Source organism: Mustelus asterias, chromosome 15, assembly GCF_964213995.1.
Source record: "Mustelus asterias chromosome 15, sMusAst1.hap1.1, whole genome shotgun sequence".
Classification (NCBI taxonomy): Eukaryota; Metazoa; Chordata; class Chondrichthyes; order Carcharhiniformes; family Triakidae; genus Mustelus; species Mustelus asterias.
Window position 1 is genome coordinate 36,382,570 of NC_135815.1, and position 72,089 is coordinate 36,454,658.

Genomic DNA, 72,089 nt, shown 5'->3' on the forward strand with positions numbered 1-72,089 from the left:
ACTCAGAAAATTCCACTAGACAGGAGGACGTGTAGCTCAGTTTCTAAACCAACAAGACAGCTGGACAAATATTTCCACATCATATGGGGAAAATAAAAGTGATTCAGACTCGGCAGCGCCACTGGAATGAATTCTCCCTTCCAAAAACGAACGTGCACTCAAATAAAACACACAGCTCAAAGCAAATGCCAGTTCCCCCCGGCCAACAACTCCCCACCTCGCTCTATTCACAATGACCTCCAAATCTACACGTGCCGCCCTGTGTATAGATACACATGCTTTATAAACAAGTGCTACATGTTCGGAAACATTTTACACAGCTTTCGTTTACAGCAACAATCCCCATTTGAGTACTGGGCGAAGTCACTTAATGGTTGTAAGTGATACTTCACCGAGATGGAAGATGTCCTATCTGGCTGTTCAGGTGGATGCTAAAGACGGGTGCTGAGGTCTGGCGAGGTGTCCTGTCTATTTTTCCAGGATTAACTGGTCCTTTATCTCATTACTCTGTGGGTTCCTATTCTCACCCCATTTCCCGACGAAACACCAAAATAGCTCCTTGTGTGTGAACCGCAGATGTCTGTTGGGTGGTATAAAGCGCAGGTCTGTTTTGTCTAAGGGAGAATGAACGCTTGGTGCATTCTTGGCGAGGATGGGATAACGTACAAGCATCAATCTATACTAATACTTTTTACTGAATTCGTATTACTATTCCAACCAGCATGGACTCGAGATGCTCATTCAACTCTAAAGGGATCTGGACACAAAATACAACGGAATGTAAAGATTTGGAACACGTTTATTTTAGAGTTCTTGGAAAGGAACAATGTTTCATTTAGAAAGTTCTCTCTCACAATTTCACACATTCACAGAATGAGCATTATTGCAGTTCACGTTGGCTTCCGCCAAATACAAGCGATCACAAGGTTTATCGGTCTGAGTCACTCATGGGCAGCTCCTTTCGCCGTTGCTTCCCCGTCACTCTCTTTATCCCAGTCTTTCATTGTAGCTCCCATCATAAAGTCGTCACGTAAAATGTTCCATGCTGCACTATCTTCCGATTTAATTTTAATCTGAAATAGACCAACCAGTTTAAGATAATCAAAAGCATAAATGTTTTAATAAGGTTAATTTTTCAGAGCACCCACCTGACCCCCAGGTGATGGCTCATGAGAATATTTCTTGGCATTACCAATCCTATACAGGACATTGATTTAAAAAGCCCTCTCGAAACGAGATACAATATTTCTTTTGATCTCCAAACCAAATTCCCTTGATGTGCTACATTACCTCATATGGCACAAAGCTGGCCTTTCGGAGGTCTGATGACTATAATATGGATCTGTGCTTGGAACGAGTCAAACCCTGTTATCGTGGCACTAATTCATTCTCTTGCGGTCGGTTGGTTGGAGCGGAAGCAATCTTGTACAACATTTCCTATATTTGTGTTTAAAAACTAGAGGCATCCGGCTCAGGACTTGAAATCAGCCGTGAGTTCTCCCTCAACTCCCTTTCCTCAAGAGTTACTATTTATACGATGGCTATGTAGAGTTGTACAACTTGATATGAGCACAGAACTGCAGACACAGGAAGGGTGGAGCTGGAGCGCCACTCTGAGGCGCTTCTCAGCATTACTCCGTCCCACTACAACAAGCCAAGGAGGCACTCAATTCACCAGATTGTAAAAAGCCCTTCTCTGCGCTGTTAGAATTGACAGCTAAAACAGATATAACATCGTTAATTTTCTTTAACACGAACATCTAAAATATCTTTTTAAAAGATAAACTAAAAATGGTTTTGCAGCGAAGTTTGTGTGAAGTGGGACGTGAACCCTGAACCCCCCGCGGATTTCGGAATAAAATGCTTGAATTTATCTCCCTGCCCACTGGCAGCTCTTTCATTGCAAGCTTAAGAGTTCTAAACATCCTTACCTGCCCACAACTTAATCGCCATTGGAGCTTTGGTCTTTCTCATTTTTCTTCAATAACAAAATAACCTTTTTTTTTCTTAGCCTGTTTCAGAAGGAACTCTGAAGTTGGCAAGGACTGTGGGTGCTGATATGAATCAATTGAGAGGCAGGTGGTTCTTGAATCCTCCACCCAATACACCCGAGATGCCCCTTTGAACCACAATACCACCCGGGGATCACCACACCCCACTGGCTCAATTACTGTGGATGGCGGACGGGAGAGTCAGTATTAATATCTTTGCCTCATGACAATGAATCCAATGTGACACATGCAGGATTTCGATTCGGTCAGATTGATACAATTGAAGTGTTCAAGAATTATAGCTACTATAAAGGACACTCCATGTGAAAGTGTGGTTATCATTTAGTGGCTGTACATACCATGTGGAAAATATATTTTGATAATCACTACTGCAGTTAAAGATTCAAGAAGAGTGTAGGAGTTATAAAAATATTTTAATTATTTAACTGTTTGTAAATGGAATTTAAGATGGCAATCATCAATTTTCCAGGAGAGGCACAGCCAATAATAAAAAACAAAATCAACAAATCAAGGGTGCTCACAAATCCAAGCAGACTACCTCCTCTCCTACAGGCATCACCTCTTGCTAGGGCATGCTCATACAGGAACGAGTAACTAACCAATGCCTTGGCAAAGTGACCATTCTTCATGTGTGCCTAGATAGTGAGTTCAGTAAGAAGTCTCACAACACCAGGTTAAAGTCCAATAGGTTTATTTGGTAGCACGAGCTTTCAGAGCACTGCCCCTTCATCAGGTGAGTGAAGCAGCGCTCCGAAAGCTCGTGCTGCCAAATAAACCTGTTGGGCTTTAACCTGGTGTTCTGAGACTTCTTACTGCGCCCAATCTCCACATCATTGATAATAAGTACTATTGGCCTCTCCAACAGAGGCCATCACAACCAAGTCCTTCCTTCATTCAAGCACTTTCCAACTGGGATCATGCACTACCCAGTCAGGATCACCAGGTGATCAAGAGTTCTGATAAATTATCTATTGTCATAAACCAAACATCTAAGTATTACCCCATATGACATAAGTCAACTCAGTACAGACCAGAAACTGAACCTGGGGCTTTGTATGGTTTAGTATTACTAGGTTTAATATGTGGGACAGGGTTGCTCAATCTAAGTTTAAGAGTTTATTAAGTTTATTTATTAGTGTCACAAGTGGGTTTACATTAACACTGTGATGAAGTTACTGTGAAACTCCCCTAGTCGCCACACTCTGGCGCCTGTTGGGTACACTGAGGGAGAACTTAGCATGGCCAATGCACCTAACCAGCACGCCTTTTGGACTGTGGGGGAAACCAGAGCACCTGGAGGAAATCCACACAGACACGGGGAGAACGTGCAGACTCCGCACAGACAGTGACCCAAGCCGGGAATCGAACCCGGGTCCCTGGCACTGTGAGGCAGCCATGCTAACCACTGTGCCACCAATCGGGTTGTCCTTGCAGGTGCAGAGATGCATACCATGGAGCCACATACTAGGTGCAAGTCTATTTGCATACATTGCAATTTGCTGATGGCATTACTTTTTGATGGTTTAGGATTTAGCCACCGATGCGGCAAGAACTGCCATTTCCAAACTCCAGGCCCATAAAATGAACGCGAGAAATTAGTAGAAAATAATTTAGCATAAGTAGGACCAAGACGCCAGCCCCCACTTCCTCTTTATACTTTCCTTCCTTTGCTTAGATGTCTACATGACTATGAAATCCATTTTACCACTTTGACTCCCAGTCGATAGATATTTCTACAATGGATTTGCAATTCACTATTTAAGTTTCTCAATGACTATCAGCATTGGTATGGAGAGCAAAATGTGCAGTTCTACAAATCAGAAAGTTGCTGTCAAAGTTGCCCTGCACCTCCACAAGCTTTGTTACAGTACAGCACAGGAAACAGGCCCTTCGGCCCTCCAAGTCCGTCAATACCTTATCAAGAGCCTCAGCACTAAAATACACGATAATAGTTACTAAACATGGATGAATAAGCAGCCACTTTTTCCTAACACGTGTAAATGAAACTTAGTGACGTAATAGTTAAATTACTCATGAACAACCACTCTGGCACTGAACATTTTCAAATGGAAAACTCATTCCCTCAGACTTTAACTCCTAAATATATTTAAAAGATTCGCACATTCCCCTTTCAAGCCCATCTTGCTTTCTCTGCCTATTTCGTTGTACATAACTTCATATTGTATTAAAAATTCTAGCTTACACTTGCTGTTTTCATAAAAGCAAAATACTGCAGATGCTGGAAATCTGAAACGAAAAGAGAAAATGCTGGAAAAACTCAGCAGGTCTGGCAGCATCCATGGAGAAAGGAAGTGTTAACGTGTTGAGTCCATATGGCTCTTCAGGGTTCAAGAGAGGGAGAAACGTGATGGATTTTATTCTATTTAGAGGGAATGGGGTAAAACAAAAGGTCAGGGATAGGTAAGTTCCTACCTATCCCCCAGACTTTCTATTTTGCTCCACCTCATCACATTTCTCCCTCGAGGCTCCGAAGAGTAATGTAGACTCGAAACGTTAACTCTGTTTCTTTCTCCGCAGATGCTGCCAGACCTGCTCGGTTTTTCCAGTGCTTTATTTTCTTCCTGCTTTAAACCCTGTCGCAATAAATGCTCTTCAATCTGGTTGGTTGAAAGTGAGTTGCTGCTTGCACAGGTCCCAGGCCCCTTGTTTGAAGCACCACCCTAAACAGATCTCTATTTGCTGTAAGCCATCGTGCAAAAGCCCAGGAAAAGTGTGTGGGTAGATGTAAATGCAACAAGATACCAGCAATATTCGTCCTCCACAGCTTGCACAATCTAAGCTAACAACCTCCTTTTTCTCGGAAGCACACATCATTCCTTCGCAGTGCCAAGAAAACCTTACCCAGAATACCACAAGTTTTGTTTTAAATCTAATGGCTTAAATCAATGTAAAACACTGAAAAGGAAATATCTATTTTTGGATCCTTTGCCTTCCCTGTGAAATGTCAAAATTAGATCTATTTAGGAAAATCTCTTCAAAAATGTCCACCATTAAATGATTTTAAGGGTACATTTTGTGTTTTCTTTTCACAGAAACATGTATTAAGTTGCAAATGCTAATTACAGGCACCGGTCTGACGGAATGAAAGTAAAGACTGAAGACAATGAAAGAACTATGAGTGGCTTGATCTATAGTTGTTAGCTCCAGGTTGCTCAGTTTGAGAGAAAAATAAATAACTTAATGGGTTGGTTCGGCAGTGCATGCCCAATGGTAATTGGAAAATTGCTGTCAAGCGAATGGACTTGGTTTGTGATTACCTGAAAAATCCCAGTGACAAATGTAAAACAATCAGCACAGTTCACATTCGCCGTTTGGGCCAAGGATTTTTGTGCCATACAACATTTTTTAATTAGACTTTTCAATGACAAGAATAGTTATTTTACTGATCTCCTGCAGCATATTTTTTCCAATAGTTTAGTTTGGTTCATGGCTCTATACTTGACATTCTTTCCTTTCCATCAGGATCCATGCCAAAACTTCATGAACAGATCAAATGCAAAGCACAACAGTTGGAGTTGCTCTGATCAGCAGCCAGTTACAAGACTTCGTTTCTTTTGCTGTTGATCGGAGGGGCCGAAACTACAATTCACATTAAAACCATGTGTGAAGCCAGAAAAATGGAAGGATCTCTTCTACCTGGCAAAGTTCATCCCTCACAAGCCAAAGAAAGCCGTAAACAACTTGTTTTCAACTCAACAATCCTCAAATTTTGATCTATATCAAAATAGGATGGTTTTTAATGACAGAAAAAGCAAATTATGAATGGACTGACGTTGGTTAAAGTGTCAAGTTCCCCATTCAGAGACTTGGAGACTGGATCCAGTGTCTCAGCTTGGGACAAAAAGCAAAATACCGCAGATGCTGGAAATCTGAAAGATAGAAAATGCTGGAAACACTCAGCATCTGTAATGAGAAACAGAGTTAACGTTTTCAGTCAATGACCTTTCATCAGTTCAGGAACCAGCTGAACCAATTTTAACTGAAGGATAGGCATTCAATAGCTCCCTCACAAGCCACTTTCCTATCCACATGCTTCACGCAATGTTAGGACCGTTCTTGGCATGATAACTGCAAACCAAATAACCTGCAATTGCATTCAATGTTGAAGGCAACCCTTCAAAGTCTAGTTGAGACACAACTTCCTAAAACAAACTATTCAAAATAAACATATTTAAAATCTTGTAATGATGACTTGCAAGCTAAAGGATTTTAGCCTTTTAGTTTTGAACAATTTGGAATAAAGCCCAGTCATTAAAAGACTCGCATCTCAACATGTTGCTGAAAAATATCAAAGTGCTATTAAACAAGTTACTTCTTCACTTACATACATAAACACAGGAGCCAAACTATGTGCAGCAACAGCTTATAAAGAGTAAATGAGATGATCAACCAGATTAATCTCAGTTTAGGTACTTTTGGTCAGGGAACTTTCCCAGCCAAGATACCAGAATTCCCTGCCTTGCGAAAATGACTGAAGGCAAGGTGTGACTGACGCACCCAACAACACAGCATTCTCCAACTATTGCACTGAATGGTAATCTCAACGATGTGCTCAAGCCCTGGAGTGAGACTTGAACATAAAAACTTTTTAAACAGCAGAGAGTGGTACCAATTGATCCATACTGATATTAAGTTAATACAGAAAACACACATGCAGTTTTACAAAGTAAATGCTGTTGCTTGAGATTTTAAAAAATTGTAGTGTATTTTAACCAAATAGCATTTATCTATGTCCAGGGGATCCCAAGGACAATTTAAAATGCAACAATTTTCCAAGAGCAACTCATTCAAATGCAGCTTCCTAGCTTTGAATCCATTATGTTTTCATGAAATTTTAAAAACAGCCACGATTTTACGCTGTACCCCAAATCGATTCTCAATTAAACATCTCTATCATACAATGAATTCTTTTTGAAATGTTGCATGATAAATACAGCAGCTGTTTTACATATAACAAGATCCTCACAAACATCAATGAGAATGATGAATGATCAGTACATTTATTTTCAGTGGTGCTAACAATTGAGGAAGGAATGGCTAGAACAAAAAGAAATTTCTGCTCTTCAAACATTGCCATGAGATCCTTAACTTCCATTTAAGCTACCAAACAGGTAGACTTGAGTTTAGCTTCATGCCCGAAAGAACTATTTACAGATGCAGAGGCCATTTCCCCACCCAGTTTGTACAGAAGAACTTATTAAACAATGAACGAGAAAATAATCTTAGTGCTAGGTTTATTCCAGGATATTTTCTAAACTCGCTCAAAAGGAAACGGTCATGTCAGTAAAGCCCTGAAGATCTCATATTTTCTTTTAAAAACTGTATTGCTTTTGAAGTCTGCACATTCTCCCCGTGTCTGCGTTGGCTTCCTCCGGGTGCTCCAGTTTCCTCCCACAGTCCAAAGATGTGCAGGCTAGGTGGATTGACCATGCTAAATTGCCCCTTAGTGTCAGGAGGACTAGCTAGGGTAAATGCAAGGGGTTATGGGGATAGGGCCTTGGTGGGATTGTGGTTGGCGCAGACTCAATGGGCCGAATGGTCTCCTTCTGCACTGTTGGATACTACAATTCTACGAAAATGGACCCTGATGAGCTAAAAGATGGCTGCCATGGGGGTCATCTGACATTTGCAACTTCAACAGCCTAGCAAGCTTTCTGGCAACTTCCAAACTGGATTATAACGGACAGGAGTCTCCCTTGAATGGATATGCCTAAATAGCACTCTTCTGTGAAATTTCACACCTACTTTTGTCAAGGCTTCTCCAAAACAGGAGATAATAAACTCCCAGAATCTCTGACTCCAGGCATGGCATATAACAAAGGAGGGCTGTGGAGACGGAATATCCAATATGAAATGCGAAAGATTATTGTATATAAATGCCTTTTGACCATGTGACTGAAAAGCCACCTTTCATTATGAAACACCATCATTTGTCTTCCATTGTGTATCAACGTGCATCATCTGATCAAAACTGCTCTGATTTTTAATCCTTTTATTCAAAAACTGAGAGAGACCGGGCAAACTACAGAACTACAGCTGCAAAGATAGGCAGTGTGATCTTGCCTTATCAAGATTGATGAGGCCAAAAGTGTTTTAAAAACCTCCTCTAACCTGTTTCAAACAGTTTCAATTTCACCTGTAAGAAATTGGATCTCCGGCTGCAACAGCCATCAGGATCTGTCTACACAATCCTGAATAATATTTACTTCAAAGGAACCCTGCAAATAATGCGGGTTTAACCCCAGCCATCTGAACTTACCTGAACTTCAAATTTGAGTGGGAAAAAGCTCCCCTCTTCACTGGACTCCCCAAGACATGTGAACTACTAACGAATCTGTTTTTAGAAATAATACTTGTAGAAGTGTCCAAAAATGTGCGGGTTAGGTTGATTGGCCATGCTAAATTACCCTAGTGTCAGGGTAAATGTGAGGGGCTATGGGAATAGGGTCTGGGTGAGATTGTGATCGGTGCAGACTCAATGGGCCGAATGGCCTCCCTCACTGTAGGGATTCTATGATTCTAAGTGTACCAGCTTCTTTAATTGTACCTCTCTTGGGTGTGTGTGTTGCGTGATTGATATAGTGTATGCTTTCCAGGATGTGAATAAATGATACCCAGTGTTTAAATTCATGAAAGGCTGCTGTGGGTGACTTTTAAATTAACCACACACTAACAGAGTTTTGGGAACGCACATCAGCCTCATTAAAATTAAACCACAGTGATTAAGGACAGAAGGGAAAGGGAATTGAGGATTTCAAACTTTCTCCCCTGTCCACAGCACAGCTCTAACAATTACCCTGATCATTTATATTCAACTTAAACGTTTCTCATGTATACTTGTACTTCTAAATAATAACTTCCTCTGCTTGATATCTTTTATGGCAAGTACAAACTTGATAGAATCCTTTAAATAATGCTACAGCTTAATCAGCTTCAGCTGTATTTTCTAGGGAGCCCAGCTTTTCTTTAGAGATCGCCTCCAACTGTCTTTCTTGAAGTCAGCAGTAATATTAGAATCTTGCAACATTGGTTTTATTACCCTTTTCACATCCTCTTTATATCAGATGTGCTGGGATTTGCAACAGCCTGTTCTGTTGGGCGTGTGGACCTTTCCAAAGAATTTGCCTTGTCTTTTGAGAACCACAAATTAAGTGGACAGGTGATATGAATGGCCAGCCTCAAGTTCACCAAAAGGCTGCCAGTAAAGTCAGGAGTCTGATATATTTAAAATGATGAATTGGGGTGGCACGGTAGCACAGTGGTTAGCACTGTGGCTTCACAGCGCCAGGGGCCCGGGTTCGATTCTCGGCTTGGGTCAATGTCTGTGTGGAGTTTGTACGTTCTTCCCGTGTCTGCGTGGGTTTGCTCCAGGTGCTCCGGTTTCCTCCCACATTCTGAAAGACATGCTGGTTAGATGCATTGACCCGAACAGGCGCCGAACTGTGGCGGCCAGGGGAATTTCACAGTAACTTCATTCCAGTGTTAATGTAGGCCTTACTTGTGGCTAATAAATAAGCTTTAAACTTAACTTTTTTAAAAATCCTGAAATAACAAACATCTTCCAAATGTCATGGGACATTCTGCAATTGGAAGAGTATGCCAATTGTATTTGTTTACCTAATATTTATACCTTTACAGTTTCCCCATGCAATTTTAAGAGCACTACTATTCTAAATGGCACATCACAGGGAGGCAAAAAAGTTAATCATATCTTTAACTAACTGGTGAATAGCACTTGTTTATCTAATGCTGCTCATTTCCACTCAGAAATAATATAGATGGAGTTGAAGTGAAAACAGTGGAGATTCTATTGGCATACTCATTAATACAATTGACTCATGCTAATTAGTACAACCAATTGGGACAGCCATGGTTACTGAAAATGGGTTTTGGCAAATGCTACTTAAGTGCTGCATCCACGCGATCATTACAAAGGCTTATTTGTGCCAATTATTAAGCAGTCAGATACCGGCAGATGCCAACACGACATGGAAAAGGGAGAAAGATGGAGAGAAAGTAAAAAGTCAAATCTGTCAACTATGAAAATAATTCCAGCTTTTTAAAAATAAAAGGCTAATTGAACAAAATGACTCACTATACTCATAAAATGGTCAGTTTTGTTCATTTATGCTGATGCAATAACTTGGGGATCAATAAGCCATCCAGTGAGTGTATAGTTTCTATATTTATTCAATTGTTTAGATTCTGTTCAACAAATCAGGCATAATTATGCTATCTTAGTCTTTGGTTTAGTCACTGGCTAACTATGGATTCATTGAAAAATTCTCAAAACCAGATTTCAGTCTATAAGACACTCTTTGTTTAACCTAAAAGAATGGCACAATACATTTGTACATAACCTCAATCATATTGGAATATTTGACGTTCGCTTTCTACCAAATTAAATGTTTGTACCAATGACAAAAACAGTAATTCTGCGATAATTATTTAAATTTTGTGTCTTTACTGGAAGAAACAGTCAACTCACAGAAGCTGAAGGAACCATGGTAAGATAGCTCTTCAGCCAGTATGGCATTTAATATTTCAAACATTCTGTGGGTTCACGTCCACAGATCCTCCTTTCGAAAACCAAGATGTACGGGCAGAACTCCAACTGCTGGTCACCTCACCCGTTTCATGTCTAAAATGGAGTGACTGGCAATTGAAAGATCAATAAGGACCTTGCAGCCATTTGCCTATCTCAATCAGGTTTTAGGCCAGCCTTTAATGAGGGCTCAACACTTCCTGCCCAAAAGAGGCACAAACTTTTATTTATCACTGTCACAAGTAGGCTTATATTAACACTGCTATGAGGTTACTATGAAAATCCCCGAATCGCCACACTCCGACGCCTGTTTGGGTACACTGAGGGAGAGTTTAGCATGGCCAGTGCACCTAACCAGCACGTCTTTCGGACTGTAGGAGGAAACCGGAACACCCGGGGCAAACCCATGCAGACACGGGGAGAACGTGCAGACTCTGCACAGACAGGCACCTAAGCTGGGAATCTCGAACCCGGGTCCCTGGCACTGTGAGGCAGCAGTGCTAACCACTGTGCCACCGTGTCCAGCTCAGTAAATTGGAGTCATAAGCCTGCTGTAAAATTCCAATTGCAATGCTTAAACAGAAATAGATACATTAATTCCATCTCTCTAATTATCAAGAGAACCCTGCAGCCATCCTTAAAGGTATCACTGGAAGCCACTCCCAAAAGATAAGTTTTGCATTTTTTTTATGGATCCTGTCGGAGCACAATCTCAAAATTCTTCCAGCCTTGACTTGCCACTCTTCCACTAACCACACCCCACTTCTTCCCAGGCCTATCTGTGCCATCTTCCCATGTGCGAAACCAACAAATGGCAGCCTGCTTGATGCCCACAGCTCACCAACACGGAATGTTAATGAAAATGACACAAGTTCAAACCTTCTGACTTGCCGTTTTGGGTGAGCACACTGCCAATATCACACTGCTCGGTGTCCTAACCACTAAACGGTGAGATATTGGTGATGTGCTCAGCTAACACTGCAGTCAGGCAGTGCCCAAACCAAAAGTATTTGCCACAGTTTACACTGCACTCCTGCAGCACATCTCAAGGCGTGATGTTGTGCAGAACACTATACCTTAAACTGCCGTCTTGTTGCATTTTTATCATCCATGACAGAAATGGCAAGAAAACAGTCATACTTTGTGTAAACTTTGTTTCTAATGATACTAAAATGCTGCCAACATAAACCATCAAAATTAAATTTATCTCTTTAACAAACTGTGAAATTACCTGCGCTGTTTCAATAGACTGTGCAATTTAAAATTCAACTTTGCATTCTTAAAGGGATCTCTGTTTCACTGACTGCATTTAAACATTAAAAAAAAACTGTAATCCAGCTGGTTTACTTACTGTTTTTACTGTCCAAAGTATCCTTCTACATTGGCCTAGAGCTAACTGCACTATATAGAAATAAGCTCAGCAAAAACCCAGTCCTCTCACGTTGCTAGGTAACACATCAAATCTTTCCAAATATTTCAGTATTAGTACGCATAAGCTCAGCTTTATAAGTTTGAAGTATTTAATTACAACACCCAATCTTCTTTTGGAAAAACCTTCCACAATCTAATGAAGTCTTAGTATTACACAGAATGCCTCAAAAAAAAACTTAGTAAAACACAGGAGAAAAAGTGGTGACAAGTTGCAAATGAAAATGTACCCGACCTAAGTATTACTTTGATACTTTACAGAAATAGGAGAAAAACAAACCACCCCAAAAAAATGTCAAGTACAAAATCACTTAGAGGAAAAGATACCTCAAGTTATATAAAAGTTATTCTGGCTTATACTCAGGGATAGTCACTTCCATCTGGGCAAACAAAACCAGCAAAAAGACTACAGTTTGAAGCAAAGAAAGCAAATATTTGACTCCAGCCAACAACTCGCTCTATCACAAAACAAACAGTTAAACCTCAAACCATGCGGAGTATTTCTCCGCATAAAAAAACTAGAAACACAGATACAAAAGCATGACATATATCCCATCAGCTTTTCAATATTTCAGTTGCCACACTTCACTAGAAAACAAATTCCATTTTTATACCATTGCGAAGAAAAACAAATGGACATAGTTTCTATCAAATAGCAATGCTCATTTCTGAGGAGAATTAAGGATAAAAATATACTTGCACACCCAAGCTGCCAAAGTTTTACAAATGCCAGATATAAAAAATGTACTTAGTGGGAGGGATTTTGACCCCCAACCACGCAGCAGCGGAGGCAACCCATCCATCGGCCAGTGACGGGATCTTCTGGTCCCACCGCTGTCAACGGGGTTTCATGTTGTTCTCAGCCTCCGTTGCCGGGGAACCCGCAGCAGGAGGTGGACGGGGGGTGCTGTCGGTGGAACTGGAAAATCCTGCCGTGGGAACAGCTGGAAAATCCCACCCCATATGTCAGGATGCTTCATGTCTAACTATACAACATTTCTGCTTGATATTAATTGAAAATAACCACAAAAAGCCATGAATCAGTTGCATCCAGGGCCTCATCAGTTCAAATAACTAAAGAAACAAAAGGTTTATTTTCGAATACCGGTCTTTAATATAAATACGATACTAAGTCACTAAGTGATGCAATTAAGAAGGAACTAAGAAAGCTGTCCAAACTGGACCTGTCCGGCCTCTAAATTAAATTGTCAGAAAAAAAACTTGTATTTATAGAGCACTTTTCACAACCTCAGCACATTCCAAGGCACTTCACTACAAATCACATACTTCTGACATTTAGTTACTGCCTTCAGTGGTGATGCTGCTTTGTGACCATTACACTTGGTGGACAGTGATATACTCCTGTTCAATGACTTCACTTGAAATACAACTATTATCACCAGATCTACACACGCAATTTCCTCCTCTGCCATCCTCTGTAATTGAACTTTAGCCTCTCAGAGGAAGAGCTTTAGGTGACTGCAAACTGTGGCAGGTCAGAGAAGGAAATGTTGCCTGAAGCTTGAGAATGTTAGGTGCTCGTACAGCCGTTCTAAATTTTTAGTTGAAAAATGGATATACAAGTTCACTGCTAGCCATCAGTCAACTGATAATTTTGTAGAAACCATTAAGACTCAGTAATGGAAGATACTACTTTTGTAAAGTCTATTTATCTGAATAACCTGCAGAGTTTTGCCAAACACAGTTGCAAATAGGATGCTGTAGTGTCACAAGTCGGCTTACATTAGCATGCGATGAAGTTACTGTGAAAATCCCCATGTCACTACATTCCGCATCTATTCGGGTACAGAGGAAGAATTTAGCACAGCCAGTCCACCTAACCAGCACATCTTTCGAACTGTGGGAGGAAACTGAAGCATCCAGAGGAAACCCACGCAGACACGGGGAGAACATGCAGACTCCGCACAGCCAGTGACCCAAGCTGGGAATCGAACTCGGGTCCCTGACGCTGTGAGGCAGTAGTGCTAACCACTGTACCACCGACTACCCATTGCCACTATGCTGATGACGAAGAAGAATGCCTTTGCTCCAAAGCTGATAACTAACCAGCAGTCTGAAGTTATCTTCTTTAACAAGAAGAAAGTTCTGAGCAGCCTGCGGTATGATGCTGGCCTCACCAAGACAGCGTAAAATGTTTTGATGATTGACAAATTGAATACATCAAATCCAACATTGATAAGAATTTTGTTAGAAAAGCATGTTAAAGGTTAGAGAATGAAGCAAGTAAATAGAATTGAGTTAACAATTAACCATAATCTAACCGAATGATGGAATAGGGTCAGGGGCAAAACATCATGAGTTCCAAGTTTCCCTAATTCACACCATCCAATTTCGAAATGTTCACCATTCCTTCATCATTGATGGGCCAAAATCCTGGAACACTCACTGGAACAGCGCTGTGAGAATATCTTCACCACAAGAATTCAGCTTTCAGGAAGGTGGTTCACCATCACCATCTCAAAGGGAATTAGGGGCAGTTATTGAATGCTGGCGTTGCCAGCGAAATCCACTTCTGTAAATGAATAGAAGGAAAGACCCACTTCAGTTCTTCGTAACTGATGGCCCCTATGGTACAAAATGAATAAACAAGGCACCCAGCCATACTGCTATTAAACTTGGGACCAATAAAGCAGACATGATAGCAGATGATGACAAGTGCTTTTGCAGCCTTCTGCTGATCTGCGGGGAAAGTCAGCTGCTATTCTAATGCCAAAGATGCACACAGACTTGTTGGAAATGGCAATATATTAAGCTGGCATGTACCTCAGTGGGTTGAAGTGCATGCCAATTTGCACAAGAGATTAAAAATTGTGGTATGGGCACTCAAAATATAGGCTTCGATGAACCAGTCTATATTGCCTTTTGAAAGGATGGGAGGTGTGGATGGGCTTATTATAAAACTAAGTTTCTCTAGGCGAGGTTAATGTTTGATGGGCATAGTATCAATCTTAATGATTAGAGTCACAAGCCACCAAGTTACCTTGTAGAGGGGCGTTGAGACAATTTTAGTACTGGTGCACTTCATTTACCATCTTCAACAACTAGCTACCAGTGGTATACTGTTGTGGGTTCCCTCATGTGCTCTCTCAAAAGATATCAAATCGAAAATAGAAAATGTTCCTATTGGTAAGTCAGGGTTTTGATTAATGCAGGATCAAGTGCAGGGGCAAAAAGCGAAAGTTCCCCTACAAGCCACTCACCATCCTGACTTGGAAATATATCACCGTTCCTTCATTACTGCTCAGTAAAAATCTTGGAAGTCCCTCCCTAACAGCACTGTGGGTGTATCTACACCATATGGACTGCAGTAATTCAAGGTCATGATGTGGAGATGCCGGCGTTGGACTGGGGTAAACACAGTAAGAAGTTTAACAACACCAGGTTAAAGTCCAACAGGTTTATTTGGTAGCAAAAGCCACACAAGCTTTCGGAGCTCTAAGCCCCTTCTTCAAGTGAGTGGGAATTCTGTTCACAAACAGAGCTTATAAAGACACAAACTCAATTTACATGAATAATGGTTGGAATGCGAATACTTACAACTAATCAAGTCTTTAAGAAACAAAACAATGTGAAAGGAGAGAGCATCAAGACAGGCTAAAAAGATGTGTATTGTCTCCAGACAAGACAGCCAGTGAAACTCTGCAGGTCCACGCAACTGTGGGAGTTACAAATAGTGTGACATGAACCCAATATCCCGGTTGGGGCCGTCCTCGTGTGTGCGGAACTTGGCTATCAGTTTCTGCTCAGCGACTCTGCGCTGTCGTGTGTCGCGAAGGCCGCCTTGGAGAATGCTTACCCGAATATCAGAGGCCGAATGCCCGTGACCGCTGAAGTGCTCCCCAACAGGAAGAGAACAGTCTTGCCTGGTGATTGTCGAGCGGTGTTCATTCATCCGTTGTCGCAGCGTCTGCATAGTTTCCCCAATGTACCATGCCTCGGGACATCCTTTCTTGCAGCGTATCAGGTAGACAACGTTGGCCGAATTGCAAGAGTATGTACCGTGTACCTGGTGGATGGTGTTCTCACGTGAGATGATGGCATCTGTGTCGATGATCCGGCACGTCTTGCAGAGGTTGCTGTGGCAGGGTTGTGTGGTGTCATGGTCACTGTTCTCCTGAAGGCTGGGTAGTTTGCTGCGGACAATGGTCTGTTTGAGGTTGTGCGGTTGTTTGAACAACAGTTCCAACGCGCCACAGCGAAAAACCGCACCGACCTCCTCAGAAGACAAACACGGGACACAGTGGACAGAGTACCCTTCGTTGTCCAGTACTTCCCCGGAGCGGAGAAGCTACGGCATCTCCTCCAGAGCCTTCAACATGTCATTGATGAAGACGAACATCTCGCCAAGGCCATCCCCACACCCCCACTTCTTGCCTTCAAACAACCGCACAACCTCAAACAGACCATTGTCCGCAGCAAACTACCCAGCCTTCAGGAGAACAGTGACCATGACACCACACAACCCTGCCACAGCAACCTCTGCAAGACGTGCCGGATCATCGACACAGATGCCATCATCTCACGTGAGAACACCATCCACCAGGTACACGGTACATACTCTTGCAATTCGGCCAACGTTGTCTACTGGATACGCTGCAAGAAAGGATGTCCCGAGGCATGGTACATTGGGGAAACTATGCAGACGCTGCGACAACGGATGAATGAACACCGCTCGACAATCACCAGGCAAGACTGTTCTCTTCCTGTTGGGGAGCACTTCAGCAGTCACGGGCATTCGGCCTCTGATATTCGGGTAAGCATTCTCCAAGGCGGCCTTCGCGACACACGACAGCGCAGAGTCGCTGAGCAGAAACTGATAGCCAAGTTCCGCACACACGAGGACGGCCTCAACCGGGATATTGGGTTCATGTCACACTATTTGTAACTCCCACAGTTGCGTGGACCTGCAGAGTTTCACTGACTGTCTTGTCTGGAGACAATACACATCTTTTTAGCCTGTCTTGATGCTCTCTCCTTTCACATTGTTTTGTTTCTTAAAGACTGGATTAGTTGTAAGTATTCGCATTCCAACCATTATTCATGTAAATTGAGTTTGTGTCTTTATAAGCTCTGTTTGTGAACAGAATTCCCACTCACCTGAAGAAGGGGCTTAGAGCTCCGAAAGCTTGTGTGGCTTTTGCTACCAAATAAACCTGTTGGACTTTAACCTGGTGTTGTTAAACTTCTTACTGTAATTCAAGGTAGCAGCTCACCATCACCTTCTCAAAGGCAATTAAGAATAGGCAATAAATGCTGGCCCAGCCAGCGTCGCACACATCCAATTAATTAATTTAAAAATGCTCTGGTTTTACTCATCTTTATTAAGAGACAGTAAAGTTCTAATATAGGTCAAGCTTGTGGCAAAGGAAGTGCATGGAAATAGTTTCCCTCCATCGTTCAGAACATCTAGGTATACTTTGGTTTCCTTTGTCCCTTGTGAGAGATCAGGTACCAAATTATGAAGTGGATGTGTGGCAAGAGGTAAAAAACCTCTATCACATTTGAAAATTAGGAATGAATCAAATCTCAGATGCTTGGTGCTTTTCGTGATTGCATTGTGAAAAGACAAGTAGTTGCAGAAGCACCACATTTCCAACTGGTGAAACATTGCGAGTGTATACGTGTGCCTATGTCATGGGCAGTCTGTGTGTGCCTATGTCATGGGCAGTCTGTGTGTGCCGATGTCATGAGCAAGGGGATAGTTGCAATCGACAGCTTATCGCAAAATGTGCTGTTTAACATGCCATTCAGGACCTTCTCTTTGGTGCAAGGACAGGAATAAAACAAGGTATGCAAAGTGTGTTAGGGGTCAACTTAGTCCCAAAATGGCAGGCTAAAGTCAGGAGCTCGTTCTAGTGAAATGACTAAAGCTGAAAAAATGGCTGGGACTGTGTTTATTCCTACTTTACCCGAAATAACACTGCCAGTCAATTCTCTAATGGGTAGGTTACTCCTAATTGGAAGATAAGGCTCAATGCTTTAAGTGACACAGACTTAACTGTCTAAACTGCAACAATATCTCTTCATTTGGAAGCTTCCAAACCTTAGTCCTTGTCAAACTGCACTAGGTTTTCGCATTTCAATAATGCTGGGTGCCCTTAGTGGAAAAAGTGTGTGGATTCCACATCAAACAGAATCTGCTTCAATAAATATACAAATAATTTGGTTTGGAGACTCTTCAGCAGCCAAACATTCATCTGGCAAAAGGAAACCTGTATTTATTGGCCAGGGTGGGTCAGATAAAATATTGCGAATTCACCATTGAAAGTCAGGGTTCTGACAAGAGATCAAAGATACAAAATGTTGACCATCTTTTTTTTGCCCTTTCTCCACAGATACTGCCTGATCGTGGGAGCATTCCCAGAATTTAAAATTAAATCATATGAAATCTTAAGTTCCGCAACCTAATCAGATGACAATTAGGTATGATCATTTCAAGTAATAATTTCCACTTCAAGTAATGAGACAATGAAATTCTCTCTTCCACAAAAAAAGTATTAAAAAATCTACATACAGACTGCATTAATGAATGTTATAACATCCCTGAAATTTAACTGGATAATTTGACTTAAGTGCTTTTCAAACATGTTATCTGCTGGAACACAAACCCAGTGCTGTAACTGCACTGAATTAGCTTAGCTAGAGAAGCAGCTAGTGCAGGAGCATGTCTTCAATACTATTTACAGAAGATTGTTTGGACCTTTGCAGTTTCCAATGCCTTCTGCCATTTCTTGATATCATATGCCTCGTGTTCCATTGTTGCTGAGCTAATTGGCAGAAAGGTTGGGCTTGTGTCCTACATATCCTGCTTTAGACTGTAGGAAACAGTGGCCATTGTTACATTTACTTTGCTCATACTCCTCCTTAGCTGGTACAAAGTAAATGTAGTTTCCAGTACGTCTCCCCAAAACTCAACATAGCTGGAAATCCCACCATTAACAACCCAAGGATCACCATTAACCAGTAGCTTAACTGCACCAAACACAGTCATAGAATCCTACAGTGCAGAAGGAAGCCATTTGGCCCATCGAGTCTGCACCGACCACAATCCCACGCAGGCCCTATCCTCATAACTCATGCATTTACCTAGCTAGACCAATTAGTGTGGTCCAAGAAGCTGCAGATTCTGTGGTGAATAAATCACTTCTTGACTCTCCAAAGTCTACTCACCATCTACATGTCCGGAGTGTGATGGAATACTGTCCATTTGCTTATTTGATTGGCATCCCATTCATCATCTTAAAAGTTCACTCCTTTCATCACTGGCACATTGCAGTTGCAATGTGCATTATCTATCAGGTGCTCTGCAGAAACCTGCCAAATCATTGACCTCCACCACCTCCAGCAACAAGGGCAATAGGTACATAGGAACACCATAACCTCCCCTCCAAATCTCACACTGTCCTGACTTGGAAACATATCACTGTCCCTCACTGGTGCAGAGTCAAAATCCGGCAACTCCCAACCTAACCACGTGGATTGCAGAGGTTCAAAGCAGTGGATTGGTATCACACTCTCAAGGGTGATGATGGCGCACAGCTGATCTTGCCAGCCAAGCCCACATTTCCTGAGTGAAAAAATAAGAGTTGGGTACCTATCGAAGACACACTAGAAATAGTGTTGTTACTCACCAATTAAAAAATGAAGTGCAGCAATACTGCTTTAATTAGATCAAAACCACCAAGGCAGTGATCATCACGATCATTAACAGGTGAATATACTAAGCCTTTTAAAACGTCTCCAAGCCACCACTCCCAACAGAACTGTTAGTGTTTAGTAATCTTATACAAAATTCCACACACCTGCTTTCCACCATTCGCCGTCCGTTCAGCTGAGTTCTGATGTACATTCTGTCCTGATCCTCGGAGAACACTGATGAAATCTTTCTTCGAGACAGACGACAGTAACTTGGCACGCTTTCGCTCAGACCCACCTGCTTCTTTAATTTTTTCATCCACACTGGTTTGATGCTTTCGCACAGCATTAAATAGCTGCACAACACCTCTGCATGTTAAACAAATAGCTTAGTCATCCCAGTTCACACAGATGGGAAGCATTAGCCTAGTTTCTAGCCAATTTGCCCATTTTTCACACACACCATACACACCCTACATATCCTACTTTCAGGGAAAACAATGCTCAGCGTGACATCAATTTCACCCAAACTCCACCCGAGTTGGCCCAGGAATTGGCGTGAAGTAGGAAGTCCCTCGCCTATGGGTCTCAGGGTTCTGGTTTCAAACCCCACTCCAAGGCTTGAGTATGCAAAAAATTCATGATTGACACTCCAATGTAGTACTGAGGGAGTGCTGCTCTGCTGCTGAGGTGCCATCCTTCAGATGAGGTATTAAACCGCAGTCCCATTTTCTTGTAAATAATCCCAAGGCATGATATAGAGGACGAGAACTTGCTTTCACGCTGTCATGTTTGCTGTTGCATCTATTCAAAAGAAAAACCCCCTTTCCGCTGTGCCGTCCATGCAGAGTTGCACAATACCTACCTAGTGGCTACTTTCTGGAAGCTTCTTTCGGTTTCTCGGTCTTGATAGACGTCAGGTTTCACTCTGCACATCTGTTCCCATTCTTTCTTTTTATCCAGCTGCCAAAGGAAGTTAATGTTAAAGCATGCTGAATAATGTCTTAACTGTTTAGAAATCTAAGGTTTCTAATGAATAAATGACGGCAATAAATATCCAAACATTTGTCGGGAACTGGCATCAGCAAAACTAAAACCTCAACTGAAGAGTTACTGGCATCGGTAATACATCTGTGAACATCATATTGCAACTGGTGCCAGCAGGGCAACTTTTGCTTAGAAATAAATTTTGTGCCCAATGAGGGACATTAGTTCGAAATGAAGTACTTTCCCCATTCTCAAGTCTCAAGCACTTCTGCATCAGGTATAGCACAGGCTGGATACAGAGTAAATCTCGATAATGTGCCGAAACCCCCCCCCCCCCAGCTGCATCCGTATACGATTTTCTTTTCTGACACCAGTCTCTGCCAGATTATGAACTGAATTGAATTAGAAGCAGTTGTATATGGGAGGCCCACATCCACTAGGAATGTCAATGGAGCCAGACAAACTTGTTTCACATGGAACTCCCACATTCAGGGAAAAGAAAAGTTGCCTCCTGTCAGTTTCCAATCCAGAGGTTAAGAACATACTAGCCCGCTGCACTCAGTGCCTCTCAGAATCACTTCTTTCCAGACATGCCATGTTAACTGGAATTTCAGAAATATTAGAAACGTATGTAAATTTAATAGAATTTACTACTAAACATCATAAACGCTGGAGGTCTGGCACAGGGCTACTGGCAATAATCCAATCTTGGGGGTTTGTTGACAAACTCTTCAAACTTTAAAAGTTTGTGGTTTACAATGTGATTGAGGGGTTCAAATGGCATTGCTGCCTCCAAATCCACTGCCAGCATCCCTGAGGTAACACTCCTTCTTTAAATAAATGGCCAAGATAAACATTTGCAATTCTACACTAGTCAACAGTAAACAGTGCTCGCCAAGTGCAATTTTAGCATTGCTTACCCATATATACCACACACTCCCAGCAATCCCTTTTAATATTATATCACTGAACCAATAAGGCATTGCATCAGGAAAGAAAGAAAAGATTAAAGCTGTGTTGAATTTGCAGGTGACTGGCAGATAGCAGTCCAACCCGATTCACATCTTTGTCCAGCTTCTTTGACTTTGCACACTCCCTGCTTGCATTCAGGCATGGACCAAGAATAGCAAGCAGACAAAATGAGACGCATGTCCGGAAACAGTGACAGCTGCACTCAACTATTTGCATATGGCATCTATGTACACCTGATAATTCAGAAAAGTGGAAAACCTGAAAAGTAGTAATATTTGTTTAGGAGGTTCAGTGAAATGCATGGAAGAGTTATAACAACATGCAACTGTTGTAACAAATGCTGTTTGTGCAGAAAAGCATTTTAAACCACCTGGCTTTGAAAATCAACTTAAATTTTCAAGATGGCATATAATCTACCCTGATTGTAATGCATCTGCTTTTTTATTGGTCAACTCCATGTGCCTTCCTGTCTCCGGAAAGGCACTAAATTGCTTGCAAGACCCATTTATAATGCCATCTTCAATGGGCTTCCCTAGTAATTTGCTCTACAGCTCTATTACCTTCAGATTTAAAAGAAATTCAATTGATCTTGTTAAGAAATCAAAAGTAGTTTTCAGGGATCTATATTTGTACGGGTAAATATTAAAAATAAGATATGGTTTTATGTGGGTTTAATTTAATATTTCTGTGCCTAAAAGAGATCTGTAGTTAGATTCATGCTGGAAAAAGGTGTTTGTATGTGTGGGAATTGGTTAAGCTCCAACTGTGATGCTATTGTGCTTAGAGAGAGCAACGGTGTGAAGAATAAATATAGTTGCTTAGCAACTAGAGTCCTTTATAAGATAGAAAGCTTTTCCTTTGTTCTCAGTTTAACTGGAAGTTAGGCAGTTGCAAATAGACAGCTGGAGAGGGAACATCTCCCACAGCTCTGCGAAAAGGAATTGGTGACAGACAGCTGGAGAGGGAACATCTCTCTCAGCTTTTCGAGAAGAAAAGCTGTACAATGGAGTAGGATGCAAGAAAACAAGTCCCAGAGGAACAAAAGGACGGTTGGTTCTGGAAACAGAACTGATAGTGTTCACGGGCATCCCAGACAAAGCTGAGAAGGAATCGGTTGATGAGAATGCTAGAGAAAGGTTTCTAAAGTAATCCTAGAGTTCGGAAAGTCTTACTACCGCCTGTGAAACAAATTTTAAAATATTTGGGAAGGACGTATTGGCTGGATATCAGAATTTGTGTAGTCAGGCAAAGAAATCCTAAAAGGGGTTAGTGTAAAACTCGGAGTGGATTCACTGGTAGAACTGCAGCAGAAGCTCTGGCAAGGGTCCTTTGGAAAATGTGGAGTGGAGTTCAGAATGCAACTAGCTAATGGAAAGCTTTATTAATTGAAAGATAAGGTTTTGAAGTGTGTTTTGGGAGTGGTGTTTGAAAATTCTCATATGACAATCATCTGGTGGATTCTGAGGAAAAATCCACAGGCACTAACTTGGGTTCAGAGAGGAATGTATGCATTTGTAAGCTGTGTGCTGGAATGTAAGCTGTGTGCTTAAAAAAAGAATGTGTGCGTTAATGAGACCATTGATTCAAATGTACTGTGTCTTCTGTGTTAATTTTAAAACCTATGTGTATTTGCTAAACCAAGGAGGGAGTAAAGGAGTACTGTATTATAATCCAATTTTTTCAACTGTAATATTTTTTTCTTTAGTCAAAACAAATTTGTGGTCCTGTGACTCTGTTCCTCCGTGTTTGATAAGAAAGTAAAAGTTGGCTTTTAAGCCAGGGTTCTAATCTAGGATCTTGCCGTTCAGTTATAACATTAATTGGGTCCATAACAATTTCCCATTTGATACGATTACCAGCTGCCAGTAAATAGATACTCCACCTGCTACCGTAGGTTAACATTAGAACATTTCAATTCTTGTTTGAGGTGTAAGCTGCCAGCTGGTAACTTCCTTCCCCAGTCAAGCGCACAGGAAGAAGCAGAGTACTGACGTTTCAAGAATTTGTCCACCTTAAGTAAAATATATTTTACAAACTGTGTGCTATAGCCCTGGTGAATTTGCCTGATGTTTAGTACATTAATCCAGGTGGAATTCAGTTTGTGCAGATATATTTCATCACTTTAGGCCCATACAGAAAATCTTCACTGCTTAAATCTTAAGAATGCAATGCAATCGATACCTGTTTCCTCTTTTCCAACATTGCCTGCTTCCGTTTTTCTTTTTCTTTCTGTTTCTCTTTATTTTTAGCAAGAATTGTTGGTTTACTCCCTGGTACCGTCTTTCTTAGAATTTTGGCCATAGCATCTGCCCAGCCAGTAGTGGAATTTGCTGCTTTTGGATCTGCAGTTTGTGCCCCAAGTTCGGCCGCTGGATCATGATTTTTTTCATCTTCACCCGAAGAGAAGCGGTCACTTGCAAGATCTCCATCAGAACCTAAAGCAGAACAGACGGGCATTATTGTTCTGAATATAAAGAATGCATTTGTGTGAATTTCATTTGATGCAATGCTGACACCTAGTGTCACCAAGAGGTTTAGCAGTCCCAAAACTCCAGCTGTGTTACTCAGGCTTAGAAATATTTAAGGGAAAAATGAGAAATTTGAATCCTATTGTGTCTTTAGGTTCTTCATTCAAACTTTCCTTTTTCAAAGCTGAATTCCTGTTACATTAACCTAACTCTGATTTGTCGCCTGTTACAGGAATTCAATTGTGCAAACATAAACTTTGAGGTGTTGAAGAACACTCAGCACAATCCCTTACAATTGTGGACTATTTCCAATTCGTTTAGATCTTTATGTAAACAATTCAGAGGCACACTGAAGTCCTTGTGCACTTCAGACTTTTTGAATTTATTACTGACCAAATTGCACAGACCAGCCAAGTTAACAAACAAAACACAAACATGCTGACAGAGCAGCAGTTCAGCACAGGATACGAGCAGGTTAACATTCACCATCACAGAGCACTTGGATACCTTTTCTTATGAAACCCATAAGGAGACACGAGGCTGCTCCAGTGCTGTCAAACCAAAAACTCAAATAGCTAACCCATCAAATTAAATATTAAGACTGACATCCGTGTCCAACCTGTCCTCCAGCACCTGCATTGCCCATCAGTTGTAAAAGGCCTCAAGCATAGCAGCAGGCACTGCGTGCTCCTTCCCCAGGGCCACTCGGGGACAGATGAGGCTGCGGGAGTGAGGCACATTCAACCTGGTCTTGTAGATGGCCACTTTTGCTCTGCCCAGCACACTGTTGAGTGTTAAAATGCAGCTCAGTACCCAACGTGTGCACAGCAAATTATATTGTAAGCTGGAGTCAGGGCAGGTGGGGAACGAGAACAGCCAGTTTGTGCTCGCATTTTAAGTCCTCCCTACCTCATGGTTTCAGACCTGAGAATAAACTACAATTGGTCCTGTCTCATTATCTTCGAAATAAGATGCCCTCTAAAGGCAGCACAAACATCAAAACTTGAATAAAGTGCACGGAATAACTGGAAATAGCTGCCAGAATTGTGTTACTTAACAATTGTAAAAAGAAAATTAAAAAGCCAAGAAGCTAAAAGCTGAATGGAAAGGCAATCGAAGGCCTGCATTACCACAGAGCAGCGCCATAGTTCTTTTTTTATTCATTCAAGGGTTGTGGATGTCACTGGCTGGGCCAATCATTTATGGCCCATCCTTAATTGCCACTGAAGGTGGCGGCAAGCTGCATTCTTGAACTGCTATAGTCGATGTGGTGTAGGTACACCCACAGTGCTGTTAGGGAACAAGATACAGGATTTTGACCGAGCGACATATTTCCAAGTCAGGGTGGTGAGTGACTTGGAGGCGGACCTCCAGTGATAGTTTCCCATGTATATAAGATATAACAGCCCAGAAATTAAGATTGTGTTCACAGACTGGAGTAAACTGGGCAGTGAACAAACTCTGTGCACCCAGGGCACTTGATATTGTGCATTTTTTTAAAAAACAGAAGACTGATAACTGCAAATAGGCGCCCTAGGTGATTTGCCAGTGAAAAGATTTAAAGTTTGGACCACTGGCAGCTGTCTTCAGGTAGGTCCTGGGAGAGGGGAAGCAGAGGCCAACAATAGTCTTCAGCACTGCAATGAACCCAGAGAGAATTTCTGCACCTCCCAGTCCCCAAATCAAACAAGTATCATTTTATTTTTGAACTGGTCCCTTAAAAAATATTGCTGGTTAGGCCACATATAGACCAAGTTTTCCTTGCGGGACAGCCCAACCTTGCAAAGGGGACCTCAACCAAGTCATTAGGTCTTCCTAGTTGCATTTGCAAAGACGCTAATACCCATTTCAGGTGCAGAACCTGGAGGGTTTTCTCTGCCTTCATCAGTATCATGGTATAACCCACCCTACTGAATGTTTCGCATTCCATTTTGAATGCCACCACAAAGAAAACATCATTTTAAAGTAATATGGCTGTTTTAATTGCTGCAGTGATCACAATAACCTGCATTTGTAAAGTGCTGTTAGCATCAAAAACATCTCAGGCACTTCACAAATAGGCATCATGAAAATTGATGTCAAGCTGGGGAGAAATTCAGATAGGTTTTGAGGATGATTTTTGGGTGAAATGACAGAAATTTAGAAGGAAGCTCCACAGAGTAGAACTGAGTTAACTGATCAGGTGAAGGGAGGGGAGAATCTCAGAAGATTGAAGGGTAACTTTGGAGGCAATATAGAGTCGTAAAGATAGTGCAGATAGGGTGGGGAAGGAATTATGGACAAGGCCAAGAACATTTAAATTGACTATGAAGAATAAGAGCAAGTGTAAATCAGAGAACAGTGATCGGGATGTTGCAGTTTTGAAACAAGGACAGCAGGTGACAAAAGCAAATAAAAAACGTCAAAGATGGTGGATGCAATGCTGCAGAGACAGAAGTAAGCAAATAGACAAGCTGCAGAGCTTTAACATGAGCTCAAGGCCAAATCAGACATCAAGTTTGATCAGAGTTTGCAGCCAGGATATCAGAAAATGGTTTCAGTCTTACCAAGACTAAGCTGCAAGAAGTTGTGATTTGTCTGGAACACAATGATGGACAAGCAGAGGCAATGAAGGGATTAAGTGATGAAGTAGAGGCATCAATGGCACATTTATGATAACTGACTGCCAAGCAATTTTGAGACTAAATAACTCCAGCAAAATGCACTGAGTGTGGCAGCAATACCTTAAATACAGCATATACACTAACATAAGACATGGGTCTGCCTTTATCATTCTTCCTTTTCTCCCCACCTGTTCTGACACTTACAGATGTAGATACACACAAGTGAATTGCTTAAAGCATCAACAGCACACTATTCTTGAAAGCAACTTAGCATCTGAACGAATTGTTCAGTGCAATTACTTTATGTAATCAAGGAGGAACAATCAACAGCATCTTAAATTTCATAGCATCAGATTCATAGTAGCAATAGGCTGAACATATTTCTGGGGGAAACCTGAAAAATGAATTCATTATTCAACCGAAACCAACAAGAGGTAAGGGAGTAGGACTATTATTAATAAGTCTTCACAACTCTGAAACAGCAGATTAAGAGTAATTTTGGTGTATAGCCCAATACTTTGTTTTTCAAAATGGGCAACATTACAAATCAGAATGTGGATTACAGGAGGAAGCAAGTTCTGTCATGGTTACCCTAGTTACAGTCTCCCCAACTCAGCTTGAAACAACAGCCAGGGAGGCCAATGGAACTGTGGAAAAAGATGCTGATGGAAGTTAACGGCGGCAGAATGGTTAGCACGGCTGCCTCACAGTGTCAGGGACCCGGGTTCAATTCCAAGCTTGGGTCACTGTGTGTGGAGTTTGCATGTTCTCCCCATGTCTGCATGGGTTTCCTTCGGGTGCTCTGGTTTCCTCCCACAGTCCGAAAGACGTGTTGGTTAGGTGCTTTGGCCATGCTAAATTCTCCCTCAGTGTACCCGAACAGGCGCCGGAGGGTAGCAACTTGGGGATTTTCACAGTAACTTCATTGCAGTGTTGATGTAAGCCTACTTGTGACACTAATAAACTTAATTTAAAAAAAATTTAAAATATGTTGGCCTCAATGTGATCAACATTTAACTGACTTAATCTGTCCCATCCTAATATAGATATTAAACAATTTGGCAAGGTGACAACAGCATTCAAGGTGTAAGGGAGATGCCTGACAGGAGCTTACTGACATATACATGGAAACGGATGTGTTTCTGGATAGTGTTGACCAGGAGTAGACACAGATGGTGAAGAGGAGGCAAACATACACGTGCCATTACTGCCTGCTTTGATTCAGGCAAACTAAGAGTGCCTGGAAGTCTAATGATGCTAAAAGCCTGATGGAAGAGGAGACAGGGAGACGTTCAAACAGATAGTTGCTAACAGTACAGATTAGAGACACAGAGAGAAGCGGGGAGAGGAAGGTTTTAGGCTAAAATAATTCCGAGCAGAGTGGGCTGGGAGTGGGTTTAACTGTGAGCTAAATGCTGGTCACCGGGCTGCACGGATCCGCACTCCTCTCCCCACAACCGCCCCACTGGCTTCTCCCTGAAGCCGGAGCTTCCCCCACTATCCCGGGGCTCCGCTCCGTGTCCTTTACCGCGCAATTCCGCTTCTCCTCCACCACCGTCTCCACGTGAAAGCACCTCAGCCTGCAGCGCCATCTTAACCGGAAACAGCTGCCCTGGTGCAACCGGCACAACCTTCCCCGAGCTGAAGCACCAAACACTAGCGTTCCGCCTGAGCGGCTGGGAGCAGGGAGGGCAGGGGGCGGGGCTTGGAGGGAGGGGCGGGGCCTGGATGGAAAATCATTGAATCCCTACAGTGCAGGAGGAGGCCATTCGGCCCATCCAGTCTGCACCAACCATAATCCCATCCAGGACCTATCCACACAACCCCTCCCCCTGACACTAGGGACAATTTATCATGACCAATCGACTTAACCAGCACATCTTTCAGACTGTGGGAGGAAACCGGAGCACCCGGAGGAAACCCACGCAGACACGGGGAGAACGTGCAAACTCCACACAGACAGTGACCCGATGCCGGAATTGAACCCAGGTCCCTGGATCTGTGAGGTCGCAGAGGGGGCAGAGCCGGGGCAGGGATACAGACCTTCCACCACCCCCATGGAGACTAAATGGATCTATCCTTCATAGTTTGATTGCATTCCTTGCAAAGCATGGTGGCACTGTGGTGACCACTGCTGCCTCACTGCACCAGTGACCTGGGTTCGATTCCCAGCTTGGGTCACTGTCTGTGCGGAGTCTGCACATTCTCCCCCTGTCCACGTGGATTTCCTTCCACAGTTCAAAGATGTGCAGGTTAGGTGAATTGGCCATGCTAATTTGCCCCTTAGTGTCCAATAATGTGAAGGTTAGTGGAATTAGCGGAGTAACCATGTGGAGTTACGGGGATAGGGCTTGGGAAAGATGTTCTGATGGATAGTCGATGCAGACCCGATGGGCTGAATGGTCTCCTTCTGCACTGTAAGGATTCTATGTCTCTACTGCAGGGTCTGCATTTTTCAGAGAAGGTTTTAACATCACAATGAATGCTAGGATAGTGAGCTATCCACGGCAAGTTTTGTTTCACTCTGTAATAGATCCTCTGGTCAAGTGGTCTATGAAGAAAAATATGGTTGAAAAGAAAGAGGATAAATCTAAGGTGAAAGTACTCTAAAAATATCTCTCGGCATCTCCTGTGCCAACATGATAGATGTATCTGGCTACTTTTCACTATTATTCTACTTCTGGCATGGGTCAAAATTACAATGAAGTTCTCCCAGCTAGAACTTTGATCACAAGCCCCATACCAAGGAATTGCCCAATATTGTCCATCCTGCTGTGATTGCATGAATCACTGGACAACTCCATCCAGTTCAACAGGAGCTCTTTGATTTGATTTGATTTGATTTATTATTGTCACATGTATTAGTATACAGTCAAAAGTATTATTTCTTGTGAGCTAAACAGACAAAGCATATCATTCATAGAGAAGGAAAGGATGTAATGTTACAGTCATAGCTAGAGTGTAGAGAAAGATCAACCTAGTGAGAGGTAGGTCCATTCAAAAGTCTGATGGCAGCAGGGAAGAAGCTGTTCTTGAGTCAGTACGTGACCTCAGTCTTTTATATCTTTTTCCCAATGGAAGAAGTTGGCAGAGAGTACGGCCAGGGTGCGTGGGGTCTTTAATTATGCTGGCTGCTTTTCCGAGGCAGCGGGAAGTGTAGACAGTGTCAATGGATGGGAGGCTGGTTTGCGTGATGGATTTGAATGGAGCTGACGCTGGTACAAAACAACCATATTTTGAAAAACAAAGACGCAATCAACTCTAGATGTTGTTCAATGCTCAGGTGTTAAAATACTTCCTGTGATTAAGTTGCCCTTCGTCAGTTCCAGATTTGTCCTGAGTATTGACCCCTGATGCACAACACAATGCTCCTTTCCATAACTACTATCATTACATTGGTAGAGTAAAGGAGCAAACACCTGACAATATAAATATGATTGAACATCAAGGCCCAGAAATTGCTTCACAACAGAATTCAGGTACAAACTCAGAAGTGGCAAAGATTGTTGCACGGAAACTGATATACGAAAGAATCCTGCAAAACCTGTCCTCTGGCAACATCAGGATGTGACCTGCACATCAAGAAGTGCCAATTATAAAGGGGAATGTTGGCTAGCTGGAATGCCAGCACTGGTTCTATGGTAAGACCGGGATGGGTAAGAAGACAAGCAGGGGAGCAAGGAGTTGGCCAGTAGCAGATTGAAGTTTCAATGTGGAACCGTGGAAGTTTCATCCATCAGCAATCCCCTTAAGGACTGTAGACCTGGTTGTTTTAGGTTCAAGAAAATTGAGGAGAGCATGCAGATTGCATGCATCTTCCAGTCAAAACCCAATCTCACAAAGGGGCCCTCAATTACACAGGCAATAACCCGAATGCCAGTTTCAGATGGGTGTCTTGGACAACTCCAGGATCATAGAATCCATACAGTGTAGAAAGTGGCCATTCGGCCCATTGTGTGGGAGGAAACCCTCGCGGACACAGGGAGAATGTGCAAACTCCACACAGACAGTGACCTGAGGCCAGAATTGAACCTGGGTCCCTGGTGCTGTAGGCAGCAGTGCTAACCACTGCTAACCACTGTGCCATCAAGAATTCTGTTCAGCATTATTTTCTTGCTTTTGTACCCTATGGGGGGAATTTTAACATTCTTACTTGCTGTGAGCAGATGGGGTTGGGTGAGGGTTTGCGGGATCGGGGTGATTGGGACAGGCCTGGAACACATGGGGAATCCAGAAGTCTTGCTTCCCCTGCCATTATGGAAATTTAACGTCAAAGCATGCAACTTTCGCCATTGATAGGTTCCCTGCCTGGAGGGCAGCCTGATTGACAGGTTTCCCTTACAGTCAATGTTTTCTTATTCTTTCACAGGATGGGGGCATCACTAGCTAGGTCAGCATTTGTTGTCCATCGCTAATTGCCCTTGAGAAGGTTGTGGTGTGTTCATATTGTCAGGAAGGGAGTTCCAGGGTTTTGACCCAGTAACCGTGAAAGATCAGTAATATAGTTTCATTTCAGGATGCTTGGCGTGGAAGAGAACTTGCAGATCGTGGTATTATCATGCATCTGTTCCTCTTGTCCTTCTATGTGGTAGAATTCAAAGGTTTGTCACAGTCAGCTTGGTGAGTTCCTCCAATGCATCTTATAGATGGTAGACACTTCTGCCACTGTGCACTGGTGGTGAAAGGAGTGAATGTTTAAGGTATTGGATAGGATGCCAATCAAGTAGGCTGCTTTGTCCTGGATGCTATTGAGCTTCTTGAGTGTTGTTGGAACCACACTCATCTTGGCAAGTGGTGGTTAGACTTTGAGGAGTAAGGAAGTGAGTTACTCATCATAGATCTCCCCCCGCCTCCCCCCTGCTTCCCATTGAGTACACGTATGTTAGGGCTCCTCCATATCGCACTTGGAAAAATACTTGATGCCAAGGACAGCCACTGTCACCTCTCCTCAATTGGGGAGTGTTCCCAAGGATGCCTCAAGATCGACTAGGACCCTGGGAGGCAGGTACAGACCCCAAACAGGGTTCCATCACTAACGCCAGTGTGAGGGAATCTGGTCCTTGTTTTGGCAATATGGGTTTGATCCGGAAGGGTCGGGAGAGAGGGTGTTGGGGGGGGGGGTGAGTCTGGCAATGTCCATTCCTGGGAGTTTGGGTTTCTATAGAGGTTAGTTTACTGGTGGAGGAATGTGGGAGCTGAGAAGAAGTACTCCTGTTCCTTCTGACCCACAAGATCTGCCAGCCAAGGCTTTCCTCACCAAGCAACAGCTGTCAGGTTCCTCAAGTCTTGAGGAACTCAATCAGCCACAGTTGAACCTGAAATCAGAATAAATCTGAGGCTTCTATCTTCCTTCAACAAATTAACATGGCAAACTGCCACCTTTCGGCATGTTGGCTACCAACCATCTACCACTTGCCCCACTTGAGTATAATCCAGAGGTTGGCAGATAAGAGCCAGTTTCCCAACACCTTTCCATTTTAGTCAATGAAAACCCTCTCTGAATCTAAACTCACTTGTCCACCCATGTTAAAGTTCCAATTCACACCCCTGTGCTTCTGTTTATCAAGCAAGGGATTTTGACTGTTATTTAAGTATTTCTTTTATTAGTGTCACAAGTAGGTTTACATTAACACTGCAATGAAGTAACTGTGAAAACCCCCTAGTCACCACACTCTGGCACCTGTTTGGTACACTGAGGGAGAATTTAGCACGGCTAATGCACCTAACCAGCCCATCTTTCAGACTGTGGGAGGAAACTGGAGCACTCAGAGGAAACCCACACAGATGCGGGGAGAACTTGCAGACTCCGCACAGTGACCCAAGTCGGGAATCAAACCCGGGTCCTTGGCACTGTGTGGTTGCAGTGCTAACCACTGTGCCACCGTGCCACCCCATCTTACCAACGTCAAAGATTTCCATACACTCCTAAGATCTCTTTTTCTGTACCCCTTTTAAAACAGTACAATTTAATTTACATTGCCTTTCCTCATTCTTCATTCCAAAAAATATATTAAAATTTTTCCATGTTTCCTTGTATCTGTTGTGTTCTGCTCGTTTCACCATTCTATCTGCATCCTCCAGAAGTTACTATCCTCATGTTTATCAGCATAGAATCCCTACAGTGCAAGAAGAGGCCATTCAGCCCATCAAGCCTGCACTGACAACAATCCCACCCAGGCCCTAACCCCATAGCCCCATATATTTACACTGATAATCCACGTATTTACCCTCGCTAATCCCCCTGACACTAAAGGTCAATTTAGCATGGCCAATCAACCTCACCCGCACATCTTTGGACTGTGGGAGGAAACCGGAGCACCCGGAGGAAACACGCACAGACACGGGGAGAATGTGCAAACTCCACACAGACAGTGACCTGAGGCCAGAATTCAACCCGGGTCCATAGATTCATAGAACCCTACAGTGCAGAAAGAGGCCATTCGGCCCATCGAGTCTGCACTGACCACAACCCCACCCAGGCCCTACCCCCATATCTAATCCCTCTAACCTACTCATCTCAGGACACTAAGGGGCAATTTTAACATGGCCAACCAACCTAACCCGCACGTCTTTGGACTGTGGGAGGAAACCGGAGCACCCGGAGGAAACCCACGCAGACACGAGGAGAATGTGCGAACTCCACACAGACAGTGACCCGAGCCGGGAATCGAACCCAGGTCCCTGGAACTGTGAGGCAGCAGTGCTAACCACTGTGCCACACGTGCACCCACACACAACACACACACTGTGCCCACACACTCACTGTCCCTGGAACTGGAACTGTGAGGCAGCAGTGCTAACCACTGTGCCACACGCACACACACACGCCTCTCTCTCACACATACACATACCTCACGTACACACACTTATATTTTTGAATTTTGTGTCATCTGCAAATTTTGAAATTATGCCCTGTCCACCTAAGTCCAGGTCACTAATACATCTCAAACATACTGCTCCCTGAGGTAAAACACTGTACACTTCCCGTCAGTCTCAAGAGCAATGTTTTCCATTGCTCTCTCCGCCTTTCCTGCCTCTTTGTCACATTCATATTCATGCTGCCTTTAATTCCATTAGGTTAAATTTTATTCACAAGTCTATTACGCGGTATTTTATAAAATGCCTTTTGAAAGTCCAAATTTAAATATTGTGACTGGAGGTGGTTTCGTAACTCCAGAGTTTTAGTGCACTTGGGAATCAGATCACCTCCTGGCTCCTAAGTTATGTGTCAGTCCTGTCTCAGTGGTAGCACTCTTGTTTCAGAGTCAGAAGCTTGTGGGTTTAAGTCCCACTGCAGACAGTTAAGCCTATAATCGTGGCTGACACTTTTGTGCAGTATTGAGGAAGTGGTGCTTCTCGCAATTGCCATTTTTCAGATGGGACATTAAGCCATTTAGACAGATGTAAAAGATCCCATGGCACTCGTCAAAGAAGAGTAGAGAAGTTCCCTCAGTGTCCTGACCCTCATCCAACATCACAAAAAAAACAGATTATCTAGTCATTATCTCATTGCTATTTGTGGGACCATGTTGTACAGAATTGGCTGCTACATTTCCTGCATTATGACAGTGACTACACTCCTAACACAGTTAATTGATTGTAAAGTGTTTTGGGATGTCCTGATGACACAAAACGTGCTCTCCAAGTTCAAATTTATTTTCATTTCTTTACATTTCCACGTAATGTGCATCTGAAACTGTTGCATATCAATACGCAGCCTGTAGTGCAATGTTTCCTAAACTGGTGCAGTCACAGAACCCTTTTGACCTCGCACGGGGACTGACCTCTCTCACACACTCACCACACTCACACACTCACCTCTCGCACACACTCACCTCTCGCACACACTCACCTCTCGCGCACACTCACCTCTCGCACTTACCCTCACCTCTCACACCCACCCTCACCTCTCGCACACACCCTCACCTCTCGCACACCCTCACCTCTCGCACACCCACACCTTTCGCACACACACTCACATCTCTCACACACACACTCACATCTCACACACAGACACTCACATCTCCCACACACACACTCACATCTCACACACAGACACTCACCTCTCGCACACACTCTCACCTCTCACACACACACTCTCACATCTCTCGCGCACACACACACACACCTCTCGCACACACTCACCTCTCGCACACACCCTCACCTCTCGCACACACCCTCACCTCTCGCACACACCCTCACCTCTCGCACACACCCTCACCTCTCGCACACACCCTCACCTCTCGCACACACACTCACCTCTCGCACACACACTCACCTCTCACACACACACTCACCTCTCACACACACCCTCACCTCTCGCACACCCTCACCTCTCGCACACACACTCACCTCTCGCACACACCCTCACCTCTCACACACACACTCACCTCTCACACACACACTCACCTCTCACACACACTCACCTCTCACACACACACTCACCTCTCACACACACTCACCTCTTGCACACACTCACCTCTCACACACACATTCACCTCACACACACCCTCACCTCTTGCATACATCCTCACCTCTCACACACACTCACCTCTCGCACACACACTCACCTCTCACATACACACTCACCTCTCACACACACTCACCTCTCACACACACCCTCACCTCTCGCACACCCTCACCTCTCGCACACACCCTCACCTCTCGCACACACCCTCACCTCTCACACACACACTCACCTCTCACACACACACTCACCTCTCACACACACACTCACCTCTCACACACACACTCACCTCTCGCACACACTCACCTCTTGCACACACTCACCTCTCACACACACATTCACCTCACACACACCCTCACCTCTTGCATACATCCTCACCTCTCACACACACTCACCTCTCGCACACACACTCACCTCTCACATACACACTCACCTCTCGCACACACACTCACCTCTCACATACACACTCACCTCTCACACACACACTCACCTCTCACACACACACTCACCTCTCACACACCCTCACCTCTCACATACACACTCACCTCTCACACACACTCACCTCTCACACACACTCACCTCTCTCACACACACACTCACCTCTCACATACACACTCACCTCTCACACACACTCACCTCTCACACACACTCACCTCTCACACACACTCACCTCTCTCGCACACACCCTCACCTCTCACATACACACTCACCTCTCACACACACTCACCTCTCTCACACACACACTCACCTCTCACATACACACTCACCTCTCACACACACTCACCTCTCACACACACTCACCTCTCACACACACTCACCTCTCTCGCACACACCCTCACCTCTCACATACACACTCACCTCTCACACACACTCACCTCTCTCACACACACACTCACCTCTCACATACACACTCACCTCTCACACACACCCTCACCTCTCACACACACACTCACCTCTCACATACACACTCACCTCTCACACACACTCACCTCTCTCGCACACACACTCACCTCTCACATACACACTCACCTCTCACACACACTCACCTCTCTCACACACACACTCACCTCTCTCACACACCCTCACCTCTCGCACACACCCTCACCTCTCGCACACACCCTCACCTCTCACACACACCCTCACCTCTCACACACACCCTCACCTCTCACACACACCCTCACCTCTCACACACACCCTCACCTCTCACACACACCCTCACCTCTCACACACACCCTCACCTCTCGCACACACTTACCTCTCGCACACACTCACCTATCGCACACACTCACCTCTCGCACACACTTACCTCTCGCACACACTCACCTCTCACACACCCTCACCTCTCGCACACACTTACCTCTCGCACACACTCACCTCTCGCACACACTCACCTCTCACACACACCCTCACCTCTCGCACACACTTACCTCTCGCACACACACCTCTCGCACACACTCACCTCTCGCACACACTCACCTCTCACACACACTCACCTCTCACACACACTCACCTCTCGCACACACACTCACCTCTCACATACACACTCACCTCTCACACACACTCACCTCTCACACACACTCACCTCTCTCACACACACACTCACCTCTCTCACACACACACTCACCTCTCTCACACACCCTCACCTCTCGCACACATCCTCACCTCTCACACACACCCTCACCTCTCACACACACCCTCACCTCTCACACACACCCTCACCTCTCACACACACCCTCACCTCTCGCACACACACTCACCTCTCGCACACACTCACCTCTCGCACACACTCACCTCTCGCACACACTCACCTCTCGCACACACTCACCTCTCGCACACACCCTCACCTCTCGCACACACCCTCACCTCTCGCACACACCCTCACCTCTCACACACACCCTCACCTCTCACACACACCCTCACCTCTCGCACACACACACACTCACCTCACTCTCATACATACACTCACCTCTTTCTCACTCCAATATCCATTTCAATTTCACTTTGAGTCTCGCTTCAATCTCGCTCCAAAGCCCATTCAGGTCTCACTCTGAAGCCTGCTCAAATCTCACTCTAATGCCACTGTGGGGCCCACTCCAAATTTGTTCCTGCACCATGGCCCACTCCAACCTTGCTCTTACTCCGAGGTCCACTCTAATCTCACTCCTATTCTGAAGTCCAATCCAATCGCACTCCAAGGCCCACTTTAATCTCGCTCCTGCACCACAGCCCACTCTAATCTCACTTCTACTCCAAGGCCCAATCCAATCTCGCTCCCTCTCCAAAGCCCAATCCAATCTCGCTCCCTCTCTGAGGCCCACCCCAGTCTCACTCCCTCTCTGAGGCCCACTCCAATCTCACTTCTGCCCTGAGGTCCACTCTTCCCACCACTCCACTACCTGTGCTTGCCCTGTTTTGGAGATTTGAATTTCATGCTGTTCTGAGCTCATCCAGTCAGAAGCTGGCTTCTCCAGCCTCTGATAGGATAAGCAGCTCCGTTGCATTTTGCAAATGTTACATATGAGCCTGGCCTGCCATGGGAGGCCCCCACAGAATCCCAGGCTTGTGTTAGAACCCAGTTTGGGAAACCCTGCTGTAACGTAATGTAATAGTGCCATGATATCGATGCATGTTCTTGGATACAATACTGCATCTCCCAAAATGATAAGAACAAACAGTAACATGATTGAAAGTGTTGCCGTTTTCCTTATGCATGATTCAGCTCCTGATTTGAAGTATGTAAAGCCATGTCAAATTTGAAACGATTAAAACTGTGTTTATTTCCTCTGAAACCATTTCAACATAAAACACATCAGTAGATATCTGTCTATCATTTCTCTCAGGTCAGCTGTCCTTCAAAACTGCTGCACTTAACAACTCAACTGAGAATGACAGCTTGCCATCTGGGAGAAGCTCAGTGGGAATGTCACACAAGTTGTAGACTCAACCTGAATCTCTTGAGTCCATGGCTTATCACATGTGATTGCATCTTTAGGCTGCCAGCACTTTTCTGGTCCAAGAATGTTTTTTGTGTGCTTGTATGATCTTATTAGAGAATCTGAAGTTTAATATTTGTATGTGCATGTCAATAATTGGGACTAACGACAATACCTCACCTACCAGAATCATTTTCTGTACATTATTTAGAATAATACGGATAAAATGTCAGGGTTCAAATAAATAATTGTCGTAAATATACATCTGATCTTTTAACAGTTGTACTACAGCAATGTTAATATTTATTTGACTATCGCAGTGCAAGTGCTGAAAGCAAACAACATCATTGAGCTCAGGGAGGAAGCAATTAATGTAGAGCCATTGTTGGTCAAAGTTGATAAAGGGAGCCTCTTTGACTTTATTGATATTTGCATACTGCCCTCCAAAACGAATTCACTGTGCACTGTTTTGACAGAGTGAAGCATTATATAAATGTCAGTCGTATATTACAATAGTTATAGGAAAGATTTTGTGCTCACCATACATTGAACTAAAACCAACATATTTTGTTTCTGCTCTGAAGAAGAATCATTCGGACTCGAAACGCTTAGGGTGATTTTGAACCCACTCTTTCCATCTGCTGGAAATGGCGGCGCGCGCTCAAAATCCGGGGAGTGCGATTCACACCGGCGAGTTTCCGAGTTCTGATTTTACTGGCCCCTCGCCGGTGGAATGACGTGAAACGCTCCATGGGACCACAGAAAGCTCATTTGAATGCATTACAATGTCATTAGCAAGCACTTTCTCCGGGTCCCAGAATCACCATTTTGGGGAGAGGTGGCTGGAAGGGTCACTTGCAGTTCTTGCCTTCCCTTCATGTCAGGGTGTCCCTTGCTTTAAAGGGATTATGAAGGCTGGTATGCAGACAGCACTTCCTGTGTATTCTTTCCAGGGTTCCTGCCATATCGCAGTGTGAGGAAGCGTCCTTCCTTAGTGGAGGCTGGCAAGACGGTGGTAGGGACATAGCACTGCCATTCTCACATTCCACAGCGATGAGGCACCAGGTGAGTATGGCTGTAAAGAGAAGGGTGTAAAGTAAAGAGCCTCACCACCTAACTCTCTCCCTGAGAATACTCTCCACTTGCCTGGATGAGTGTAGCTCCAACAACACTCAAGAAGCTAGACACCATCCAGACAAAACAGCCCATTTGATTGACATTCAATCCACAAACATTTGCTCCTGCCAGCAATCATAGAATCCCTATAGTGCAGAAGGAGGCCATTTGGCCCGTCGAGTCTGCACTGACCACAATCCCACCCAGGCCCTATTCCTGTAACCCACATATTTACCCTGCTAATCCCCTGACTTTCGGGTCAATTTAACATGGCCAATCAACATAACGCACACATCTTTGGACTATGGGAGGAAACCGGAGCACCTGGAGGAAACCCACGCAGACACAGGGAGAACATGTAAACTCCACACAGTCACCCGAGGCCGGAATTGAACCCGGGTCCCTAGCACTGTGAGACAGCAGTGTTCACCACTGTGCCAACCCAGAGCAATGAAGCACAGTAGCAGTAGTGTGTACCATCCAAAAGGACAAGGGTAGCAGATCCATGAGAGCACCACCACCTGCAAATTCCCCTCCAAGGCACTCAAACCTAACTTGGAAATATATCGCCATTCCTTCACTGTCATTGAGTCAAAATCCTGGAACACTTTCCCTAACAGCACTATGTGTGTACTTACACCACATGGACTGCAGTGGATCAAGAAGACGGCTCACCACCATCTTTCAAGGGCAAATAGTGATGGGCAAAAAGTGCTGGCTTCACCAGTGATGCCCACATCCCTTGAATGAATAAAAAGATTAATCAGATTTGCAAAACCTGTGAGTTAGTTTGAGGCTGGAGGTGTTTTTGGAGGATTAAACTCATCAGGAAAAACTGCTTGAGATGTTTTAAGAAATGGATGAATTAAAAGAGATTGATCAAGGACAGAAGGCACATCCAGGTGGCAGACAGGAAAGTGGAGTTTAGACCACAATCAGATGAGCCACAATCTTATCAAATGGCAGTGCAGATCTGAAGGGCCAAGTGGCCTTCTCCTCCTCCCAAGTCCTACTATGTTCTTAAGCTCCTATGTCCAATGGCTAAAGAAGGTAAAACAGATCAATGACATGAAAGGTGGGTTTTTCAACCCACAAAGAGGTCTAGACAAAACCTCAACATTCTATTGGGTATTTCATCGTAAAGTAAATCTTAATAGGGAGAAACGGCCTCATCACAAACCCATTCAGGCTCAGCCCTGAAAAAGGGTGTAAAGTCCGAGACTTTGGAAGAGCTCTGGGCAGTTAGAGGAATCTTAGCATTTTAATCTTAGAAGAGGTTAGAAGGACCCAGGTTTGATTCCCGGCTTGGGTCACTGTCTGTGTGGTGTTTGCACGTTCTCCCCGTGTCTGCGTGGGTTTCTACCAGGTGCTCCTGTTTCTTCCAAAGATGAGCAGGTTAGGTGGATTGGCCATGCTAAATTGCCCCTTAGTGTCAGGGGGACTCGCTAGGGTAAAATACATAGGGTTATGGGGATAGGGCCTGGGTGGGATTGTGGTGGGTGCAGACTCAATGGGCCAAATGGCCTCCTTCTGCACTGTAGGGATTCTATGATTCTATGAATCTGATCCAACATTCCTGGGTGGTTCGAGAAGTTGAGGAGACTTGGGACAAGAGAAGAGATGCAGAAGGAAAAAGAAAGATCTCATTGTGCATGCCAACCGTCCTGCTCAATCCAGACTGGTCCTTATTACTTGTCATAGTTGCATGTTTTTGCTATACAGTTAGTTGTTACATTTCATCTTAAATCCTGATTAAACTTGACATATCACCATATTGCTTGCAATGTGATTGATTGATTAAAATCTCTATTAAACTTGTGCCCGGACTACTGTAACCCACTATTACTGGAAGGATAGGCTAGAATAGGGTGGCACAGTGGTTAGCACTGCTGCCTCACAGCACCAGGGACCTGGGTTCGATTCCCAACTCGGGTCACTGTCTGGAGTTTGCACGTTCTCCCCGTGTCTGCGTGGGTTTCCTCCGGGTGCTCCGGTTTTCCTCCCATAGTCTGAAAGACATGCTGGTTAGGTGCATTGACCCAAACAGGGGCCGGAGTGCGGTGACTAGGGAAATTTCACAGTAACTTCATTGCAGTGTTAATGTAAGCCTTACTTGTGACTAATAAATAAACTTTAACTTTGAATTGGATGATATGCTAAAAGGAAAGCTGTAAGATGGAACCTGCATGATCTGAATTGTTCAATAAACTAATAGACAATTCAGTTATTCATAATCAAGAAGTGTTTTTTCCCACTGAGCAGTAACTGGTACTTAGATTTAGATTCAGATGATAAATATTCTAATGTACAATTACAAATGAAAATGAAGTGTAACTATAATATACTTCAGTTTTAACCCCTTAAGCTATAAATTAGAGCAATATATTTGTAAGTGTACAACTCTGTGCTTGGATGATATGCAACATAAAGGTTTGATCAAACTTTATCTTTCCATTTTCCATAATCAGTACTTTATAGGGTCCATTTCAGCTGTTAGAAAAAGACCGGAATATTAGCGTGTGGTTTCTCCTGGGAACATTAAAATATAAATTACAGTACTTTGAATTTCTATTTTATAGGCACTTACCTGAGAGCTAAGAATGTATTTCTTAATAAGCACCGTCTAGCTTCATTTTTCATAAACTGGTATTCTGATATAAACCATTAATCAGATATAAAAGTGAAATGGTTCACCGTTCATGATTCTGTTTGCTTTGCTAAGGGTTAGCACCGGAAAATGATCAACAAAGCAACACCATGAAATACATACAGGAGAACAATGCCGAATGAGAGGTCGCTATGATCCATGTGGGATCTTGCTCAGGGAGAAACATTTTTTTAGTGTTTCGGAGAGAAAGTGCCTTACAGCTGTGAATGAATCAAAATGTTGAGAATTCTTGCAGGTTGCTTGTAACAATGTACAGAGCTGATGCTATGACCTAGATAACACAACGCAAATCAACAGCATCTAATTCATTAAATGTTCAAAATGGCTTTCCTTGAAAAACCACCGTACTTTTTATTTCGCAGCAGGGAGACACATTTTTCTTTCTGAGCCTTTCTGTCAGGGAAGGGGCTGCCTCATTTGCATATACTTTCACTTTATATCTGCTGTGGCGATTCAAGTGCATTTGAACTCATCTCTTCTGCTTTCAAGTGTAGTCCTCATTTTATGACATTGAATAAACTTGTTCTTAATGCACAACCTTGTTTTAGTTGAATGAGTTCAGTTCGTTTGAATTGAAGTTGAAAAACTGCCCCACCAACATTATCTGGCATGCATCCAGTGACTCAAATTTGATTATCGGATCAGCTGAAGGATACAGTTATGCAGTTCCTGCATGAGCAGGGAGGTGTGCTACGCACGTAATAACATTTTAAAATTCTATTCAAGTCCAATAAAAAGATTCAATAAATTTGCTTACGTTAAACTGTTTATCATAAAGGGGCGGCAAGGTGGCACAGTGGTTAGCACTGCTGCCTCACAGCGCCAGGGGCCTGGGTTCGATTCCTGGCTTGGGTCACTGTCTGTGTGGAGTTTGCACATTCTCCCCGTGTCTGCGTGGGTTTCCTCCAGGTGCTCTGGTTTCCTCCCACTTTCCAAAGATGTGTGGGCTAGGTGCATTGGCCTTGCTAAATTGCCCCTTAGTGTCCCGAGATGCATAGGTTAGAGGGATTATCAGGGTAAGTACGTGGGGTTATGGGGATAGGGCCTTGGTAAGATTGTTGTTGGTGCAGACTCGATGGGCCAAATGGCCTCTGGAGGGATTCCCTGATTCTAAAGGGTGCTCAGTCACACAGTGAATGAGATGCTTGATTCCCAGATTCTGTGTTCCATTATGCTGAGTTCTAATAGAGGTGTGTATCCCACTTGCTTGATATGACTAAGTAAAACGTGCCTACGGTATTCGCTGCTCCCAATGCAGTCTCCTCTACATTGTGAAGACTAAACCAGCACAGTGACACTGTGGTTAGCACTGCTGCCTCACAACATCAGGGACCCGGGTTCAATTCCTGGCTTGGGTCACTGTCTGTCTGGAGCCTGCACATTCTCCCTGTGTCTGCATGGGTTTCCTCCGGGTCCTCCGATTTCCTCCCACAGTCCAAAGATGTGCAGGTTAGGTGGATTGGCCATGCTAAATTCTCCTCAGTGTACCTGAACAGGCGCCGGAGTGTGGCGACTGGGGGATTTTCACAGTAACTTCATTGCAGTGTTAATGTACGCCCACTTGTGAATAAGAAATAAACTTTAAATGGAGGCTGGGTGACTGCTTTGTGAAACACCTTTGCTTCATTCGCAAGCATGACCCCAACCTTCCTGTTGCTTGATATTTCAACTCAGCATCTTTCTCTCATGCTCACATGTCCATCTCATGCCTGCTGCAATGATCCAGGGAAGCTTGGGGCAAACTGGAAGAACAGCCCCATACCTTCCAATTAGGTACAGCCTTTTGGGCTCAACTTTGAATTCATCAACTTTAGACTATGAACTTTCCCCTCCATCTTAAACCACCCCCTCCTCAACGTTTATAACTTGTTCTTAGTTGTTTTTCATCTCCCTGACCTGCCCCAATACAACCCCATCCATCCCCCATTTGGCCACCTGTCCCTTGCTGTCCAGTTGCTCCCATTAGTAGGGATTTCGACAAGGTCCTTCATGATAGGCTCATCCAGAAGATTAAGATGCATGGGACCAATGGTGACTTGGCCGCTTGGATTCAGAACTGGCTTGCCCATAGAAGTCAGAGAGTAGTGGTGGAGGGGTGTTTTGTGGCTGGAGGTGCGTGACTAGTGGTGCTCCACAAGGATCCGTACTGGGACCTCTGCTGTTTGTGATATATATAAATCATTTGGATGAATTGTAGATGGATGGGTTAGTAAGTTTGCAGACAATACAAAGGGAGGTGGAGTTGTGGATAGTGTAGAAGGGTGTCAAAGGATACAGCAGGATACAAATCAGTTGCTGATATGGGCACAGAAATGGCAGATGGAGTTTAATCTGGGCAAGTGTGAGCTGCTGCACTTTGGGAGATCAAATGTTAAGAGTAAGTACAGAGTTAATGACAGGATCCTGAACAGCATTTATGTACAGAGGGATCTTGGTGTTCAAGTCCATTGCTCCCTGAAAGTGGCCCTACTAGTACATAGGGTGGGAAAGAAAGTATATGGCATGCTTGTCTTTATTGGTTGGGGCATTGAGTACAAGAGTAAGGACGTCATGTTGAATCATTGAATTAAATCTCTGCAGTGCAGAAGAGGCCATTTGGCCCATCGAGTCTGCACCGACTCACTGACAGAGCACCTTATCCAAGACCTCTACCCCACCTTATCCCACACATTTCCCATGGCTAACCCATCTAATCTACACATCTTGGGACATGAGGGGGCAATTTAGAATCATAGAATCTCTACAGTACTGAAGGAGGCCATTCAGCCCATCGAGTTTGTACCAACCACAATCCACCCAGGCTCTATTCCCGTAACCCCACATATTTACCCTGCTAATCCCCTGACACTAAGTCAATTTAGCATGGCCAGTCAGCCTAACCAACACAACTTTGGACTGTGGGAGGAAACTGGAGCACCCAAAGGAAACCCACGCAGACACGGGGAGACAATGCAAACTCCACAAAGTCACCCAAGGACAAAATTGAACCCGGGTGCCTGGCGCTGTGAGGCAGCAATGCTAACCACTGTGCCACCACACTGCTCATGTTTACTCAGTCTTCACACAGGCGTATTTAGGAACAGTGGGTGGTATGGGGTCTTGAATTCTTTGGGGACGTCTGCAAATTGCAATAGAATCCTAAAGCATCATAGGTGAAGAAGCTTGGAATATTTGTTGGTGAACCCTGATGAGTTGCACTGATTAAATAATCTTGAGACACTGTAGCTGCCTGAAAGCTACGAATCTCCTTTATGAAAAGTTCCTCTTGGAACGTTACATTACAATCCTGTAAAATATCAAAGCAATGCAGCAAATAAATCAAATGTTGCAGGTGACAGGCTGATGGAGATTTGTTCAATAGGAATCTTTATCATTGATATTTTTGGTTGTAGAGAAGGAATATGTAGCTGTGCCAGTATATGCCTGTTGGTTATTGTTGACAAAACAACCTATCTAGGTGGAATATACATGTCAACTGGGTTCTCTGTTTCTGCCCTCACTGACCATTGTGTTCCACCATTTATGTTAAAGCCCCAGATATTACCTGGACTAATCATATTTATGTAACTCATGTGGCTTTAGTTTTTTCACTCTCTGATGTATTTAGTTGCATGTAAAATTGGGGCCAGCTATTGGGAATTGAAATTCTCTCACACTGTTGTTTGACAAAGTTAAAGAAGATTTACAACTTGTTCAAGTGATAAAAACAATAAATATTGATCTTCCTGCATTTACAATCTACATCATGTTGTGTTGTATCAGGCTTTTGAAGAGACTCTGTTTGTCTCCACGGAGGGCCTTGTGTAAACCTTCCGCCCTGACCTTGTCTGACCTGCATGTGACTCCGGTCCCAGTGCAATGCTGGTTAACTCTTAACTACCCTCTGAAGTGGCCTGGCAAGCCATTCATTAAATTGTTCCAAGGAACTGTGCTCCAAGAAGGAGCGTTCTAAGGGAAATGAAGGGAGGGCAATAAAACGAGGCCTTGGAGACAGTGCTCTCATTCTGACAGTTTGCCAACCCTGTTCCAACAGTGAACTGGCTATCTGGTTGAAGGTAGGTCTCACTGAGAGGGGATGAAGACGTGGTAACCCCAAATGAGCCTATTTTGATTGATAATTCTGTAGTCAGAATTTGCCTGAGGTTGCATATATGTATATTTTCATGTTACAGTCTGACTTCTCAGTGTACCATTATCACCAAATGCAAACTATCTTAATGCAGACACGTGGTCCAAACTATTTGGGGTAGATCTGTGCGATAGTTAATATGGGCCGTAGTGAATTGGTAGTCCATTTTGCACCTCTCCTAATTTTGAGAAGCCGAGAGAGTTTGAAATGGGACGGCAATTTGTTTTTACCCATTTTACAACATTACACAAGTTAAAATGTATCCGCTGGGTAACTATTGAATACGATTACAGCTGTGACTTCTGAAGATTGCGAGAAATGTTAAACATGTTTTTATAAAACAGTTTGTTGAATTATTAATTATTAGTTTAGAATTTATACATTCATATTTTCAAAACAGAATCTCAGAGTTACGGAATTATTATGGCACAGAGCAGACCATTTAGCCCATTGTGTCTGCACCAGCTCTCCTAAGTTATAATTCCCATTTGGAGAGCTGGTGCAGACATGATGGGCTGAATGGACTTCTTCAGCACTGTAACAATTCTGTGATTCTGTATTGGCAATATGAATGTATAGATTCTAAACTAGCCAAGCTACTGTTTTATTTATGAATGTTTATGCTAATCCTACTTTATAAACTTTACTCTTAATATTAACCTGAAATATAGGGATACATTTTTGAGATATCTCATTGCCACTTCGGCCTTATATACACAGTATAATTTCTTGACATATGTTGCGATCATGCAAGACACTGCCTGCGGTGCAGGATCTCAGAAAATGTGTCCCATATTGAATGTCAGAGAGTGTTTTGTTTTATCATTCTTGGGATTGTTGAGGATCAACTTTTATTGCCCATTCCTAATTGCCCTCGAGAAGGTAGTGGTGAGCTGCCTTCTTGAACCATAGCAGTACATGTGGGGTAGCCACACCTTTTGACTTGTTGGATGGGATTTTCCAGTTGCGCTTGCCCCAAGACTGGGAAATCTTGCAAAAAGATACTCTAATAAAATATTTAAGTCATGATCCTATATTGTGCATATGGCGCCCAGGAGGGACTTTTCCTGTCCCATACGCCACGGAAATCATAGCGGGCAGGGGACGGACAATGCAAAGGCCTGTTGACCTCAGTTTTGGGGTGAGCACAGCCAGACAACTCCGACCCCAAAGCGAAATCACTTGAGGCTACGCATGAGTTCCCTGAAACAACCTGTGGCCTCAGTTAAGTCTTCCCAACCATTGTTGGCTGCTCAGTCACTCCAACTTCTCCCTCCCTCCCGAGTACCACCTCTCTTTTCCCTTCAAAAGTTTACATTTCTGACTTGGCTTCACAGACAAGCTGCCAAATTTTCTGCTGCCACCCAAACCGCCCTTCCACCCATCAATCAGTGAGCTTTTTTTTATTCATTCGTGGGACATAGGTGTCACTGGCTGGCCAGCATTTATTGCCCATCTCTAGTTGCCCTTGGAGGGCAGTTGAGTCAATACATTGCTGTGGCTCTGGACACATGTAGGACAGATTGGGTAAGGATGGCAGATTTCCTTCCCTAAAGGACATTATTGAACCAGATGGGTTTTTCCAACAATGCAACAATGGTTTCATGGTCATCAGTAGATTCTTAATTCCAGATTTCTTTTTTCTATTGAATTCAAATTCCACCTCATGTAATGGTGGGATTCAAACCTGGGTTCCCAGAACATTAGTTGAGTTTCTGAATTAATAGTCTGGCGATAATATCACTAGGCCATCATCTCACTGTCTATACATTGATGCAAGGAATTAAAAATGTTCTATTTTCAGCATTAGCTTATGTGGTGACGACAACATTCAACAAGTAAAGAGAGAATCATAGAATCATTGAATCTACAGTGCAGAAGGAGGCCATTTGGCCCATCGAGTCTGCACCAACAACAATCTCACCCAGGTCCCATCCCCGTAACCTCACATATTTACAGTTCTAATCCCCCTGACACTAAGGGGCAATTTATCATGGCCAATCAACTTAACCTGCACATCTTTGGACTGTGGGAGGAAACCGGAGCACCCGGAGGAAACCCACGCAGACATGGGGAGAATATGCGAACTCCACACAGAGATATTAAATTTATTAACATTTACCTTCAATGAAATGATAGGCAATTAACTTTCGTATGCTCGATAGATGTTTCAAAAGCTGCATAAGAAAAAAATTTCAGGAGATTGATATGGTAAAACTTTCACTCACAAATTACAAATAAGACACCAATCATGATGTGAACATAGAAATGAATGATTTTTAATTTAATTTTCCAGTGACACTCAGAGGCACTTAATCTATGTTGAGTGGCTCTTTAAGACTTCATGCTTCATGCAATGCAACTGTGAAAACTGAGTGATTAAGGTTTTTGGTGAAAACATGTGTCTATAAGTGTTATAGGATTTTAAGAAATTGTTGAAAAACATATGATTTAGTTTTGCTGTCAATTCAATCATTCATCAAATGAATTATCAATTTAATAAAGAATTTACTGCACAAGTTCAGTACAAATTTAGTAATATGGTGAAAGTGAAGAATGGATTGTTGGCTTGCAAATTAACTTAAAAGCTTTGGAACAAATGATGATTTGCCATTGGAATGAACAATCTTCAGTCGACAATACACATTGCCTGGAATCCTCTGAGGGTTGCAAATATAATTTGAGGCTGTTAACCTAATGGTGCCTGTTGCCCGTGATTGGTCAAGAGGTTAACAATAATCCCTAATGCGTCATTGTTTGATTAGAACTGCCCCAAATAAATTCCACAAGACAAATCATATTGGAAATATTTTTCACCTCTAATAGCGACCGCGCATAAAGAAGCATCTTGAACTTACATTTGACACTAAGGGCGGAATTTTACTGGCATGCCTGCCGGAGGTTTGTACAATCCCGCCTGAAACCAATGGAGAATGCTGTTCTCCGAGCTTTGTCCGCCCCTGGAATCGGGGCAGGCATGCCGGTAAAATTCCGGCCTATAGGCGCGATCTTACTGGCCATTTATGCCACGCTCTTACTGCAGCAAGGTCAAAGAATTTGGCGTCCAGCCAAATCCCCGTTCACTGCAGCGAGATGGGAAAATCCCGCCGGAGTGAACGTTGGTAAGATTCTGGCCTAAATTATTCATTTTGTCTGTCTCCAAAGACCATGGTGTACAAAAGATCAACTGCCTCACCAAAAGATTCAGGATTATTGCTCCAAAATACTTTGAATGTTCTGAATTGTATTAATTTTCAACATTTTAATTGGTTTCAGTGGTCCTATAATTAGTATAGTGATGGCAGATGGAAGGATTGGAAAGGGTAGGAAAATCAACCAAATCAACCAAAATAACATCGCATTTGAAAATGACTCAAGATCTCTCCCAGAAGATGAACCTCTGAAAAGTGTAAGGTGAATATCACCAAATAAAGCAATGTTTCTCCCATGTGTAAATGTGTTGGTATAAGTGAAAATGAGAGGAGTGTGAGAATGATGTTGATGGGGCATTATTATCTTTGGAAAATGTTTGGCAACTTTTCAATGCTAATGGAAGTGTTAATTACAAGGGGACACAGGTTTAAGGTGAGAGGGGGATAGTTTAAGGGAGATGTGTGAGGGAAATTTTCACACAGAGAGTGGTGGGTGCCTGGAACACACTGCCAGAGGAGGTGGAGGAGGCAGGAACCATGAGTAACATTTAAGAGGCATCTGGTTGGATACATGAAGAGGGAGGGAATAGAGGGATAGGACCGAGTAAGGGCAGAAGGTTTTTTCTCTAGTTCAGTTAGGGCATCATGATCAGCAGATGCTTGGAAGGCCGAAGGGTCTGTTCCTGTGCTGTACTTTTCTTTGTTCTTTAATGTACAAGAAGCACAATTACGTTTTTGCGGTCTCCAGTCACATTTCAAAGCAAATATCTTGACAGTATCCCTCCGCTCCACTGCAGCCTCTCTCAACAACCAAATAAATTACCTAAAATGAAGCTTTTAAGAGGAGTTTGTTCTTGATTTTTCATTTGACGCAAACAACTTGAAAACTCCTTAAAAGCGCAGATATTCTTTTGGGAAAGAACTGCAGAAGAAGCTGATGAAGCGATGAACATCCAGTTCAAAATCAGTGGTTGAAATATATTCTTAGTAATATAAATTACTGAAAAGAGAATTATTTTCTTTTGCGGAAAAGAGAATTGAGATAAGAACCTGATTTGATTCTTCACAATGAGGGGATGTATATGGAAGTAACACGCGACCGTATGACTGGAGGATGTGATTGCAAAATTATCAAGCCTAGGAAGGGGGAAGATATTTATTTTCTTCAGATGAATTCATTTATCATCTGAAAAAAAAAAGAATGGCACCAGTGGGGCTGGGACCAAATAAACATTATCCGCGGAATGTAACTGCTGCCGGCAGAATAGTGTGGACTCTGAAGTAGATTAATATATCAGAGTTTCACTCCATTTCCTTTGCGGGGCAGTGTGCTTTCTTGGAGGTTTCAGTGGGAAGTTGCTTCCCTCAGGATATTGTGTGGGTTCCAGATAGAATCCACATTCGGGAAAATATGTGGTTTGTGAGGGGAAACATGTCTGATGTGTCACATGGATTTATTTTCATTTGATTTGATTTATTATTGTCACATGTATTGGGATACAGTGAAAAGTACTGTTTCGTGCACGCTTTACAGGCAAAACATGCCATTCAAAAAGTACATAGGGGAGAAGGAAAGGAGAGGATGCAGAGTATAGTGTTACAGCCACAGGTAGGGTGTAGAGAACGATCAGCTTAATATATGGTCGGTCTATTCAAAAGTCTGATGACTTTCACACTCTTCTGAAATTGCTCTGGCAATTGTGAAAATTGGAGGATACAAATCAACTTCTCAGGGAATTTACTTTCAAGCATCTTGCATTTTAAAACAAAAGCTTTTCAATTCGATTGCATGTGAGTATAACCAATTTATGGTTCTGTTTGTGGCAGCAAGGAAGAAGCTGTTCTTCAGTCGGTTGATACATGATCTCAGACTTTTGTACCTTTGTCGTGATGGAAGAATTTGGAAGGGAGTATATCCGGGGTGTGTGGGATCCGTGATTTTGCTGGCTGTTTTTCCGAGGCGGCAGGAAGTGTAGACGGAGTCAATAGGTGGGAGGCTGGGTTGCATGATGGACTGGGCTTCATTCACAACCCTTTGTAGTTTCTCCATATTCCATCCTATCCTATATTACCAAGCAACAAAAGATGAATGGCCCAAACTTTCCTTACACTCCACATCTAAATTTCATTTTTGGAAAAGGTAATAATGAGGTAATAAAGCTTGAATCGGTTCACTTCTTATTTATCTTGTGGTGTTCCCCAAGAATGGCAAAAATATTTTGGATTTTTCATTCACTCCCACTGTGCGTTAAATTCATTTAAATATAACCTGACATCATGCTATTGTTGGCCAAGATTGCTTGTTTCAAATGAAATTTACAATGTAAAAATGTCAACTTGATTTCGTATTGAGTTGAATATTTAAAAATAATGATAAAATAATATGTGCAGAGACGTTGTTGGATCAATAACTTTAACTTCTGTATGAACTGGGAAATTTATTTTAGTTCATGACCTCACGTTGCTGGCTCTGATTGACATTCAGAACACAAAAATCATCCCTCATTTGCTGAATTAGCTCTAATGATGTTATCTGGTGCAATTCTGAATTAAGGCTTTCCAGATCATTCCCACAATGTTGTTTAATCCGGATCAGACCTTAATTCAGCTTCTATGCAAATGAAAAGACCCTTTTTTCATATTGGCCTTTATATTATGATATAAAATGACCCTTACAAGGATTTGTAATTGGATTACAACATCAAAGACACTCCTTAACTCTGCAGAACATGCACTGTTTGCCCATTTGCAGACCCTAGCAAATGTGGTCTTTAGGAAAATCATGACCCATAGATTGAGCAATTACTTTTGTAAACTCTATCTGTGAGGTATGAGTAATTGCAGAATGTTTAGCATGATTCAGACTTGTGATAAGAAGAGAGTTAAATAATTGCCCTGTGTGACTTGTGATTGTTAACCTCCGAGGTCAACTAGTTTGAACATAGGTTTAATGAAATCCTGGAGCTAGGATTTATGATACTGCCAGTGAATGTTAAATTGGACAATTTACATAAGGAGGACATTAACCTTCTGTGATCTAAATAGCATTTCAGAACCTAGCCGCTAGGGACAAAATAACACATACCATTATTTCTGATTAGCCTAGCTACCCTGCCTAAAGCCCTCATGATGACCAATTGGTGCACTAAGTTTAGTGGCATAATTAAATAAATGTACTTGTAGGAAGTAAATTACTATCAGTGTATGCACTATATCATTAAATTCCTGAGGACTGAAAGATATGAATAATTTAAAAACACATTACTAATTTACCAAGACTAAGCAACTGTGTGCCACCTCTATGCAGATCTGACCTATAAAATATTGTTTTATGGACTTGCATGTTCTATGTATGTTGAAGAGCTTTGATTTATAGAATAATGCATTTCTTTTGTTCTGCTTGTCAAAATAACGGTGGAGGAAAATAAGATGCCCCACTGTGGGGAATATGTCGGAATTTTTAGGTTCAAACATTGGGCGAGATATCTTATGTAAAACATTTGCATGGAATGAAATATATTGAGGATAAGTCATGGCCAGCTGTAAAATATTATAACGCTTTAAAATTTATTTTCACAGGTCAGGCTCATAAGTGGAAATATAAATCATATTGCATGGATGGCTGCAAAGTGTTTTATTTATAACAGAGATTTCCTTGTGATTTAACAAAAAAACTTTCGTTTTTTTTAGATCTATTTAGAAGGAAGGATGTAGCGATAACTAATAACTTCATGATGTATTTGCAGCTGGATTCATCTCAATTGCAGCGTCAGCATCCCAAACTGGCTTGGGAGGTTCAGGTTTCGGTCGGAATTCTCCAGTCCCACCATCGTTCCCAGCGAGAATGGAGAATTTGGCACTCAGCCAAATCTCCATTCACAGCAGCGGGACTGGAGAATCCCAGTTGCGGATGAGGTTGGATGATTTTGGCTTTAGTTTATTACAGTGTATGATTGTTCATGTCTGTTTCAATTCCATGCTGGTGTCCGGCAACTGGGATGATTTGCTTCTGACAACCATTAACTAATGTCCCGCATGCCACCTTTGCCTCCAATGAGAATTTTCCCATTGCTCTCCATTGATCTCAGTTTTTCCAGGTTTAGTTAAACGCAGTCTTTAAGTCAAGGGTAGCTAATTCAACACACCTCTGGTATTAATTTCTTTTCATCAAGGCTGTGATGAGACCCGGAACTGGGTAGTCGTGGCAGAATCCTAATGGGGTGTCTGAGTCAGTTTATTAGTGCTGATTGATGGCACAATTAATGGCTGCTTCCATCACTTTGCTGATGATCGAGAGAGGCAAAGAGGGTGATATTAGATGTTTCTTGGTTGCTTGGAAATAACATACCAGGACAGTTTTCCAAATCGCTCTGTAAATGCTTGTGCCGTAGAAGCACGGACGCATCTGAAGGTAGCAGGTGGGAGTGGCGTGGTGAAATCTAATGCAAAGGTCTACAACACTATAGCGAAGATACTATCAGGACCTGTAGCCTTTGTTCTGTCTACTGATCAGTTGATTTTTATATTATGTTGAGTGAACCAAATTAGCAGGGGATGGGCCTGGGTAAGATGCTCTTTCAGAGAGTCTTGATGGACTGAATGGCCTCCTTCCTCACCATAGGGATTCTATGGATAGGGAAAGGATAATTTCCTGATATAACCTATTATCTTCAGTTACTTAGAACTAGATTCTACTTAGGTACTTTTGTTCTCTAGGCATCTTAGGTGAACTGTATTATAGCTGGTTCACCTATAATGAAATATTCTCTTAAAGGTTTGACGTGAGGACTTGTGCAGATCTAGGAATGGGCTCATTGCTTGCAGGTGAACCAGCTATAATACAGTTCACCTAATCTTTAATAACCCATGTTATGCAATATCTTGTAAAGCATTTCCCTAACTTAAAAAACCTGATTTGATTGAATATCAGGATAGGATGTCCAAGGCTTTTTTCCACCTCCAACAATCACCTCTGCCCCCCCATCCTTACTGTGGAGCATCTCTGGCAGTCAACATTTCCTGCTTCCCTGAAGTTGCCATGCTGATCCCATTGATATTCCCAGATTCCAGCCCATTTAATATGGAAGGTAGGCTCTCCTGACTCTTTCAAGAAGTTGCATCAGTTTGAAGTGGTGGTGACTTTCCATTGTTGGCCTTAATAACCTTCGTGCTAAATAGTGTGAAACAGCTGATCAGCTGCCTGAGTTTAAATTTGTTCACCTTGAAAATTTCAGTGATGGTGTGTGTAGCTTTTCCATGAGCTTTATTCCATCTTCAATTTTACTCCTGGGAACTCCTCTGCTTCTCTCTTGCCAACAGGTTAACAAGTGGTTCCATGTCGTCCAACATTCCAAGACTCTAAATGCCAGGAAATACCAGGCAGAGGCTGTACTTTATAGGCCGTAATTGGCTAGTGACACAGTGGTTAGCACTGCTTCCTCACAGCTCCAGGGACCTGGGTTCGATCCCTGGCTTGGGTCACTGTCTGTGCGGAGTCTGCATGTTCTCCCCATGTCTGCGTGGGTTTCCTCCCAGTGCTCCGGTTTCCTTCTAAAGACATGCTGATTAGGTGCATTGGATATGCTAAATTCTCCCTCAGTGTATCCAAACAGGTGCCGGAGTGTGGCGACAAGGAGATTTTCACAGTAACTTTTAAAAAAATGTATTTATTTATCACAAGTAGGCTAACATTAACAATGCAATGAACTGTAAAAATGGGGAGAATGTACAGACAAGAATCCAAGCCGGGAATCGAACTCGGGTCCCTGGCGCTGTGAGGCAGCAGTGCTAACCACTGTGCCACCATGCCACCCTTTATGTTAAACAGTTTAATATAAGCAAATTTACTGAATCTTTTTATTGGATCTGAATAGAATTTTAAAATGCTATCATGTGTACCAAACCTTTCAATGTGCAAGCAGCCCTCTTCTGTAGCTTACCCTCAGGGGCCCTCTGCAGCAGAATGCATGTGCGACCTTGCCCTCCATGAGCCAGCACCTGAGCTACCTTTGCCCCCCTGCCTGGTGTGACGTTAGTGTACCTTTAAGAAGTGTTTTCTTTGTACTCTGCAGTTGTAAGCAACCTTTTCCAGTTTGTTTTTCTCATTGTTGCCAGGCTGTCGACGAGAGTCTTTTTATTGCAGCTTAAAAGAGGGTTTCTTTATTTTTACTGGGATGTTTATGACTCTGCATTGTTAGGAGAAAAACTGGTTGGCAGGTCACATGACAGGAGTTCTTTCGTTTTCAGCTTGAGCTGCTGTTTGGTTTAAGTTTTAGTTTTAGAAGGGGCATCAATCTGAAAATAAGTCTCTCTCTCTCTCTGGTTTTGGAAATTCTGCTGGTTAGCTGAAACCAAAGTCTTAACTTTCTGAAGGGGGGAATTGGTTGCTGGTGACTTGCTTAGAGTCCCTGGTGTTTTGGGAAGCTGTTCTGACTTCAAACTGTTCTGAGTCTATCCAGAGAACTGCAGACTTCATCCAAAGGTCTGTGGTCCAGTACCACATGAGTATTAGTCTTTGCTGTGTTAAACTTGTGAAAAGGGTCTCTTGTCTATGGTATTGGTTTGATTGGAACACATTATCTATATTTGTTAAGGGTTATACATTATAGTGGTTGTTTTCTTTCTTGTTTGTAATTGATAAGAGATCTTGCTCATTTTCTTTCTATATATGTTAACCATGTTCTAAAATAAACTTTGTTTGATAAAAGCTCCCTCGTGGGTCTTTTGAATTATACCTGAAGTGAAACATATCATACTTACCCTAGCCAAATTCAAGATGCAAAAATTATGGTCCAGGTGGGTTCCATAAAACACTTTCAAGTTTTTGACTTGAACCACAACACTGGATTGTAGCCCACCTGTGCCCAGTCTCACCAGGTGCAGACCTGCCTCTGGACTATCCTCTAAAATACCCTCAGTAGCAATATTTGACCTGGTGACTGCGAGTGTGAGAGTGAGGAATTGTATTTCTTCTTCATTAATGTCCCCCTGCTCTTTCATCTCTTCCTCTTCCACTACTAGCTGGGCAGGTGGCAGTTGCTTGGTACCTGATAGCAGAAAGGTACAATTGTGGAGTTTTGGTGAGGGAAGGGAGGTGATAGAAAGAGGTGCATGCTTGGATCACCTGCAACTTGTAAATCAGAAGTGTTTGAGGGATGAGGCCGATGTAGGATGTGAGATGGAGGGTTAAATATGAACATACCTTCATCCTCAATGGTTTCAGTTCCATGGCTAGCCAGGATCTCATTCATGAACGCTGAAATGATAGCAAGCACCATCTCCTGCATGGGGGTGAGGACATGCAGCCAGGCCTGTCCCAGGTGTTTAGCTGCTGCCTCAGGTTGTACAATACCTTCTCCTGCAAGCTGTCATGCAATGTATTTTGTTAACATGGGGCCCAGTTTTACATGTCCCCCCATCCACCCCAGTCATGTTATCGGCAGGGGAGTGCAGGGGGGCGGGTGCGCATGTAAAATAGGACGGGTGCCCAACCGACACACATCGCTGGCTTACCCAACACCAGCACTCTACCCACCATATTTAATTCAATAATAAAGGGCCAGTTTGAACATGTTAAAAAGCTAATTGGCCCTGATAATATGCTGCCCATGCCATAATATGGTTGGCGTGGGCAGTGGGCAGTCAGGCAGAAGTAGACAGGCTGTTTTTGTTAAAATGATTTTAAAAGGGTGGAAAGAAGATGGTGTACAATCTTCAGAGGGTGCCCTTTGTCTACAATACCAAAATTGAAGCATTTCAACAACCGCATTTGCAAAGTCGATCACTTTCCCCCAAGTAGAAGGAAGGAGTTTCAGAATTCCTACATAAAATTGCTATAATTGTTCCCCAAAATTCTCAGGAAGAAAAATCTCGGGTTACAAGACTCATGTTCTTCTGATAACTACAGCTTGGCTTTCAACTTTTGGGATCTCGTAATGTATTTTCCTCTTTAGTCTTATTAGGATGTGATGTGAACCAAAGTCCAACCACCTATCAGGCTGCAATCAGGCTGTGCTATTCAGATTTCCTCTCAGATAATACAATCTGCTATTTATTCTGGTGAAAGATTCCCGCTTCTGTGTATTACTGAGCTTGAGCTTTGAGACTTACGTTTCCTCTAGCAATTGTTGTTGAGTTGGTTTATAGGTACATCTCAAAAGGTCTTTTCAGGAGGTGCTATTACTTTTCAGATATGCCCAAACCCGCAATCACAGTAATATGGGTTTTGTTGTGAAATTAGTGATCAATCTTCATGTCAAGAAACAATGTTTTAGACAGGAAACCACTGTCAGCTACAATTTTGCTCATTGTACACCATCTGGCATCACACGTCAGAAGATAAATAAAGCTACAAGATTAACGGATGGCACGGTGACACAGTGGTTAGCACTATTGCCTCACAACGCCAGGGACCCGGATTCAATTCCTGCTTCAGGTAACTGTCTGTGTGCAGTTTGCACCTTCTCCCCGTGTCTGCGTGGGTTTCCACTGGGTGCTCCGGTTTCCCCCCACACTCCAAAGATGTGCAGGTTAGGTTGATTGGCCATGCTAAATTGCCCCTTAGTGTCAAGGGGATTAGCAGGGTAAATACAGGGTTACAGGGGTAGGGCCTGGGTGCGATTGTTGTTGGTGCAGTCTTGACGGGCCAAATGGCCTCCTTCTGTACTGTTGTGATTCTATGATGCTATAATTCCAACACCAGGTCTTACACTATACTTTGATCAAGCACAGTTGTCTCAGGTTGCGTACCCATATGCAAAAACACATTTTCGCTCAATCGCATTAACATTAACCGATTAGTGGAGTAACTATGGCCGGAATTTTACCGCCCCGTCCGCCATGGGAGTCGGAGCAGGCGAGGGGCAGAACATGGGAACATGGAACATGACCTTGGGCGGATTTTACAGTTTTGGGATGAGTGAGGCCGCAAAATCCCACCTAATGTGTTTGTGGAATATATTGAAAAAGGAACATTTTATTTTATTTATCCATAAACAAAGTGTTATCTCAGCAGAGAGCCATTCAGTGAAAATCCTAACCCTGCTATGTCTATTGAAGGTGTTTTTCTTTGACAGGCACCAGATTTTAGAGACTGCCTTGGGCAAATCAGCTTCTGTGACAGGAGCACTTGCAGGTTGTCAAGTGTTAATGTGAAGTGCCCCTAGACCTTGATGCTTATTCGTCTTCATCCGCTTGACTAATGCTTTTCATGTGTTGTTACATATTGGTAAATTAAAGAAGCTTTCAGGCAGCTCTGTCAACAGTTTACTGAAATGTATCTCTCATTAGCTAGGTTAACTGTCAACACGTGTGATTTAATCCTGTTAAGACATCACTCAGAACACCTAAACACGAGATGAGAGAGTGCATGTCTGGAGGATGAAATCAAATGAGAGGCAAGGAATCGCGAAATGTAGATGAGCCAGGGGAGATGCTAAGACACAGTCCTGCAATTCGATGGAAGGAGACGTTGAACATTGCCACGTTAGAGATCTTGCCTGAAGTTGAGGGTAGGCTTATGGCACTAACCTTGGTAAAGGGTTGTTTCATCTCTCCTGATGTTTTTGAATCCTGTCACAACAGAAGACCCACTGCCATCTTTGTTCAGCGGCCTGTTGCTCAGCAAACTTTGCATTTCCCATCTCTCTTCTTAGTATCTCAGTAATGACTCCATTGGGGTTGGTCTATTGCAATATGAACTCCCTGATTAAGGATCAAATTGATGGGTCAATCAGGGAGTCTTTGCCTTGTACTTAACTGGGAGTGTCAGTTCCTCTGACACCTCCGAAGGTAGACTGCTAACTGATAGCACTCTGTGTACTGCTGTTAGAGTTATAAATAAAGGGATTTTGGTAAAGGGACTTCTGCCTCTGAAGACTTATTACAAGCTCCATCATGTTAGCTGACAATGAGTTGGTACCATTCGGTCTGTTGGTGTGTCAACATCTTGATATGTGGATAACTTTTTTTCTTTGCCACATCGCAAAATTAAATTCTGACTTTGAAATGAAATGTTTTGAATGAAGAGGGCTGAGCGAGGTTGGACAAAATGGTGGAAGTTACAGTATCAGGAAACTGACTTATAATTTTGTTGGCAAAATCTTGGGCTTGCTTCAATGTTCTCCATAAATCTACCTGGAGACAGCAGGGATAGTAATTGAGAGCTCACAATGCGTCACTACTGATAATGGTTTTACTCACTCTCCTTTGTGGTAGTTACAAACAAGTATCCTTTCCTTTACTTTCAATTGCCATCTTTCCTTTCTTTCTCAGGCTTTTCTTTTGAAGGTTATGGGGGAAAGATGGGAGAATGGGGTTGAGAAACATATCAACCATGATCGAATGGCGGAGCAGACTCAATGGGCCGAATGGCCTAATTCTGCTCCTATAACTTATGATCTTTCATTTTTTTCCCCGTTCATTCTATTATTCTCGCCCCGTTTCTGTTCCATTGTTCCTTTATCACTTTAGCTTTCTTTCTACCTGGTCTTCCTTTCCAATGCATTTCTTTGCATTCCAGATTCCATTCCATGCAATATCTGTGAAATTAAACAAGACAGAGGGTGGCACGTCAGTGTGAAAGTTTCAGTGTGGGCACTAAATTGGTGAAACGGTGGAGCAATCAGCTTAGCAATTGCCAAACTGGGCCAATGTCATTGGATTTTCCTAGGTCAACATCACTGGCTATTCATAGCAAGTTCCTGGCCTAGATTGGGCCTGCCTGCAGCAGTTAGCTATCAGTGAAGGGTAGGAAATAGCAAGCCTTGGCTGCTATTTAAAGGTGTGCTTCATTGTTGCTGCATAGCAAAGCCTGCAGAAAGAGGCAGAGTGTTTTCAAAGGACTATAGATTGGCCTGAGGAGGCACATAGATTGTGGTCTTGGCACTGAGAGTCTGACAGATGAACCTTGATACTTGCAAAGGTGACTCGGTAAGAGTGCTCCTAAATCAACATCCTGGTTTTGCTTTGCTTTTAGTTGTAGCTAAGTGCCCCCCTCTCTATCTGCTCCCTGATTGTTGGAGTGGACAGTTAGTTTAGCTGTATGGTGAGATCTGTTCAAGGCACTTGAAACAATACTTCGAACGACCTTTATCGTGTCAATAGCCCCGAAGGTTCATTGGGTCTATGCTGTAATGGTCTACGTTATGATGAGTCTATGCTTCCTGAAAAGGCCTTGAAATGAAGACATTTTACAGAATTTTTTTCAAAAATTTTATCCCTTTCTCAGAGTTACAAAGTTAATATGCAGAGTGGACCGGGCAAGGCCTTAATCCATCTCCTTGCTTGCTCCAGAAACCAATTCAAATTCAACTTGAATTCAATTTGTGGGGATGATCTTACCTTTGCGTCCCAGCGGTCGATGGGTGGGGTGGGCTGGTAAGATCACAAAGAGGCGAAAAATTGGGTTCGCGCCCGATTACTCGCCTCTTGAAATCTTACCGGGCTCTGATTTCCGATGAGATCAGCCTCACACCCGGGAAGGGTGCACGGCTGATCTCAATATTTAAATCAATGTAAATTTTGATTTAAAAATTATTAGTGAGCCTGGGATGCAACCTTTTTGGTTCACTGGCCTTAGCAGCTTCACCGGTGAAGATCCTCACTGGCGGGGTTCACGTATTGTCCCCATCAATGAGGACCTGTTGTAATGCCTTGCCAGTAGGACCGGAGGCCATTGAGGCCTGCTGGGAGGTCGGGAGCAATGGGGGCAGAGTCCCTCAGGAACTGCCAGCCTGGGCTTGCAAAATCTCACTAACTGTCCTGGCTGGAGACAATATACATCTCTTTAACTTGTGCTTAACCCTCTCTCCACTCACATTGTCTGTACCTTTAAGACTTGATTACCTGTAAAAGACTCGCATTCCAACCATTATCTTGTAAATTGAATTTGTGTCTTTATATGCCCTGTTTGTGAACACAAGTCCTCACTCACCTGAAGAAGGAGCTCGAGGCTCCGAAAGCTAGTGCTGCCAAATAAACCTGTTGGACTTTAACCTGGTGTTGTGAGACTTCTTACTGTCCCCACAAGGGAAGCATATAAGATCCAAGCTGTCACAAAAAGCATTGCACCTGATCTCAGGCTTGATCCTACACTTTATCAATTTTAATTGCCAAGTGGAGGCAGGTTTGGGTGTAGGCAGGGGGGTGAAATATGCCAGCGGCTTATGAACCTGAAATGATCTCACCCACTTGAGGGTTCCATCAGGATGCATTTGGAAGCATGAGCAACCCTTGTGGAATGGTCAGGTATATAACTTCAATATTGAAATAGTCAATTCATTGAGAAATTAGCCCAGAATTTTGGCTTTGACAGTCAAAAAACGTTTTTCTTAAACTGCAGGGATATTGCTTGGATCAACAAAGTGAGGCCATAGCTGGGAACCCTTCCCAAATAAACTGATAGGCTTAAAAACTAACAAAACTGAGGAACTATTAGGCTGCCTATGTGAAAGGTTGGTGCTCTCCCTGCTTGTTTCACTGCGTCACAGGTGATTTCAAACTTTTGGAAGTCATTTCACCTCCCTTGTAATTTACTCATCTCGGTCTGGCCTTCACTGCTGCTTAGGGAATGCTTATGTGACTCTACCTTGGATTATTGATAAGTTGTTGCAGTATATGTTGTAGTTTTAAGTTTATTTATTAGTGTCACAAGTAGACTTACATTAACTGCAATGAAGTTACTGTGAAAATCCCCTCGTTGCCACACTCCAACGTCTATTCGGGTACACTGAGGGAGAATTTAGCATGGCCAATGCACTTAACCAGCATGTCTTTTGCACTGTGAGAGGAAACCGGAGCACCCAGAGGAAACCCAGGCAGACACGGGGAGAACGTACAGACTCTGCACAGACAGTGACCCAAGCCGGGAATTGAACCCGGTTCCCTGGTGCTGTGAGGCAGCAGTGCTAACCATTGTGCCACCGTGCCGTCCATAAGGAACAAGAAGAGCAGCAACATTAACAGCAGCAGAGGCAACACCAGCTTCTCTTCAGGCACGCATCACTCCACAGGACAGAGGAGTTATATCCCCAACATACGGTCCACAGGCACAGGATCAACTCTTTTGATATGCCTGAGGACCAATGCTTTATGAGACTCAAACTTTCGCATCAAGTCATTGCTGATGTCTGCAGCCTCCTGGAACAAGACCTCCTTCCCAGTGGACCCAGTGGCCATGCATTGCTTGTAGGGACCATCAAGGTGTCTCGTGTGGGCTATCCATGGCTCTCTGCCTTTCGCTGGAACTGTGTAATCTTTTCCCTTGCAAGGTGAGAAAGCAGAGAGTTATGAGTCTGATAAGTGGATTGTGTAGTGATTATATAATAGCATTTATGTGGTGACTGTGAGCCATGGGTGCAAGATGTTATTAAGATGCGGGTGATGTGATTCAGATGGGGAGGTGGCTGAAGTGAGAGGTGTATGTGGAGCTGCAAGGTGTACAGATCTGAGGAGTGCTCTGCAAAAGAACGCTGGGGAAGTCAGAGTGTAGCGGTTGGCATGAGAAAGCGTTATGGCACTCACACTTCCTACCGTTATTATGGGGGTGATTTTATGAGAAAAGTTCTAAGTGTTCAGCTAGCATGAAAATGGGAGTGTTGCAGATCCGTTTTTTGGGCGAATCTTTACTCACAATCTTATGCACTTGGTGCATGAAAAAATGGCCTAGACCGTTTCTAGCTACTGGAGGGCTTAAATCGTGAGTGAGCTTGATCAAGCAGCAAAGGGAGCTACTGTGACTGCACATGTGCAATTGCAACAGCAGAGGGCTGAGAGAAAGAGATCTGTCAGGCCTCTGCTGCTGCAGCCGGCCTCAACTCAGCTCCCTCCACAATCGCAGCTGATCGCAAGACCAGCACTGCCCGAAAATGTTACCCCCGCCGCACCCCCACCACCCAGGACAATCATGCCCCCCCCCAACTGATCATGATGCAGAGTGGAAGCAGGCCCCCTTCCTTCCCCCCACCTATCATGGGCAGAGTGGCAACAGGCCCTCCCAACTCCCTCCCTGATTGGGCCAGCCTGACCTGGCCCAGCCCCATCAGCCCTGCTCCATCAGGCCCTGCCCCTTCAGCCCCCATAGGCCCCGTCACCTTCAGGTCACACCCCCTTCAGCCCCCATCCCCTGGGTCTGGTGGGCATTGCCAAGGTGCCAGGCTGGCCTGGGGGTACTGCCCAGGGGGTATCCTCCCCTTGCCCTCGACCTCCCCGGGGGGCCTCAAAGGCCTCCGGTTCTACCAGTGAGGCCAGCACAACTGTTCCCCATTCATGGGGCGCAGGTGATTTCCTTGCCAGAGAGAACCTCTCCTGGCGAGGCCATAAAGGCAAATGAACCCGGACGATTGACTCCCGGGCTTGGTAAACACATGCAAGTTACTATTTAAATAAACTTAAATAAATTATTGAGCCTCTCACTGGAAATGGGTGAGAGGCTGACCGCGCTGGAAATCTGGTGCCAGTAAAATTGCGAAAGCTGAGAAATGGGGCACGATCCTGATTCCTCGGCTCTCGTGCGATTTTACCAGCTCGCTCCATCCATTGATAGGTGGGATGATCCGGTAAAATCACAAACCATGTCTTTGAACCCCCTGGGCTATTATCAAGGTTCAAGGGGCTACATTCCTGCTGCTCATTTCCCTGGCTATATCCATTTATCTCCTTTGGCTGAGAGACTTACCTCTTCCTCCCATCCCAGGAAATATCACTTCAATTCAAGGCCTTGGATCTTACAGCGGGAGCTCCCAGAGGGGACTGGGACCTCTGGGGCAGCCTTCCCACATCTCTTTTCCATTCCTGTCATTGCTGAAGTCTGAGGAAGCACAGTACGAATCAATCATTTGACTCCCTGCTTCCTTTAACTACAAATCCTTTGTTGGACAGAGTGTGGGTTCCCAATCAACTGCCAGCATGCACTGCGAGAGGGGTAATTTCAATAAAAGTACTTTCCATGATGTATCATTGAAGGGTTCCAACATGTTTGTGCTTGGAGACAAGTGAATTGGCAACTGCACCATTATAACATTTCTGAAGATTGTTTCACTGGAATTGAAATGACTTCAATCAGGCCATTGAGGTTGGCCGATTGTAATATGAACTCCCTGATTAGGGAGTCAATTGATGGGCCGATCAGGGAGTCCTTTCCTTGTATTTGACCAGCAGTGTCAGTTCCTATGGGACTCTCGAAGGTGGAAAGCTAACTGATAGCACTCTGTGTACTGCAGTTGTGAGGGGACTTCTGCCTCCGAAGACTTATAACAGGAATGCAGTGACGTTTTCACAGTGATGTGTTCTGCAACACCTTTTGGGTTAGTTAATCTCACACAGATCTAATTTCCAAAAGTAAAGCAAGTTTATAAAACCTGTCCCTTGTAGCCACACATATGTCATATGCTTAATAGTCTGCTGCTGGTCCACTAGGTTTGGAAGTCAGTTTGTCCTTTCTACTTAACCAATCAAAAATATACATCCATACAATCAGCCACCATTTACCAAATGGACTGACCCTCGAGCTTCATTGAAAAGTTCCTCATTACAGATTTTTAAAAAAATCATTCAGGGGATGTGGGCATCATTGGTAAGGGCAGCATTTGTTGCCCATCCCTAATTGCCCTTGAATTAAGCAGCTTGCGAGGCCATTTTGGAGGGCAGTTAAAAGTCAACCACATTGCTGTGGCTCTGGAGTCACATGTAGGCCAAACCAGGTAAGGACGGCAGATTTCCTTCCCTAAAGGACATTAGTGAACCAGATGGGTTTTTATTGAATGCAGATTTCACCATCTGCCGTGGTAGGATTCGAACCCAGGTCTACAGAGCATTACTAATCCATTGACAATACCACTGTGCCACTGCCTCCCCCTACAGATGCCATTGTTGTTCCCCTGAGTCATTTCAATCTGGAAAATAACAGAATTTCAACTTGTTATATTACATCCAAGTTTAAAAAGGTACAGTACAATGGAGCAGTGTTTCCCAAACTGGGTTCCTTAGAAACCTAGCATTCCCGCAGGAGGCTTCCATGGGTTCCATTGGAGCAGCCATTGAGAATTTGAAATAAATGTCCTTCCAGCTTGCCCACTGGAGGTGTGTTTGGCACACTCTCAGCCAATGCACTGAGAATGAGCTTCTGATTGGATGAGCTGGAAAAAGTGCCAAAGTCAGCATTAAAAGTCCGATGCCGTGGCTGGTGTGATGATGGAGCGAAGGCAATGGTGGGCCAAAGGCAGCAGCAGGGCAATGGTCCAATGGGGAGCAAAGACAGTGGTGTGAAAGATGCGGTGGAGTAAAGGCGGTGGTGGGGTGAAGGCTTCAGTGGGGTGAAGGCTGCAGTAGGGTAAAGGCTGCAGTGGGGTGAAAGATGCAGTGGAGTAAAGGCTGTGGTGGAGTAAACGCTGCGGTGGGGTGAAGGCTGCAGTGGGGTGAAGGCTGCGGTGGGGTGAAGGCTGCGGTGGGGTGAAGGCTGCGGTGGGGTGAAGGCTGCGGTGGGGTGAAGGCTGCGGTGGGGTGAAGGCTGCGGTGGGGTGAAGGCTGCCGTGGGGTGAAGGCTGCCGTGGGGTGAAGGCTGCCGTGGGGTGAAGGCTGCCGTGGGGTGAAGGCTGCCGTGGGGTGAAGGCTGCGGTGGGGTGAAGGCTCCGGTGGGGTGAAGGCTGCGGTGGGGTGAAGGCTGCGGTGGGGTGAAGGCTGCCGTGGGGTGAAGGCTGCCGTGGGGTGAAGGCTGCCGTGGGGTGAAGGCTGCCGTGGGGTGAAGGCTGCGGTGGGGTGAAGGCTGCCGTGGGGTGAAGGCTGCCGTGGGGTGAAGGCTGCCGTGGGGTGAAGGCTGCCGTGGGGTGAAGGCTGCGGTGGGGTGAAGGCTGCCGTGGGGTGAAGGCTGCCGTGGGGTGAAGGCTGCCGTGGGGTGAAGGCTGCCGTGGGGTGAAGGCTGCCGTGGGGTGAAGGCTGCCGTGGGGTGAAGGCTGCAGTGGAGCAAAAGCCCAGCAGACAGTGGAGCAGGAGAAGAAGCAAATGTAAGCAAGCATTGGAGAGACGCTGGGGAGAGAGAGCCATGGGGAGAGAGGGCAATGGGGAGAGAGGGCAATGGGGAGGGTAGGACACGGAGAGTGGAGACTGGTGAGTTGCAACCACAGATATATGATGTTGTGGCAATCAAAGCAACTTGGCTCAATGAAGGGAAGGACTGGGTATTAAATCATCCTATATACACGGGGGGCAATCTTACCAAAACAAATCCAAGTCCAGGATGGGTGTGAGAACAGAAAAGTTACAGATCTGTTTTTGAGCGATTTAAATCTGCTCTCTTACCCACTCAATGCATGAAAAAAACAACAGAAATGGTTTCTCGCATGTAGGGGAAGGGACAGGGCTTAAGTTGCCTGAACGCGGGCTGACAGCAGCAGAGGGCACCATTGCGCATGTGCGGGTCTCCAGTAGCAGAGACCTGTCACTCAGCCTCTGATGCTCTCAGCTTACCTCCCAGCCTAAAGCACAGCAATCACCACCCCCACCAGGGGGGGGCCTGCAGCCTATCATGACCCCCCCACCCAGCCAGACTGATTCCCCCCTCCCATTCCCACCCCCCCTGCCCGACCACCCTGCAATCGCTGGCCCAACACACCTGTGATTGGCTGCCCAACACTCCCCTCACAGTCAGCCCCAATCATCCCCCTTCACCCCCCCCCGCCACCACTCACCGGCCGCCCCTGATCTGGCCCGCTCCTCAGTCGGCTCCATCCTCCTCTGGCCCAGCCCCCTTGGCACTGCCAGGTGGGCAGTGTCAGGGTGCCCAGTGGGCTATGCCAGGGTGCCAGTTTGGCACTGTCCAAGGGGCACCTCCCCTTGGCCCTGACCTCCCTGGGGGGGGGCCTCGATGGCCTCTGGTTCTACCGGCAAGGCCTTCACAACTGCTCCCCGTTGCTGGGTACATATTATGATTCTTGCTGGAGAGAACATCTCCCGGCGAAGCCACACAGGCAAGTGAGCCTGGATGATAGTGTCCCGGGCTCTTTAATTCAATGCAAATTCTGATTTCAACATGTTTAAATAAATTATTCAGCTTCACGTTTGAAATGGGCACGAGGTTGGCATTGCCGGGTATCCGATGCTGGTAAGATCATGAGAGGTGAGAAGTCGGGCACAAACCTGATTTCTCGGCTCTCTTGCGATCTTACTGGTTTGCCCTGCCCATCGGCCAGCGGGGTGCAGTGATAAGAGCCCCCAAGGTTATCAGGAAAGATGGAAAAGGAAGAAAAGGATGACAGTTTTTATTAAGGAAAGCAGTGTAGTGTTGGAGAGAGAGGATGCCCAGGGGAACCAAGGGCACAATTTATTTGGTTAGAGTTAAGGAACAGCAAAGGTGCAATTTCATTAGGGCACTTTCTCATGGCTATAATGGGAAAGATGTAAAGGAACACATTTGCAAGGAAGATAAGAACTGCAAGAATTATAGAGTAATGGGTTTCCTCCAGGTGCTCCAGTTTCTTCCAACAGTCCAAAAGATGTGCGGGATAGGTTGATTGGCCATGCTAAATTGCCCCTTGGTGTTGGGGGGACTAGCTGGGGTAAATGCATGGAGTTGTGGGGATGGGGCCTGGGTGGGATTGTGGTCGGTGCAGACTCGATGGGCCGAATGGCCTTCTTCTGCACTGTAGGACTCTATTATTCTATAATGGGGTCTTTATCCAAATATATACTGGTATAGTAGTAGTGCAAGAGACAGGGAAGAGCAAGAGATCCTGGAATGTGTTCAGGAGAATTTTCTGCAGCAGTATGTTCCCAGTTCAACAAAACGTAGCATTATTGGACCTGATTCTTGGGAATGAGGAAGGCCAAATTGATCAAATGTCCGTAGGGGAACATCTAGGGCTCAGGGATTATTGTATCATATGGTTGGGTATAGGACAAGAAGCAATCCGGAGTACAAATAATTAACTGGGAGAAAGCCAACTTCAATGGGTCAAGAATGAATTTGGCCCAGATAAATTGGAATTCATGATTAACAGACTAAGCTGTAACTAATAAATGGGCTGCCTTCCAAGAAGAGATAGCTCAAACACAAGGTATATTCCCATAAAGGAGAAAGGTAGGGCAAATAAATCCAGTGCTACCTGGATGAGGAAAGAGGTAGAGATTGAACTAATGCAGAAAAAGTGTGCGTATGACGAATGTCGGGTGAATAATACAATTAAGAACCAGGCTGAATATAGAAGGCTCAGCGAGAAATTGAAAAAGCAAATAAAAGAGGCAAAGGGAGTATGTGAGAAGAGATTGGCAGCTAATATAAAAGTCTTCTAGAGGCCTATAAATAGTAAAATGGCGGTAGAAGGCGGAATGAGGCCTATTAGGGACTATAAAGGGGACTCTTAGAGCACGAGACTGGGGAAATAATAATGGAAAACTAGGAAATGGTAGAGGACATAAATAAATAGTTTGTGTCAGTCTTCACGGTAGAAGACACTAAGAGCATTCCAAAAATACTAAATAATCAAGGGAAAAAAGAGGGAGAGGAAATAAATTCAATAACTACCACTGGAGGAAAATGTACTAGGGAATCAACAGAGAATATAGACAGATTAAGTGATGGGCAAAAAAATGGCAGATGGAATATAATGTAGGAAAATGTGAAGTAATGCACTTTGGTAAGAAGAATAAAGGAGCTGAATATTATTTAAATGGAGAAAGACTGCAGAAAAATGTAGCACAGAGGGATTTGGGGGTCCTTGTGCATAAATTACAAAAGGTTAGCATGTAAGTTCAACGGGTAATAGGGAAGACAAATGAAATATTGGCCTTTATTTCAAAGGGAATGGAGTATAAACATGGGGAAATCTTTACAAAAGTATCTGAGGCACTAGTTAGACCACACCTGAAATACTGCAAACAGTTTTGGTCCCTTTTATCGCTGATTCCTTATGAACTACAGGAGACTCTGCAGGTTATGATTGCTTTGTTCAAGCATATGCAGGAAGAGCAGGCACTCTGTGACACAGACTATGTCCAGCTGAAGAACCATGACATATTTATACAGTGAAAAATCACCTAAGCAGTATATTGTTTTAAATTCCAGCATTGCCTATTTTAGATTCACATTAAACAAATTACAGACATTGTGAGGCAGTGTGTCTGTTGTTTCAAGAATGACCTGACTTCCTAACCTCTTGTCGCTATCAGGCTTGGCCTTACACTGCCAGCTTGAGGTGGTACAGGGGTCACGAGCCATACTATGGCTGTTCATCCACGTAAGCAGTCCTTGTTTATATCAACATGTTCTTTTCCCCAAATATGGAATTCTACTTAAACTTTCTAACAGTTTTACATAGGTTCCTTGGTCCCTTGTGATGAGACATTTAACCTTTATAGTGATCTCTTAATAATCCATACCACTATTTGCCCTAAGAAATTGCTGCAATAAAGCATATTCATTATTTCCCTCTAACAATCCCCTTATCTAAGGAAATATATACTGTCATTGGCAGCAATCCAGAGAAGATTCACGAGGTTAATCCTGAGTATGGAGGGATTTTCTTATGAGGAGAGGTTAAGTAGGTTGGGCCAGTACTCACTGGAGTTTAGAAGAATGCAAGACAACCTGAGTGAGGCATGTAGGATTCTCAGGAGGTTTGACAGGGTAGATGCTGAGAGTTGTTTCCCTTTGTGGGAGAGTCTAGGATCAGAGGGCATAATCTCAGAGTAAGGGGTTAAGACAGAGATGAGGAGGAATATGTGTGGCACGGTGGTACAGTGGTTGGCATTGCTGCCTCACAGCTCCAGGGACCCAGACTCAATTCCAGCCTTGGGTCACTGTCTGTGTGGAGTTTGCACATTCTCCCCGTGTCTGCATGGGTTTCCTTCAGGTTTCCTCCCACAGTCTAAAGATGTGCGGGTTAGGTAGATTGGCCATGCTAAATAGATCCTTAGTGTCAGGGGGATTAACAGGGTAAATACGTGGGGTTATGGGATAGGGCCTGGGTGGGATTGTTATCAATGCGGGCTCGATGGGCCAAATGACCTCCTCCTGTACTGTTGGGATTCTATGATTCTATGAATTTCTTCTCTCAGAGGCGAGAGAATCTGTGGAATTCTTTACTGCAGAGGGCGTTAGAGGCGCGGTCGTTCAGTATGTTCAAGGCTGAGATAGAGAGGTTTTTAATCTGTAAGGGAATCGAGTGTTATGGGGATAAGGTGGAAAAGTGGAGTTGAGGATTGTATCAGATTAGTTATAATCTCATTGAATGGCGGTGCAGGCCCGATGGGCAGAATGGCCTACTTCTGCTCTTATGTCTTCTAGTGTTATGAACTCGTGCTCTTCCTAATATATAACAATGATCTGGTCCTTGACATGCAGGGCATGAGAGGTTGAGAAAGGAATAAATAAAGGGCGTGATCTGACGAAAAAAATTCGAAGTACCGAACGAGCAAGAAAATGGGAAAGAATGGCGCTGGTTTTTTTGGTGAGCCGAGGGTTGCAATCTTATGGCTCTTAGTGCAATAAAGCACCTAGATGCGATTCTCGCCAGTGGGGGTGGCGGGGTGGGGGGGGGATGTGGGGGAGGGGGCAGTCTCTAAGCCCCCACCTCTGATCACCCCCTGTGCCAGTCTACATCTCCCCACCCACCCCACGGATATCGGGAACCCCCCCTCTGCCGATCATCCCTTGTGCCAGTCTACACCACTCCCCACACCTCCCCCCGCCAATCACCCCTGTTTGCAGAGTTTCTTTCTCTCCCTGATCACCATCCCCGTGGAGTTCCCCTTCCCTTCCCTTCCCTACCCCCCACCCTGTCATAGCTCCACCCCCATTCAGGCTCCACCCCCATTCATGCCCCACCCCCTTTGCACTGCCCCCGGCACAGTTATGATGCCCGTTGGACAGTGCCAAGATGCCAGGCAGGCACTGCCAGGCTGGCACAGCCCCATGGCACTGCCCAGCCCTGTCCCTAACCACCAAGGGGCTTTAATGACTTCTGATCCCATCACATCTGGTCTCTGCTGGTGGAAACCAGCTATGATTCTCGCTGGTGGAAAGCTCAACCAGTGAGGAGGTAAATTCAACTGAGCCTGAACAATAGCATCTGAGGCTCACTAATAGCATACAAATTATGTCCTTAATATTGGAATTCGCTGGCAAAACAGGACTGGTCTGATCAGGTGAGAGGAGAAACTGGGCCCAACCCCAACTGTTCTCCTTTCGCCCCGCCAAACAATGGGCGGGATAAGGTCATGTGATCGCGCCCAAAGTGTACAGCATCCTGGGCTTTATCAGTAGGAGCATAGCATACAAAAACAAAGGAATGATGTTACACCCATACAAAACACTTGGTCAGACTCAACTGGAGTATTATGTCCAGTTTGGGTAGCACACTTTAAGAAAGATATGAAGGCATTAGAGAGAATGCAGAAAAGATTCATGAGGATGGTTTCAAGACTGAGAAATTTCGGTGACAGTGAAAGATTGGAGAGTTTGGACTGTTCTCTTTGGAAAAAAGAAGGTTGAGAGGAGATTTGATAGAGGGGTCTGTCGAATAGATAGGGAGAAATTGTTCCCGTTGGTGGAAGAATGGAGAACCAGAGGATGCAGATTTAGTGTAGCTGGCAAAAGAAGCAATGGCGATATGAGGAATAAACTTTTTAACGCAGTGAGTGGTTAGGATTGGGAATACACTGCCTGAGAGTGTCATGGAGGCAGATTAAATAGAGGCATTCAAAAGGGAATTGGATCATTATTTGAAAACGATAAATATTTGCTAGGCTAGGGGAAAAAGTTGGGAAGGGCACAAGGCAAATTGTTCCTTGAGAGGGCCAACACAGATACAGTGGGCCAAATGGCCTCCTCTGTGCTGGAACCATTCTATGATTCTGGGAAACAGAGTAAGTATTGTGCTACTCCACATTATGGACTCCTTGTTAGATTCACCAGGAGCAACCAATGTTCTTTTTAATGGACAT

General features: G+C 44.0%; 1 protein-coding gene across 1 annotated transcript; it reads right to left on the reverse strand.

The window, feature by feature from the left end:
* Positions 1-781: 781 nt before the first annotated feature.
* On the reverse strand, positions 782-28,356 carry rrp15 (ribosomal RNA processing 15 homolog). The gene is made up of 5 exons (XM_078229770.1): positions 28,221-28,356; positions 23,803-24,056; positions 20,528-20,625; positions 19,830-20,031; positions 782-1,073 (listed from the first exon to the last, which is right to left on the reverse strand). The coding sequence occupies exons 1-5, from the start codon at positions 28,282-28,284 to the stop codon at positions 942-944; spliced, it is 750 nt and encodes a 249-aa protein (XP_078085896.1). The 5' UTR covers positions 28,285-28,356; the 3' UTR covers positions 782-941.
* Between the last annotated feature and the right edge of the window lie 43,733 nt (positions 28,357-72,089).

What these genes read in the sequence shown, in the direction of transcription:
- rrp15 (XM_078229770.1), bottom strand. Translation starts at nt 28,284, where the DNA reads ATGGCGCTGCAGGCTGAGGTGCTTTCACGTGGAGACGGTGGTGGAGGA. An exon ending in AGGAGAAGCGGAATTGCGCG is followed by an intron (nt 24,057 to 28,220) that starts GTAAAGGACACG and finishes GTTCTGCTTTAG; the next exon opens with GTTCTGATGGAGATCTTGCA. An exon ending in CGGCGAATGGTGGAAAGCAG is followed by an intron (nt 1,074 to 19,829) that starts GTGTGTGGAATT and finishes GGTCTATTTCAG; the next exon opens with ATTAAAATTAAATCGGAAGA.